This window comes from Dermochelys coriacea, chromosome 6, assembly GCF_009764565.3.
Source record: "Dermochelys coriacea isolate rDerCor1 chromosome 6, rDerCor1.pri.v4, whole genome shotgun sequence".
NCBI classification, from domain to species: domain Eukaryota; kingdom Metazoa; phylum Chordata; order Testudines; family Dermochelyidae; genus Dermochelys; species Dermochelys coriacea.
Window position 1 is genome coordinate 3,144,138 of NC_050073.1, and position 72,089 is coordinate 3,216,226.

Here is a 72,089-nt window from a genome sequence, read left to right on the forward strand (position 1 = left end):
GTCTGGATTTTAGGGTTCTGAGCAGGTACTGCTTCAGTCCTTCTCAACTCATTGTAAGTGAAGGGAGGAAAAACAAAGCGGTACCACCAAGTCATGGGCAAACAAGTCAATTTCAGAGCTTTTCAGCCTCAATTGAAATGACATTCATGGGAGGGGAAGGAAGAAATTATGCTGAGAGTAAAAATTTCTAAACATATTTACCCATCAAAAGAAGGAAAGAGCTTTACAAGGGAGGGAGAAGAATGATGGAAAAGGAGAGAAAAATCGCTTTAATGGAAAGGAGGAAAACTCCTCCATTGAGTCAGGGAATGTCTGTACTAAAACCATTACATTGACTCAGCTATGGTGTGCAGGAGCACCACAGTGTAGATGCTTTCCACATTGATGGAAGGGTTTTTCCTTCGATGTAGTTAATCCACGTCCCCGAGAGACAATAGCTAGGTCAATGGAAGAATTATGCTGAGGGCCATACAAGCTAACTGCCACTCACAAGGTGTGAAAAGTTTCCCTACCCTGTGTGTTGGAGCTCTGTTGATCTATTTTTTAAGCATAAACCAGGCCTCAGAAAAGCTGTCAATGGAAAAGACCAACTGGGAAATCTAGTCCTATCTCCTTGCCAGGGCAGCAGAATACCCTTCGATTCTTTTTGTTCAGGTGAGTTGGAAATATTGCAGCTGTCCCAGCTTCCCAGTAGAGATTATTCTGCATTCTGATTGAGCTCAGTGTCAGGCTCTGTGTTTGTGTTTGGTGTGCAGTTGGTACTGTGTGTGTTGTATGCAGTGGGCACTATGTGTGTGTGTAGTGTGCCTTCTGTGTCGGTGTGCATTTGGTGTGCATTGGGCACTCTGTCTGCGCATTTGGTGGGGGATACAATAGAGCTGAATATCAAGTGTAGGCAGGTGTGTGCCCCTTTCCCTGCCCAGTGCTCAGGCTAGCGTCCCCACTCCCCTCCCCTCCCAGTGCATGGCTCCTTGTGAGATCATAGAATCAGAGGACTTGAAGGGACCTTGAGACATCATCTAGTGCACTCCTGTGCACTCACAGCACAAGTGAGTATTATCTAGACCATCCCTGACAGGTGTTTGTGTAACCTGCTCTTGAAAATCTCCAGTGGTGGAGATTTCACAAACTTCCTAGGCAAGTTATTCCAGTGCATAGCCACCCTTGCTGTTGGGATGTTTTTCCTAATGTCTAACCTAAACCACCCTTGCTGCAATTGAAGTCCATTGGTACTTGTGTTATCACTGAATATCAGGGTTGGAAGGGACCTCAGGAGGTCATCTAGTACAAACCCAAGCTTAAAGCAGGACCAATCCCCAATTTTTGCCCCAGATCCCTAAATAGCCCCCTCAAGCATTGAACTCACAACACGGGGTTTAGAAGGACAATGCTCAAACCCCTGAGCTATCCTCTCGCCCCCACACACACAGTCTCACACACATTTGCAATTTTATTCCTAAAGTCTGCATGATGGGTTGGGTCACAGAACCCCCTTTGGAACTGCCACCCAATGTCCTGAGACATGAAGTTGACCATTTCACCCTCTAGGTGGGTACTCCTAGCCATCAGCTTATTAAATCGTTCTCTCTCTCTGGCCCTGTTATGTTTCCCATCTTACATCCACTGATCTCAGTTGGGGCCTGCAGACCTTGTTGGAATACAAACAAATTAATAATAATAACAATAATGAACAATACTCCCACGGGCTCTGTGAAATTACTTTGTAATAGGCTGGGAATTGAATTAATCTGTTTCTACTCCCTATCACTAAACCAATACAGAGTTAAACAGATTCAAGAATTAGTTAGGAGTTTATTCCTTGCATTCCTCAGGGCGTTCTTCACCTCCATGTTCCTCAGGCTATAGAAGAGGGGGTTCAACATGGGGATCACCAGAGTGTAAAACACTGAGGTCACTTTGTCTCTGTCTATGGAATAGCTGGAGGTCGGATGCAAATACATGAAGAGGAAGGTGCCAAAAAACAGGACCACACCAATCAAGTGGAAAGTGCAGGTGGAGAGGACTTTGCGCTGCCTTCAGCACAGTGCATCTGCAGGATGGTGGAGATGATATAGGAGTCACAAAGCTGCTCACTGTAATGAGGCTCATAAAAGCAAATATCACAATCTCATTGATGTGGTGTAAGAGAAGGAGAGTGCCAACAGTGGATGGATGTCACCGAAGAAATGATTGATGATGTTGGAGCTGCAGAATGACAGCTGAAATATGTGTTTCATTGAATCTACCACCCCAACAGCTATACCCCAGTCACCAGCTCTTCACAAAGCTGCCTGGACATGATGACCATACAGAGCAGTGGGTTACAGATGGCCACATAACAGTCATATGCCATCACACCCAGCAAGAGGCACTCAACATCTGAAAAAATGAAAGAGAGATACATTTGCGCAGCGCAGGGAGTGTAAGAAATGCTTTACCTCTCAGCAAAGAAATTCAGCAGCATCTTAGAGGAAATTATCAAGGATATACAGAGGTCACAGAAAGACAAATTACTGAGGAAAAAGTACATTGGGGTGTGCAGTCGGGGATCAATTTTGATTAACAACATCATCCCCCCATTCCCCAGCAGGGTGATACCATAAATCAATAGGAACACCTCAAACAGGGGAACCTGCAGCTCCGGACGATCTATCAGTCCTGAGAGAATGAACTCAGCCTCCTCTGAGTGATTTCCCTGTTCCATCTTCTCTAAATAGAGATCAGGCTGCTACAGAGATGTGGGCAGGTGAATGATGCAGAAAAGCTGTCCCTTCTCTGTAATGAAGTAAGTGAAGATAAATGGAGATCAGTTTCTAAATGGACTTCAGTACCTGCTCAGGGAAGGGCTTAGTCCACAGAGCCTCATGTTCACAGCTGGTCTGTCAAGGTTCCTTCCCCACTCTGAACTCTAGGGTACAGATGTGGGGACTTGCATGAAAACCTCCTAAGCTTACTTTTACCAGCTTAGGTTAAAACTTCCCCAAGGTACAAACTATTTTACCCTTTGCCCTTGGACTTCCATTGCCACCACCAAACGTTTGACTGGGTTTACTGGGAAAACGTTGTTTGGGAACGTCTTTCCCCCAAAAATCCTCACCATAACCTTGCACCCCCTGCCTGGGGAAAACTTGATAAAAATCCTCACCAATTTGCATAGTTGACCACAGACCCAAACGCTTGGATCTTAAGAACAATGAAAAAAGCATTCAATTTCTTACCAGAAGAATTTTAATATAAGAAAAGGTAAAAAGAATCACCTCTGTAAAATCAGGATGGTAAATACCTTACAGGGTAATTAGATTCAAAACATAGAGAATCCCTCTAGGCAAAACCTTAAGTTACAAGAAAGACACAAAGACAAGAATATTCATTCTATTCAGCACAGTCTAATTTCTCAGCCATTTAAAGAAATCATAATCTAAAGCATATCTAGCTAGATACTTACTAAATTCTAAGACTCCATTCCTGTTCTGTCCCCGACAAAAGCATCACACAGACAGACAGACCCTTTGTTTCTCCCTCCCTCCAGCTTTGAAAGTATCTTGTCTCGTCATTGGTCATTGTGGTCAGGTGCCAGCAAGGTTATCCTAGCTCCTTAACCCTTTACAGGTGAAAGGATTTTTCCTCTGGCCAGGAAGGATTTTAAATCCTTCCCTTTATATTTTTGAAATGCCCCCCAAATCACAGCTAGGGTGAAACACTGGCTGGGATTTCTTCCTGGAGCTCTAGGAAAAAACAGAGTTAATAAGACACATACACCTCTAAATATACTACCAAGTATATAAAAACTAACAATATTTTCCACATCTCAAGGACGATTTTAACCAGTTGATTCTGGGAAACTTTCACGGGAAAGTGCATCAGCCACTTTGTTAGAAGCTCCTGAGATGTGTTGGATGTCGAAATCAAAATCTTGGAGAGCTAACTCCACCAAATAAGTTTTTTGTTATTTCCCGTGGCGGTATGAAGCCCCCATAGCGCAGCATGGTCGGTTTCCAGGTGGAAACGCCATCCCCAAACATATGCGCGTAGCTTTTCCAGAGCATAGACAATGGCGTAACATTCTTTTTCACTGACTGACCAGTTGCTTTCCTTCTCAGACAGTTTTTTGCTGAGAAACACGACAGGATGGAATTCTTGATCCGGTCCTTCCTGCATTAAAACTGCTCCCACACGATGCTCAGACGCATCTGTCGTTACTAGGAACAGTTTGTCAAAGTCTGGGGCCCTTAGTACAGGGTCAGACATGAATGTCGCTTTAAACTGGTTAAAGGCCTTCTGACACTCTTCAGTCCACTGAACGGCATTTGGCTATTTCTTTTTGGTTAAGTCTGTCAGTGGGGCGGCGATTTGGCTGTATTGCGGTACAAATCGTCTGTAATAACCAGCCAAGCCTAAGAAGGATTGAACCTGTGTCTTTGACTTTGGGACAGGCCACTTTTAGATAGCATCCACTTTGGCCTGTAGGGGGTTGATAGTTCCTTGACCCACCTGGTGTCTAAGGTAAGTCTCTCTGTTTAGGCCTATTTGACACTTCTTAGCCTTAACAGTTAGTCCTGCCTCCCTTATGTGCTCGAAGACTTTTTGTAGATGTTCCAGGTGTTCTGCCCAGGAATCCAAAAATATGGCCACATTGTCAAGGTCGGCGACTGCATATTCTCTCAATCCTGCTCGGAGACCATCTACAAGTCTTTGGAAGGTGGCGGGTGCATTTCGCAGCCCAAAAGGGAGTACATTAAATTCATACAGGGTGGTGAAGGCTGACTTTTCCTTGGCGGATTCACCTAGCGGTACCTGCCAGTACTTCTTGGTTAAGTCCAAGGTAGAGATGAACTGGGCCCATCCCAGTTTCTCCAATAGTTTATCTGTGTGCGGCATTGGATCGTTGTCTGGGTGAGTTACAGCATTTAGCTTATGGTAGTCCATGCAAAAACGTATCTCCCCATCTGGCTTGGGAACTAGAACCACTGGAGATACCCATGCACTGCGAGGGGGTGGATTACCGCCATCTGTAGCATGTCCTGGATCTCCCGTTCTATAGCAGTTTTAGCTTGAGGAGACACCCGGTAAGGTTGGACTTTAATTGGGTGAGCATTACCTGTGTCAATGGAGTGGTATGCCCGTTCTGTCAGTCCTGGGGTGGCTGAGAACATTGGTACGTAGCTAGTGCACAGTTTACACCTGAAACCTACAGGTTTAAATTCAGGAGTCTTAAGCAGGAATCTGGATTGAGTAATGTGGTTTATGTAAATGAAATGAGAGACTTGTTAGATAAGTGGGTGAGCGGAAAAGGCATTACAAGCTTGGAAGAAATGTGTGATTGGGTTACTCAGGAACAATTCTTGAATATGTGCAGTGATGATGTAAAACAGTATCTGTGGGGCAAAAAGGTGGATGCAGTGGGTGGATTGACTGAGTCTGCAGACTCTTTTGAGCCGTCCCAAGCAGCAATTAAACAGAAACCAGTGGCAGAGGGGTACAGGGTTAGGGGAAAACAGAATCACCATTTTACCCCAGGGGAAAAGGAGGCTGGGCGTCCACCTCCCCATTCCCCTGTGACTCGTCCCAAATCTCTTGTACACGCAGAGGAGCCCAAGAGGTGCTCGGATTGTGAGTCCACTGAGCAACTGAGGAATAAATGTCCTTTGCTGAGTGGGAACAGGCAGCAGGTAACACATGAAGCTGCTGCTTCTCAGAGCCAGGCTGCTGCCTCTTTCCACACAGGATTTGTAAAGGAGGCTTCTATACAACCAAGCAGTGAGCACATGCATGCTGTTAAACTGAATGGGAAAGTTCTCCCGGGATTGAGGGACACGGGTGCAGAGTTCTCTATGGTCAGGAGGGACCTGATCCAGGAGAAGGATTTGTTGCCAGGGGAAATGGCAGAATTAGAACTGGTGGGAGGTTACAAAGTCCTTGCATCTTTAGGTAAGGTACGCATGGAAACTGGTGATTTGCAGGCTGAGCTGACTGTGGCCACAGTGGCACACAATTTTGCACCGTTTCGACTGGGGAATGATTTCTTTGATGTGGCAGAATCTGCCCCAAGCTTGGTTAACAGTGAGAAGGAATCTTGTGCTCAAAGCCCCCGGGGATGGGGATGTGAAGTCACATGCGCTAGTGGAGGAATAGGGGAGAGTCTCTTAAATTCCTCTGTAGCAGTGAAGCATGCAGCTTTGGGGGCGCGAATGACTGTAACCAGTTCCTATAGTCCCAGGGCTCAAGGCAAGTCGCTGCGGGAGGTGCTGGACAAAGCCAACTCCTGTCCTGTGATCATCTGCCTGGGGCAGGGGAATGTTCCACCTTGTAACAGGGAGGCCGTCCCAGCTGCTGACTGCCAGGAGAGGCCCTGCCCTAGGGTGCACAGAAACATGTACCCCAAAGGTGGAAGTTGGGGTCCTGATAACCACTCTGGTGGGAACAGACCCCAGGGACTCTGTAGCTGGAGCAAGCCCAACCTGAGGGAAAGAGGGGGATTGTGCTGGCCAGGGAAGGGTCTGTCATAGCTGGTAGCTGTGAGCCCAGAGCTGGACCAGGGTCACCTTCCCTTTTGGGGGACACAGGAGTGTCTGACCCAGAGGGGAGCCCTGAGAGGAAAGTCCAGAAGGAAGGTGAGGGAAGACTGGAGAGGCTGCCCACATTTTGTAGGGAGGCTTTTTCCCAGGAGAAGGATGAAAAATCTGCATTTAAAATGCCAGACCCCTCTCCTGTGAATCAGATTTTAAGGGAAGACTGAGGGTCAGATCTCCTAGAGGGGAACGCCCACTCAGCTGGCCCGTTGGGAGCAGAAAGTGGGGTAACCGACAGTATCTTACTGATCCAAAGCACTCCATTAAAGAATGTTATTCCTGTTACCCTTATAAAAACTAACACTTTTTCTTCAAGGCTGGTGGGAGAAAACCTCTGCACTTGGTAAGCTTCACAAGAGGGAGCTGCCAAGGGCAGGCATGGTTGCAGTGCCCCCTTTCCTTGCCAAAGCATCAAACACAGGCATGAATTAAAAGCCTTCTCCAAAGAGGCAGAAGAATCTGCATCAGAGTCCCTACCGGGGTACACAAAGGAATTGGGAAATGCAATAGACACTAAACAAGCTAAATTGTGTGAACAAAGCCTGTCCACAGAAGATTTGCTGTTAATCTTGTGTCTTTTTCTACTTCATCTCTGCGTCAAGACAAAGGAGATAATACTCGTGGTAAACACTTTAAAGATGTGGGACACACCTGCTTTGTGGAAAAAAACTTTTGTTCATGCTAGGGATGGTGGCAAGACAATCCCACAATCATGTTGCTTTTCAGCTTATACCTGTAAAGAGGCTGGAAGCTTGTCACCGCAGCAAAAGCATAACAGGCCTACGCTGCTGTGTGGAAGGGGAAACTGAGGCACCCCGCCTCAAAGCATTGGTGGCTAAATGGCAAGAGAACTACACTTTAACAGATATTGCTGTCTACATTCTGTTAGCAATACTACACCCCAACCTGTTTTCAGGGATCCGGGGACCAGGAACCCTAAACCTTGCTAGAACACCTATGAATGACATCATACGGTTTAAAGGTACTGAAAGGGGTTGTGACCAGAACCCAACAGGGATTTTACATGTACTGCCTCTGCCATGGACAGTGTCCAAGTCTCTGGCAGTATGTTCAGGAGGAGGGTGTGACGTTACACCCTATAATGCTTTCTAGAAATATCCTTATAAGTGTAAATAAGACATAATAGGAACATGTTTTATGCTAGATAGGCCATGTAACATATCTCTGCAAAGGCTATGATCTACTAGATATATTCCTCCTATTTGTATGCATGTATCATTTTTGTAGTTGGAGTTATGAATATTGGCTCTGTACTTGCTTGATTTTAAGTAGTCTAGTAGAGCATTTGGTCAGCTTGTAGAGAAAGGAATGTGCAAGTTAAGTGCCCGATCAAGAAGCACTTAACAGACAATAGAACTTGTGGACGCCAATCCACATCTGAGCTTCCCCAGGAATGTGGCTTGTCTGGTAAGGAACTCAATCATGCAGGAAAATGTGACTTGCCCATATGACTCCAAAACTCCATTTTGTAACTGGATTCTCCACAGGAAGTAGAGTAGCAGCCGTGTTAGTCTGTATTCGCAAAAAGAAAAGGAGTACTTGTGGCACCTTAGAGACTAACAAATTTATTAGAGCATAAGCTTTCGTGAGCTACAGCTCACTTCATCGGATGCATTTGGTGGAATGCATCCGATGAAGTGAGCTGTAGCTCATGAAACCTTATACTCTAATAAATTTGTTAGTCTCTAAGGTGCCACAAGTACTCCTTTTCTTTCCACAGGAAGTGGGAGGGGTGTCCACCCAGAGGACAAAGTCTATAAAAATCACTGGGAGACCTCTCCATTTTGTCTTCAGGTAGCTCAAGAGATAGCCTCTCCAATCCCAAGCATACCTGAAAAAAACTGGAACAGAGAACAGTAACTACAGGGGGTGTGAATGATTGCTGGACCCAGACTAGAGGGAGACTAGTCTGTAAAAGGAAGCTTAATGGTACACCAATGAGGGTGAGGTTTTTAACTGTATTCAGTTTTATTACTGTATCAGAGATAGATCTGCATGTTTTATTTTATTTTACTTGATAATTCACTTTGTTCTGTCTGTTACTACTTGAAACCACTTAAATCCTACTTTCTGTACTTAATAAAATCACTTTTTACTTATTAATTAACCCAAAGTACGTATTAGTACCTGGGGGGGGAGCAAACAGCTGTGCATATCTATCAGTGTTATAACAATCTATGAGTTTACCTGTGTTAGCTTTATTCAAGGTAAAACAGATTTATTCAGGGTTTGGACCCCATTGGGAATTGAGCATCTGAGTGTTAAAGACAGGAACATTTCGTAAGCTGCTTCCAGGAAAACCTACAGCTGTTAGGGGACGTGCTTCAGACCTGGGTCTGGGTTTGCAGCAGGCTAGCGGGTCTGGCTCAAACCAGGCAGGGCACTGAAGTCCGAAGCTGCCCGGGCAGGAAAGCAGGGAATTAGTCTCGGCAGAAATAGTCTCGGCACATCAGTTGGAATCTCCTAAGGGGGTTTCTTTGATCCAACCCATCACAGGTGGGTGTTCAGCGTTCTCTGAAAGTCCAGTCCTTTTGAGGTGCTTCAAGCTAAGTACCCAAAATCACTATTCGCTTTTGAAAAGCTTGACTCCAGTGAGCAGCTTCACTCTTCTAGCCTTCATTCCACACCTCAGACCCAAACCCATAAAGGGAGTGAGTGCTAATGAGAATCAAACTCCTATTAGCATTCTTTAAACATCACTGTTTTTCCCCACTCAGCCATGTGAAAGCTAGATCCTGGCTGGTCTGTGTCAGCATAACTCTATTGATGCCAATGGACCAGGTGTAAATAAGAAATGCTCTATTCAAGTTAATTGCCCAGATCTCCTGATAATGTACATTGGCCATAAACACTATGTAATTCAAAAGGGCCAGATCCCCAGCAGGCATAAATCAGCTTAGATCCACTGAAGTCAGTGGGCCAGATCCTTAGGTGGTGTGAAGCATAGAAGCCCCATCGAAGTCTCTACACCAGATTCTTTCCTGGTGTAACTGACATCGGTCATTGGGAGCTTCTGGGTGGTGTAAGTTGGACTGGTCCCATTGAAGTCAACAGGCCAGAGCCACTGCAGGTGTGATTTCTGTGCCGATTTGCACCTGGAGAGGATCTGACCTAAGGATCACCAATGCACAGCCTCTTTTGGGTAACTTCTATTCTATGTCCATACAAATAAGAGCCGGCCGACAATGACACTTTTATTTATTAAAACTCTCACAAATTATGTTTTGGTATTTGAGCAGCTTGAGGCTAGGTGTACGCAAGAAACTTTTTGCCAGTATAGAGATGTGGGTTAAGTGTGTGATTTTTTTTTTAAACCACATTTCTGTACCAGCAAAATCCATTGGTCCTGTCTACACTTGGACTGTTACAGTGGCACCTCTGTAGCGCCTCAGTGTAGAGGCTATCAGTGCTGACGGTAGGTGTTCTCTTGTCGGCAGAGGTAATCCACCTCCTTGAGAGGTGCTAGCTAGTGCTGCCTAGATTGGGACTTAGGTTGGGTTAACTACATTCCTTGGGGTGTGATGTTTTCACACCCCTGACTCACAAAGCCGGGTCGATCTAAGTTTCTAATGTAAACCAACCCCTAGTGGAGATGCAGGCATAATGACAAAAATAAAAAAAAATTAAAAAGTGTTTTTGCTGATATCGTTATTTCTTTTGGGGAATGGATATAAGTTATACAGGCAAAACTGCTCTTTTGCTTGCATGAACTGAGGATAAGCTAGGCGGGTTTGCCAGTGTAGCTCTACCAGTATCGCTAAACAGGCAAACCTTTTATAGGGTAGACTGGGCCTAAACAAATAGCTTTTTCCATTATTGGTCATTTATGCCTCATCACGCTAGCCTTTGAAACTCTCTCTGTGAAGAGGTTCTGAAAGAGAAATATTCCATTAAACCTGGAAACACCAAGATTCCAGCAAATAAAAAGTTCTATGGGAGCATTTTGCACACGGAAAACTTTGAGTGACTGTAACATACTAGCTAAATGCAACATGCCCCAATCTAGTGGCTGGTCTGTAGAGAAGATAAAAATCTATAACAGAGACCAGCAAATGGAGGTACTATGCGCTTAAGGGCCTATGCTTTGGTGCTGAAAGTCTTGGGTCCTATAAGCAATTATGACACATAGTTTTGGTGCAGGACATGTTTTCTAGGCCAGGGGATTTGTGCACAGCTACGTTTCTAGGGGAGCAGTTGCGGTCACATTGTCCTTGCTTGAATGTGCATGGTTAAGGAGACAGTGAATGGAAATTTACCACCGTAGCGCCCCTGCACAGAGAGCAGGCATGACTGCATTCTTTGCTTTCCTGAGTCTAAGCATCACTCCCTGTTAATCCCCTTTTGCTGCGAGCTATCCCCCAAAAGTGGGGGAGAAGCGGGGGGGAGATAGGGTCATGTTCCCCCTCCCTCTTAGAAGGCAGCAGAGATGACTGGACCTGGACAGAAGGAGGTGTTGTTCCCTATGGGCCTCCTGTAAGTCCCACTGAAGTTACTAGGTCTTTTGATTTCAGGTCTGGGCCCCATTGATTTCAATGTGAATTAGGCACCTAAATACCTGTAAGGATCTAGGCTGGCTGTGCCTAACAGGCACAATCGGGGCCCGCACGATGCAAGGAACAGTCCAGCTCTTCCTTTGCTGCTATCGACTCTACTGTCACCACTGAAGGGTGTTGCTGCGAGTTTACCAGTCCCTTCTAGTGAGCTCCGTGTACCATGAGCACAGAGGTCAGCTCCCAGCACTAGGCTCTTGGTGGGTTCTCCGTCCCTTGGTGGGTCCCCATTAAACACTTCGCCTTCTGAGAGCCTCAGGTGCTCTAATGCTCTGCTTACAACTTCCCGTCCCCAGCCTCTGGTCCTGCTCTCAGGCTGCCTGCTACTTGTCCTTCCACGGGCGCCTCCCAGGCTGCTGCCTCTGGCCGGCCCCTGCCCATTCTCAGCAGCTCCCTGGCTGACCCTCATCCTCTCCTGCCCTCTGGGTGTCACCGCCCTGCCTGTTCACATGGACCCCTCCACTGTCATGATGTGGAACATGGGTAGAGACGGCAACTTCTGGTGGACATACATGAACCAGATCCCCTCCCAGAATGAGCTGTGGCCCCATCCTTTCCCTCCAGCTATTTCTGGAGTGGGTTGGGAGGTGGGGCTTGACCATGAGCCAGCAGATTCATTACACTATCTCTATAGGGCCCAACACCATAACGCACACTCCCAGTCCTTTCCCCGGACATGCTCTGCTATACGTTCCCTCGTTTGTGTGATGCCTCTCAGATGCAAAAGGGTAGTGTGGGAACAGAGAAATTCAGTACACTCAAAAACAACGAGGAGTCCTGTAGCACCTTAGAGACTAACACATTTATTTGGGCATAAGCTTTCGTGGGCTATAACCCACTTCATCAGATGCATGGAGTGGCAGTACACTCAGTCCGCGCGGTGCTTCCTTGCTCAGCATTGGTCCACAGTGAGCTTGGAACCACTGCACAGACTAAGGCACTTCCAGGAAGGAAATGGCCTGGGGACTTTAGACTTTCTTTAGGATGGAGATTGCAGGAAAAACCAGCCCCCCTTCAGTACACAAAGCTCGCAGTGTATAAACAATTCTGCCCATGAGTTCCATTACATTGCACCTAAGGCTTTATCAGCTGAAACAAATTCAGTGCACTTATGCATGGAATATTTTAAGGAAAAGACTTTAGCAGAGCTGTATGAGGTGTGGTGGGGTGCAAAGACTGAAACATCGGGGCGGGCTCTAGCACAACAGGGTTGAGGGGCATCAGCAGAGCTGTATGGACAGGCTATGACTGCAATTCCTGGGGCTCCAGGAAAAGAATTAGAAGGGTTATTACAGGTCAGGTCTAGCTACCTAAGTTCCTTATGTGGCTCCTATTCTCACAGTGTTGGAGCACCTTGCAATCTGTAGTTGGTGCTGCAGGCGGAGGTAGCTCACTGGCGCCCTTTGCTGCTCCTTGCGCATATCAGTCAACAACTTCTTAAGGCTGTCACACCCTTTGTAGGTTATGTTGCTCCAATATCATTTTCAAAAAGGTTTTGGAGCACTTAGAAATGTAAATACTATTGACTGTCAAAATCTCATTTACGGGGGGCAGGGACATGAACCCACCTCATCTAACAGGCTAGCACCGTAAATGTTCTCTAGCCAGTCCCCAGTCTCCAATTGTGTCTTTGCCCCCACTACGGCTATCCTCCCTGACCTGCCACAGGCCCCCTAAATGCTAGGCTATCTATCCTCTCAACTAAAGAGTGTTGGTAGAGATTGTGTGTGAGTGCGCTCGCATATCCTACATATTTAATGTAATGGAAACCAAGGGGATGCAAATTAGGATTTGCTGCGGAGCTGGAGGCATGTGTGGGAATCCTGTAAAATAGAGATGAGATGGACAGGACTGGAATGCCAGCAGATCCAGGAGTAGAAATAGAAATGCCAGGAGAGTTGCTACAGATCAGAAATGAAGTGCACTATATATCTGGGGAGTGGGTGGATTTTCAAAATATTCTTTTCTGTCTTTAGCAACCAGTTTTAATTTTTTTTATTCCGCTCTGAATTCATCCAAACAGTTCTGAACACAGAAGCTTCTCTTTGCATTATTTTTAAACAGGAAATTAAGTCTGTACACAGGTCCAAAGATTTTAAGGCCAGAAGAGGTCATGATTATCAGATTTGTCTCAGGTCCTGCATGCCACAGGTCAGAATATTCCAATCATTCCTGCAGCGAAGGGACTTATTTTATTCTATACGAGAGCCTGTTTCGTAACCTGTGGCTGTGATAGCACTTTCAGTTTAAAACATGTTTATTCTGTCCATATTCTTTCGCTGTTTCCCCATGGTATTAAGGTGCATCCAATCAAGATGTGTCTGTCCTGGTCTACAAGGTCTGGGCAGGGGGTATGTGGGCTGTAGAGAAAGAGGTGGATATGTAGGTCTGACATTAGTAGAATTAATAGTAATATTTGACTGATACTAATATAGTAACTGGAACAACAGTTTTGAATTTCAAATGTATCTTCTGTGCAGTTTTGCAGTTACAAATCAAATAATTAGTGTCTGTCTCTGTATATTCCCTCATAGGGAATTCTCTGCTGGTAATGTCTTTAATTCCCCTGTGAGGAACAAGCTAATGCACTTTGGAGATTATGCGTGCTGGTTCAAAATAATCACCTGGTTCTGGCAACAAAACAAAAATGCAAATTCCATGGAGGTTACACTTCCAGGACTTGAGGCGATCAATTTAGTGTAATTGACCCATCTCTCCAGAAGTGGTATTAGCTTCTGACCATTTTAATAAGCTCTCGGTGGGCATGGTGGGAAAGTTTGTGCCTGCCAAACTGAGATTGCGTAACTTGGCAAGCAAGTTTGGAAGTGTGGTTAAAGTGGGTCCACTGTGCATCATTAAAATCTGAAAAAAGAAAAGGAGTACTTGTGGCACCTTAGAGACTAACAAATTTATTAGAGCATAAGCTTTCGTAAGCTACAGCTCTCACGAAAGCTTATGATCTAATAAATTTGTTAGTCTCTAAGGTGCCACAAGTACTCCTTTTCTTTTTGCGAATAGAGACTAACACGGCTGCTACTCTGAAACCTGTCATTAAAATCTGAATGTGTTTCAAAGACATTGCAAACATTCATTGAAATTAGCAGCTCCAGAGATAAATGACCAAGCTTGATGATTGCTGTCCTAACTTAGGGGGTTCTGAGAGGCTTCTTAAACCAAAAGAGTCCTGTCAAAAGGAAGCAGGATTTATACAAAGACAACGAGGAGTACTTGTGGCACCTTAGAGACTAATATATTTATCTGGGCATAAGCTTTCATGGGCTAAAACCCACTTCATTAGATGCATGGAGTGGAAAAAAACAGTAAGCTGGTCCATAGACACAGTACATGAAAAGATGGGAGTTGCCTTACCAAGTGGAGGGTCAGTGCTAACAAGAAAATTCAGTTAAAGTGGAAGTGGGCTAATCTCAACAGTAGAATACCAAGGGAGGAAAAATCACTTTTGAAGTGGTAATGGGGCCAATGTAGACAGAGTGGCCCATTTCAATTTATTGACAAGAAGGTGTGAGTAACAGTAGGGGGGAATTAGTTTTCATAGTGACCCATCCACTCCCGGTCTTTATTCAGGCCTAATTTGATGGTGTGCAGTTTGCAAATTAATTCCAGTTCTGCAGTTTCTCACTGGAGTCTGTTTTTGAAGCCGGGACAGGGAGTGGGGGGTAATAGGAGCCTATATAAGAAAAAGGCCCCCAAATCTACACTGTCCCTATAAAATCGGGACATCAGGTTACCCTACTGGTCCACCAAGGGCATCCATTCTAGGCCCCCAGCTCCTCAGCCAACACCTCTCTTGGACAGAGATCTGTATCTCTCCCCCGCCTACCTGGGGATTTTCCAGTTCACTGCCTACACTGTGATATCCCCTGCAAATCACACTGCCTAAACTGGCCAGCTTCTGTGCTTTGCTTTCTCATCAAAGATTATGAACAGTGTAATTTCCACAAGTTATAAATTACTACACAGACCTTGATAAGCTGGCACATGTATTCTTAAAGTGAAATTATTACAGAGAAAACATATTAAAAACAGGTTTCAGAGTAGCAGCCGTGTTAGTCTGTATTCGCAAAAAGAAAAGGAGTACTTGTGGCACCTTAGAGACTAACAAATTTATTTGAGCATAAGCTTTTGTGAGCTACAGCTCACTTCATCGGATGCATTCAGTGGAAAATACAGTGGGGAGATTTATATACACACACAGAGAACATAAAACAATGGATTTTATCATACACACAGAGCCAGAAGAGTACCCAGAAGTCACCTACTACAGGACAGGCCCAACAAAGAAAATAACAGAACGCCACTAGCCATCACCTTCAGCCCCCAACTAAAACCTCTCCAATGCATCATCATGGATCTACAACCTATCCTGAAGGACGACCCATCACTCTCACAGATCTTGGGAGACAGGCCAGTCCTTGCTTACAGATAGCCCCCCAACCTGAAGCAAATACTCACCAGCAACCACACACCACACAACAGAACCACTAACCCAGGAACCTATATCAGGGTGTATGATAAAACCCATTGTTTCATGTTCTCTGTGTGTGTATATAAATCTCCCCACTGTATTTTCCACTGAATGCATCCGATGAAGTGAGCTGTAGCTCACGAAAGCTTATGCTCAAATAAATTTGTTAGTCTCTAAGGTGCCACAAGTACTCCTTTTCTTTTTAATTAAAAACAAAAGAGAACCTACACACCTGCTAATAAGATTACCCAAAATCACATCCCAAATTCAGCAGGGGCTCTGGTAGGAGTCAGTCTTTCAAACCACACTTAGGGGTTTTCCCTGTGACTACTAGTTCATGAAAGCCTCAGCTCAGAACTCCCGCCCCTGTGAATAGGTCAGTCTATCCTTTGTACAGCTTGGGTCACTGATCTTGTGACTCTGGGAACAGGTAGTCAGCAGACAAAGGCTCACTCTTCAGGCCATAGCTTCAATAAGATGGGTTTTTGCATAACTGGAGATGGGAAATTTGCATTCACCTCTCCTTAGATATTTGCCATGAAATCCACTTCACATGTATTCTCCTAAAAGACCATTCTTGTCTGCCACCTTATTCAATATGGCACTTTGATCATCCAGGCCCACATTAACGCATGAGCTTTGTAGTTAATACAATGGACTCTAAAGATATTTAACCTTAATTCAATATCCTTGGAAAACATCTGTCACAACCACACAAGGACTACTTGAAGCCTAATCATCTTTAGATGCATAATGCCATGCAGGCATATGGCCTAATAATACTTGGGTGAGCAATACCACACAGGTATGGCTTTTCAGGCTGGTGACTGCATACACTTTAGGAGAGCAATATGTCACAGGCCCCGCCTGGCAGTTATGAGGGGCCTAATCATTTTTAAATGAGGAATGCTATACAAGTATTGACATACAGGTTTGTGGCCTAGTAATCTTTAGGTCAGTTAGACCTCACAGGTGCTTCCATCTAGGCTCAAGGCCTCATAATATTTAGGAGAGCAATACACACAGACACTCCCATCTAGGCTCAAGGCCTAATAATATTTAGGAGAGCCATACCACATAGGTAATACATAGGCTAATGTCCTAAGGGGAAAAAAATTAAACAAAAAATCATGTTGGAAGAGAAAATCAAAATGTTCCCAGTCCAATGCCACCAAAACACTTCATTTCAATTGTTTTTTTCTTAATGAGTCTCTTTCCCCCTCTCCCCCACCCCAAAATAAACATGTTCCAATGGAAATGACAGTGTTGACTAAATGAATTTTTTGGGGGGTAAAAAAAATTCCATTGCAAAATTTCTGATCCGCTCTACTAACAATCCATAGGTAAGCCATACCTCATAGACACTGCCCTACAGGCTTGTAGTCTAATAACGTGTAGGTAAGCAAATATATGTAAATCTGCTGTGCAGGTGTAATGAGCCATGAGGGCATGTTGATTATCCACAAAGACTCACTATGAGGTCTTCGGCACAGAAAAAACAGGTCAACATAAGAATGGCCAGACTGGGTCAGACCAAAGGTCCATCTAGCCCAGTCTCCTGTCTTCCAACAGTGGCCAATGGCATTGTCCCAGAGGGAATGAACAGAACAGGCAATCTCAAGTGATCCATCCCCTGCACTCATTCCCAGCTTCTGGCAAACAAAGGGTTAGGGACATCATCCCGGCCCATCCTGGCATCATTCCTGCCCATCCTCAGGTCCATACTATCTAAGTTGAATGAGATTCCCTTTAACTTTAATACATGGCTTGACTGCTACTGCTCCCCAGGCCTGCTACTGGAAGGTCATACATTCATGCATGTGTGTGCATGCACACACACACAAAGCCAGTGTAATAGATAGGCATAAGGCCTAGTAATTGTTCAGTTACTAACACCACATAATTACTGTGTCTCTTATTCACTGATAACATGTTGAGAGTCGGCACCACTCTGAGGTAAGTGCACCTAAGGTTTGTAAAGCTTCAAGCCTGTAGGGCAGTACCTGTGTGGTATCACTCACCTAAAAATTATTAGGCCTCAGGATACACAAAAGAAATGGCACTAGTGAAGGAACCAGCCGAGGCTATCCGGCTTTAGAGCTGATGGTCTCCAGGCTAGCAACAGTGTGGATTCTCCTATACGTTTAAGACCTAGTTTTTTGACGAGTACATGTCGCAGGCACAAATAACCCTGAAAGCATAATGATCTTTGGCCCAGAAGCACCACACAGGTACAGCCATGTAGGCCTCATTCCTAATATTTCTGGGGCTAGCAACCCCACACAGAACCTGCTGGCCAGACAGACAACCTAACAATTACTGGGCTAGAGACACCTCACAAACCCTGTCCTGCAGTCATTAGCCTTCATCACCTTGGAGCTATTAACATCACAAAGACACCGATGGGCAGGTGTAATGAGGCTTTCCTGTGAAAGAAGGACTCACACATTCAACAAAGATCAAACCGAAGACATCCAAAGATGTTTTTAGCTAAATGAAAGTAATATGCTTTTATAGTGGTTGGGAACTGTTACTATCTGATGCACTAATTCAATGTATTTCACAAGCATCTGTTTAATCTTCAAGCTACCAACATCACACAAAGACACTGCCCAGGAAGAAAAAGGTTTAATAATCTTTGAAATAGTGGCACAACAGAGGAAACATCAGGCTTTATAACCTTAAAGTTAGCAACACTCCACAAGATGGCCCTGTATACCAAATTCTTATGTCTTTAGCCTAGAAACACCACAAAAGTTTAGTTTCAGAGTAGCAGCCGTGTTAGCCTATATCCGCAAAAAGAACAGGAGGACTTGTGGCACCCTAGAGACTAACAAATTTATTTGAGCATAAGCTTTCTTGAACTACAGATCACTTCATCGGATGCAAAGGCCTAATAACTGTTTGGTTAGTCTCATGACCCAACACATCTTTTCTTGCATAAATTCCTGTAGAGGCTTGAGGCTACCTATGTTGCACAGGCATAAAGTCAAATAATCTTTAGGATTAAATAATAAGGATCATCACATGTGATCATCTTCCATAAATATAATAGAGGCAAGATGGGTGAGATAATATCTTTTCTTGGTCCAATTTCTGTTGGTGAAAGAGACAAAGCTCCCAGAGAGCATTGCTTCAGGTCTGGGAAAGGTACTCAGAGTGTCACAGCTAAATGCAAGGTGGAACAGATTGTTAAACATAAAGAATGAACACTTGTTGCAAGAAACCATTCAGAATGAAGTGGGCATATCCTGGGACCAACATGGGCACAACAACACTGCAGATAATAATAATAGTTATTAATAATTAAAAGGCCTGATACTCTTTGGGTCAGCAATGCCACATTGGTAGTGTCCTGCAGGCATCTGGGCCTAATAATTTTGGGAAAGCAACAGAACAGACTTCATCCTTCAGATATGAATCCAACACCACATCATCACTGTATTATACACATATAAAAATGACACTACTTAAGCTTGCATCACCCCACACAGAAATGGCATTGGAGGCCTTATACCTGATAGTCTTTGAGTTAACAACTTCACTGATTTTTCTGCAGGTCTTTCTAAGGGCTGGTAATCCATGGGTTGGCGATGCAACTGCTCTGTGGATATAAATCTCAATATTCTTTGGACAATCAACACCTCACAGAACCTGCTGTGCAGATGTAAGGCCTAATATAATTTTGGGGCTAACCACCTCAAACAGGGAATACTCTACAGGCATAAATCCTATGTCTTCAGACTAGCAACAGCACATTAACCTTGTATTAGTGGCAGGGGACCTGATATATCATGTTCACTGCAGCTCTACCCCTTCCATTTCACCGCAGTTACAGATGTTTTGATGCCCTCTCTGAGTTTAGGGCCTTGGTACAATTGTTCTCCCTCCCCTGCCCACCCATATCAGCCTTGATCATATGTCATGTATTTTCCTGCATTACACAGGTGTAAGCCTGTGCCTGACAGTCTTGGTCTAGCCACGGCACAGAGGAACTTTATTGCTGGCACAAAGATTCTTAAATTTGGGGAGAGTCGTGACATTCAAACAGTGACAACAGGCTTAAGGCATAGTACAATCTGTGCTGGCAACCAGAGATGGATTAAGGTCTCCCAGGGCCCTAGGCCAGAGCAAGTGGGGGAGCCCCCAGCACCGGAAACAATGGCTCTGCCCCACCCCTTCCTCCTAAATGATCCCACCCCATTCTACTCCTTCTGCCTGAGGCCCCTCCCATGTCCCCATCCTATTCTGCCCCTTTCTCCATAGCCCTGCCCCCTGCTGGCTCCTTTCTGCCCCACCCCGCTTCAGCTCCAAGACCTGAGAAGCTCTGTGCCCCAACCACAGCCTCGGGGCCACCACAGGTAGTGAAAGCTCCTCCAGCCCTGGGGTGGTGGGGGCAGATTTTCCAGGGGCCCTAAACTGGCTGGGGCCCCTAGGCATGAGCCATGTGATAATCCGTCACTGCTGGCAACAACAAAGTCATTGCATTGCAGTGTTATGTCTTAGTAGTATTGGACTTGCAACACTGAAGACATTCCATGCTGTGTAGTTCAAAGATGTAATCCTTGGGCTCACAAGACCATATAGCCTGGATCGAAGAATTCATGTTGATAGGCAGTGAAAACCTAAATATACCATCATCATTATTCATAGTTACTAGAGAAATGACTCATGGATTAATTCAGCCCTTGGACTCAATTCTTCTGTCCTTTTTATCTTGTTATCGAGTGAACACTTATATTAGCATTTCTGATGGTGCCTAATAATATTTTTCTGTTTCAAATAAATCTACAAATAATTATATGTTTAACATATTGGTTTAATTTGTCAAATAAATATACAAAATTTGAGGTCATATCCAATTTTTATGCATGTGGAGAATGAAAAAACTGATACCAACAAAATGTCTAAATAAATTCTTACAATTTTTGTAGCAACACATTAATGTATTAATATTGGTATTTGCTATTATCTTGGAGTTCTGTGATGTAAGATGGTTCTTCTTGGAAAGGTTTCTGCTTTTATTGTACATCAAAATATTTCTGTTAGTGGGTCTGATCTTAATCCCATTTAAATCAGTAGCAAAGCTCCTACAGAATTTAAGTAGGGGAGGATTGGATGCCTATCTTGGATGGTGCCAAACTTTTTGTAATGTCCTATTATCTGGTTTTTGTATGATTCTTAAATAATGAAATATAATATGGTATTTGAACAATCTTGTCCTAATAATTACAATTTGTGATATTAAAATGGTAAAAAAAAGAAAATTCCCCTCTCTGGTTTCTCTATATGATCACAATAATGAATGGCTATTCAATGAATAATTAATCAGTTCACTCTTTGGACCCAAATTTGCTCTCTGCTCTTAACTCCTTTTTATTTAAGTGTGGTCATTTCCAGAATAAGATACAGTGGTTGACTTATAATGTTCCTTTTGGCTGTACCAATATTATCAGTTTAAGCAGTAATATTCTAATTAAATTATAAGGACGATCTCCCAAACCATTACTCTCTCTGTAAATGGAAGGAACTTTTCCAGTGTTCCTACTGGGCTAGTTCATGTGAGGCTCAGGTCTGATATAATTCCCTATGGAATTTACTATTATAAGATATCATTGAGGCAGGATTAAAAAAGGAAGGGACATTTTATGGGTAAAACAATATCCAGATTTATAATAAAGGTTAAAAAAAATACGAGGAGTATTTGTGGCAACTTTGAGACTAACAAATTTATTTGGGCATAAGCTTTCAGGGACAGATATAAACCATATTCATTAGAGCAGAAACCAAGCTCTAAGCAGTGGGTATTAGGAAGAAACTTTCTACAAACAATTGTGAGAGGGATGGGCAATGATAAGAAGGTTATCCTGACCCGATAAATATTTTGTGGACATTCTAGTCAGAATATAGGTAATGGCCCCTGCTATGAGTCATCAAAGTATGCAAAGGCATGTGATCAGCTCATATGACACTGTTCTCCATCTTGTGCCTGTACTTTTCCACTAACTGTGCTGGGGGCTTTGTTTGGGACAATGAAGTTCCTCCACACCTTAGAAGCTATAAAAGGGGGAAGTGACATCATCACTTGGCTTCACTCCCCCCACAACTGGACACCTGGAAAGATGGCTAGAGGACAAAGACTTTGACTGGGGAAGTGGCCCCAGGCAGGAAACGAGGAATTCCAGCCTGTGTGGAAGATTGGGGAGCTGTTTGTACCATCACGGTAAGACACTGCTTGATTCAAATCATGTTGAGGTTATAGAACTTAGATAGTGATTTTGTTTTATTTCTTAGGTAATCTACTTTGATCTGTACACTTATTACTTATAATCACTTAAAATCTGTCTTTCAGTAGTTAATAAACCTGTTTTATGTTTTTTTACCTAAAACAGTGTGTTGTTTGAAGTGTAAAGGGAAATCTGCTAAGGAACAGGAGGGGCTGGTGCATTGTCTTCTCCACATTGAGGGAGGGTGGATGGGGTAATAACTTACACTGGTCAGGCTTCTGACCAGGGCAGGACAATACAGGTCTGGGATCCTAGGTTGGGGAGCAAGAGGGAACTGACTGAAGCCTTTTGTTGTTTCATAGCAGCTGGCAAAAGCATTCATGTAACTCAACTGGGTGTGTCCCTGCCTGTGAATGTTTGTGTCAGTGCAAGATCTGTTGCATCATTACAATATGAAAGGGAGCTCGGGTTGGTAAGAGAGAGAGCTTAGTGGTGCCCCAGTTCCAGGTTGCACCCCAAGAACGCCTGTCACAGTCATGCCTCAGGGATTAGGGACCCCAGTGCACATGAAGAAGCAGGATAAACTCTGATGCTGATAGCAACTGGATGCTGATGGAAATGCTTTGGAGGCAGAATGCAAATGTGTCCCTGTTTGATATAGGTCTGAAACATTGGAGTTCTGTCTCTCTGCCAATCATCTTTTGTTTTCTTTTAACATCTTCTACCCTTTCTAATATGGGGTTGATTTTTCCTGGTTTGAGTAAAACAATTAATTTTTTTTTTGGTATTTTATTCAGTTGAAAAGTCAGGAATTATATGCTGATGCAGACCAACTAGGGATTTAATTTTCACACAGCTGAGTGGGGAAAAACAGTAATGTTTAAAGAATGCTAATAGGTTTTTCCTCAAAACTTCTCTTTTTGAAAATGAGTGAATGATGTTTTGTTTTAAACTTGTACAGAATGTTTTGAGCGAACATTCTGACGTTTTCTGGGCAAAAAAGGATCACCTCTGAAGCTTCTTCCTGCAAAATCCCATAAGAACAGAAGAAACATAAGAATGACCATATTGGGCAAGACTAGTGGTCCAATTAGCCCAGTATCCTGTCTTCTGACAGTGGCCAATGCCAGGTGCTTCAGTGGGAATGAACAGAACAGGTAATCATTATGTGATCCATCCCGTCACCCATCCCTCTTTCAATGTGACTGATTTTCCATTGCCTTGCAGCTTGTATAGTCTTGTACACCTTCGCATCTTAAGGCTCTGATCCAAAGCCCAGTGAAGTCGATGGAAAGATTCCTATTTACTTCAGCAGAGTTTGAATCAGCACCTCATATGGCACAGTTGTTAGTGACAGCACAAGATGGTCAGCAGTGCAGAATCAGGCACCTTGGAACTAGAACTGGTAAAAACAGAAATGTAAAACAATTTGATTCAACATTTCAAAGTTTGGGGTTTTAGGTTTCAATACACACTCGTTTTAAATGTTTGGCAAGGTATTTTTCTTTTAGCTCTTTCCGTTTTCCTGCTTTCCTCTTTTCTTCAGCCCTCTTCTGAAATTAAAAAGGAAAGACAAAGGGGGTGGAGGGAAGGGGGAAAAAAGAAGAAAACAGGAAACACTTAAATAAAAAATACTGGCAAGCAATACTGAAAAAACATACCAATGAACAATTTGAAAGTGGACACATTTTTAGTGAAAATTATTAGTTTAGGAATATAAAATGACTATTTTTGACTAAAAATGGTTTTCATCTCTAAAAATGTCTGCCACCTCTAATGGCAAACTTTTCTCCACCAAGAATGAGTCAAAGAGAGAGAAAAGTTTCCTACCAAATTCTGCTCACATCAAAACATTCTTCCTGCAAACACTAGAGTGATGAGCCAAACTTTGCCAAGCCACATAGTAGGTCTTTGCCCCCCCCCCCGCACTTTGTGGTTAGTCCACATAATAAATTAATAAATCTACAGTAGAGGCCAACAAAGAGGGGCTTAATATTTTAATTCAAAGCGTAGATGCTCCTACTTTTAGGACCTACTCCGACACAGCCAAAGAAAATGTCAGCTTTACCATTGACTTCAATGGGTGCTGGATCTGGTCCCTAATGCAGTAGATCCTGAGTCAATCTCTGTGTATGTCCCATGTCACACGTCTGCAGTATTGCCAACCACAAACATTCAAAAAGCATGACACAGGTCCTCCAAACTCATAAGATTAAGGAAGACATACAAATAGTTGGGTTCTTTTTGTTAGCCTTCTGGTTTTTGAAACTTTGGGGGGCACGTAAGTCATGTTTACAAGTTTTTCTTTGTAATCACGAGTGCCAGACAATTAATTGTCTTGAAATGAAAGCTGAGATTCACCTGACTCCAGGCACTGGAGCTTTAAGGAAAGCACCAAATGTCATGAGGTAGCCAATAAATTCATGGCAGTTGGCAAAACTGCGAGTTGTCGCACATCCGTGGTTACCGAGATGTTAGTAACTTCTTGTATTTGCTCTTTATTCTTTTTAAAAATGTACCCTGGGAATGAAAATAGAGATTTACATGTTTAGAAGGTGTCAATCTATTCTTTCTTGAGATACTGGAACACAGAAAAAGGTTGGAAAAACAGATCTGGTTTTTATTTTGAATATTTTAATTTTTAAAGCCTAAGTAGCAAAAGGGTATGCCAAGAGAATGCCCCGCCTCCTCCTTGTCAGCTCCGCCCCCTCCCATAAAACCTCCTCAGCTGTGCCATTCTTACCCTGTCTATCCATGTAAAGGCCAGGAACAGTATGGCTATAAAACTCTCTGGTGTGTATCTTTTCCCCACTCATGCCAAGCACAGGCAATCTCTGAAAACTGACCGTGTAAAAATGTCACCTGCCTACACCACAGACCTGCTCCCTGTCTGCATTACAGTCACATCTTCTATCTTCAGTGACAGAAATCAGTTTTTACTGATGATTATTTCTGTTAGCTCTGGAGAACTGATGTAGCTGAGAGAGAAGGAGCTGGACACTTTCCAATCTTATACATCATCAGTAAAATTGTTTCTTTAGGTCCAATCGATTACAACTGGGCAAACCTACTGAAGGTGCTGTGACTGGAGAGGTGTCACTGAGGGCCCAGTTTGGTTAGTGATAATCATGCATGAGGTGGACAATACCCCATTTAACTCTCAGAGAGCAGGCCAAGTTGTCAAAAAACTCCCAGGTTAGCAATGAGATATGATCTGAGCATACTTGGTGTAGATATTAGTGAGAGACAATAAACACTGAGAGCCATGATGCCATTTTTACTAAGTGACTTTTCAAAGAGCTCACTACATCTTAAAGTGAACATGATGCGAGTGACAGGTGTCTGACGGACAGCTCTGGAGACTGAATACTGCTCTCAGTCACCCACATCAGCCACATTGTGGGCAGCTACAATAAAGAGTTACATGCAAGCCAGTTCCAACTAATGTGCCTCAATGCTGACCTAGAAGCAACATCTCCAGGGGATGATAGGAGCATTCAGTCTCTGTGGCCGATTCACTCTTTGCTTTCTCTGCTGAAATTGCCAACAAGGTACCAATAAGCACTAATTGCAATGGTGGAATTTGTGATGTGGGCAGAGCTGGTCAAACATTTTCCATCAAAATTCTTTTTCATGAAATATTAGGCTTTCAGCTAAATGGATTTTTTTTTTTTTGTCATCTGAAACCTGAATTCCTGAGAGCCCAAATATTTTGTGGATTTAATTTGAAAACTAAAGTACTTCAATTCTGAAATGCTGCCAGGGTACCTCATGGGAGCTGTAGCTCCAGTAACTCATGCTTCAGTTCGCCACTGCATCTCCCATGATGCACTGGGACCATGTATCTGTAATGATACACCTCCTCCCCTCACCAAGAAGGGAGACCATAGTGCATCATGGAACATTAGCCCAACCAGGGAGTGTGGCCTGTAGAGAAAAGTGGGAGCAAGAGGCTCTTGAACTACAACTCCCATGAGGCACTGCAACAGCATTTCAAGTCAAAATATTTCAGTGTACAGCCAGAATATGACACATTATGATTTTTCAATGAAAATTTGAATTTTTCAGTGGGAAAACAAATTCCCAACCAGCTCTAGATGTGGCCACCTATCATGCTAGAAGATGCAGTGAGGGACCCAACTCATTGCACAAAGGCCATCAATCAAACTTAAAATAAATCACAATTTGTGATGACTATCAGCCGAGCTTTCACCCTGATGTCTTGAGTGGAAAAGGAGTATAACTCATTCCCAAGAGTTATTCTGTCCTCCCCTCTTCAGCCTCTTGGATGGTTTATTTTCCTAGAATAGTCACTCAAAAACTATAGCTGGGTTTAATTTTAGTGTTTTCCATTTAGTGTCCTGCCCTGCAGGATGCGCAGCTCTGAGCATCTGCGTTTCCTTTTGAAATTTGAATATGTATTTAAACCAGTCTGTTCCTGGGCTGCACTGTTTAATTGCTTAGTACATCCCATAATGGAGATTAGGAGGTTTGGGGTTTGAGGAGGTCCCCTTTGAGGTTCCAGAGTTCCCAGTGCAATATAAATGTTACTGCATGATCAGCACATGAATTGTTGCCCAGCTCATAGAATCATAGAACTGGAAGGGACCTCGAGAGGCCATCAAGTCCAGTCACCATGTTTTACGGGACTCTGATCTTTACATACTTATGCCTCAACACCAGCTACTCAGTGGACCAAGACCAGGTGGCCTCTGTGTTCTACACAGTGGTGATCCCCATGCTGAACCCCTGATCTACAGCCTGAGGAACAAGGAGGTGAAGGACGCTCTGGGGAGATCACTGGGGAGGGGAAGTGGTTTCAAGATGAATGCATTTTCTTGTCATTTTAATAACCAATAACAAACCTATTCATCTCCTCTCTTTATTGTTTTGGGGAATGTGGTTGAGATGGCTGCTCTCTCTGGCACTTGCTCTTTCCAAAGGCGATGTAAATAATAACCACATCTCATAGAAGTACATGTCACAGAACGATCATTTTGTAAGCCTGAGAGAAGATACATTTGTACTTTACATTCCAGTATCAGCCAAGCCATACAGCAGGATGGCATAGAGCAAATGAACTTAATGTGCTTTAAAAAAAGGAAAACAATGTAAAGCTGCATATACCATTAGTGTAATAACCACACAACAAACATTGAGATCAGCAGTCCCTGACTTCTTTTTCCCCAAACATATATTGCTATTATAGTGTTGCATTGTTATTGCTACATTAAACCCAGGCTATAACTACTATGAGTGTCTCCTTTGAACAGCAGGAGAGACCCACTTGTTGATGGAAAGATCATGGATGAAAGTTCAAAGCAGAGAATTTTGCCTTTATTCAGAGGCCCATCATGAATATGTGACCCAAATAAAAAAAGGCTAGTTCTAGTGAGACCATGAAAATTAATTATATCTGCCACTTACGCCCTCATCCATTACAGGCGCCTGTATTATTTTAGACTGTGCTAGAATGGAATCATCTTAGGCCAGGTCTACACTACCACTTTTGTTGGTATAACTTATGTCACTTGGGGTGTGAGAGAAATACCTCCCTGAGCAACATAAGTTACACCATCAGAAGTGCCGGTGTGGACAGCATTAGTAGGAGCATTGCCAACAGATCGAGAGACGTGATTATTCCCCTCTATTAGGCACTGGTGAGGCCACATCGGGAGTATTGCACCCAGTTTGGGACCCCCCACTACAGAAGGGATGTGGACAAATTGGAGCGAGTCCAGCGGAGGACAACAAAAATGATCAGGGGGCTGGGGCACATGACTTATGAGGTGAGGCTAAGGGAAGTGGGGTTATTTAATCTGCAGGAGAGAAAAGTGAGGTGGGATTTGATAGCAACCTTCAACTACCTGAAGGGGGGGTTCCAAAGAGGATGGAGTTCGGCTGTTCTCAGTGGTGGCAGATGACAGAACAAGGAGCAATGGTCTCAAGTTGCAGTGGGGGAGGTCTAGGTTGGATATTAGGAAACGCTATTTCACTAAGAGGGTGGTGAAGCACAGGAATGGGTTACCTAGGGAGGTGGTGGAATCTCCATCCTTAGAGGTTTTGAAGGCCCAGCTTGACAAAGCCCTGGCTGGGATGATTTAGTTGGAGTTGGTCCTGCTTTGAGCAGGGGGTTGGACTAGATGACCTCCTGAGGTCTCTTCCAACCCTAATCTTCTACGATTCTATGTTGGTAGCAGAAGCTCTCCCACCGACATAACTACTGTCACTTATGGAGGTGGTTTTATTAGGCCAACTGGAGAACTTTCTCACATCAGCACAGAGCGGCTACATGAACGATCATATAGTGGCGCAGCTGCATGAGTACATCTGTGCTGCTGTAAGCTCTCTAGTGTAGACATGACCGTAGCCATTGAGAGCAAAGGGATGCTGGTACAATAACTGTACAGAACTGTACAGAGACAAGGTGGAGGAGATAATAGCTTTTCTTGGACCAACTTTTGTTGGTGACAGAGACAAGTTTTTGAGCTGACACAGAGCTCTTCTTCAGATCTGGAAAACTAACTCAGAATATCACAGGTAAACACAAGGTGGAACAGATTGTTTAGTGTAAGTAGTTCACACGTATTTCAAGGGACAATTCAAGGTGCAAATGGTCTGTTAACACCCCACAATCACAGGGAGGAAAGGGAGTGGGAAGACCCACCTTCGCTCCTGTCATATATATAAATGAAGGGTAACCACCTTTCTGTATACAGTACTATAAAATCCCTCCTGGCCAGAGGCACAAAATCCTCTTACCGGTAAAGGGTTAAGAAGCTGAAGTAACGTGGCTGGCACCTGACCAAAATGACCAATAAGGGGACAAGATACTTTCAAATCTTGGGGCGGGGGGGGGGGAGGATTTGTTCTGTCTATTCCATGTGGCTCTTCCAGAGTCAGATCAAGAAAGCAAGCAATTCAACTCCTATAGAACTAGTAAGCACTAGCAAGGGGATGTGTTAGATTATCTTTTGTTTTGGCTTGTGATTTTCTCTGTGTTGAGAGGAAGATGTATTCCTGGTTATGTTTTTTTTTCTTTTTGTAACTTTAACATTTTGCCTAGAGGAAAATCCTCTGTGTTTTGAATCTGATTGCCCTGTGAGATTATCTTCCATTCTAATTTTCTGGAGGTGCTTCTTTTACCTTTTTTCTTTCCAATAAAGATCTGTTTTTTTTAAGAATCTGACTGGATTTTTTTAGTGTGGTGGTCTGCTATGCAGAATTGAAGCAGTGAGATAATTGCTGAGGAATGCAGTTGGGGATAAAGAGTAAGGATTTTAAGAAAGACAGTTTTGGGGAAAGGGAATGGCTGAAGGTTTTGAGGCTGAGACAAGGTGCCTTTCCCCTTTGCATCACCAGTTCCAATACAAGGAGGAGGTCAAGATCTGTGAGCCCAGAAAGATGATGAGTCTTGAAATGGGATACGATTGTTTTCCGCTTTAGGTCACAGATCTTTTTTTCCCACACCCTGTTCAGTGAATGGAACCAACATTCCATGTATGGAAACAGCACCATAGGGAAAGCCAATGACATTATCTCAGCAGCAGAGCAGATGCTGAGATCCATTTTAACTGGCTGCACTTCTTTCCACAGCTTTTTCGTTCTTCTAGAAAGTGGGACAAAACATGAGAAAGGCGAGTGTTTATTTACCTGTAACTTTATTATAAAATATTATGGTTGCTCCCGGAAGGACTGAAAGAAGGAAATGAAACGAGTTATGGCAATAAATAAATGTGTGGTGATATATACCGTTTGTGGTGGATTTGAATAAATTAATAAAGAAGGATGACAGGGAGCAAATGGTGTTCATCTGGTTTAGTCAAACCTTTCACTGCATGCAGGCAACAGTCCTCAATTCTCAGAAAAACTGGAATATTTGTAATTGATATCTGAGTGTATTAAGCTTAGCCTTGAGTGTTTTGTTTTATTTTGCTTTGTTCTGTCTGTTATTACTTAAAAACACTTAAATCCTAATTAATAATTAATAAAATCACCTTTATTTATTTATAAAACTTAGTGTAAGTAATTGTTACCTGGGGGGGGCAAACAGCTGTGCATATCGCTCTTGCAATGATATAGAGGACAAGCATTTATCATTTTATCCTATATAAGCTTTAAACAGAGTAAAACGGATTTATTTGGGGTTTAGATCCCATTAGGAGCTGGGTATCTGTGTACTGGAGACAGGTGTCCTGCTGAGCTGGTTTCAGTCTAGATCTGCAGCTTTGGGGGCGTCACCCAGAGCCTAGGTCTGTGTTGCAGCTGGCTAGTGGGTCTGGCTCAACAAGACAGGGTTCTGGAGGCCCAGGCTGGAAGGGAAAATGGGCTCAGAGGTAATTTCAGCACATGAGGTGACAGTTCCAATGAGGGTCTCTGTGACCGAACCCGGCACACTATGGACTTGGGTTTCCTGCATTTTCTGTGATGCTTCCCCTGTTTTGTCCACTGATCTCAGTTGGGGCCTGCAGACCTTTTTGGAATACAAGCAAATTAATAATAATTACAATATAATAATGAACAAAACTACCACAGGCTCTCCAAAATTATTTTGTAATGGGCTGGGAATTGAATTCACCTCTTTCCACTCCACACCACTAAACCAATCCTGAATTAAACAGATTCAAAAATTGGTTAGCAGTTTATTCATTGCTTTCCTCAGGGCATCCTTCACCTCCATGTTCCTCAGGCTGTAGATGAGGGGGTTCAACATGGGGATCACGAGCATGTAAAACACAGAGGCCACTTTGTCTGTATCCATGGAATAGCTGGAAGCAGGACGTAAATACATGAAGAGGAGGGTGCCATAAAACAGGACCACAGCAGTCAAGTGGAAAGTGCAGGTGGAGAAGGCTTTGTGTCGGCCCTCGGCAGAGCGGATCTGCAGGATGGTGGAGGTGATATAGACATAGGAGAGGAGGACAGTCACAAAGCTGATCACTGTAATGCTGCACATTAAAACAAACATCACAATCTCATTGATACGGGTGTCAGAACAGGAGAGCGCCAGCAGCGGGGGGACGTCACAGAAGAAATGATTGATGATGTTGGAGCTGCAGAATGACAGCCAAAACGTAAAACAAGTGTTTAACATTGAATCCAACAAACCCACAGCGTACACCCCAACCACCAGCTGTTTACAAAGCTGCCTGGACATGGTGACCGTATAGAGCAGCGGGTTACAGATGGCCACATAACGGTCATACGCCATCACAGCCAGCAAGAGGCACTCAGCATCTCCAAAAACAATAGAGAGACACATTTGCACAGCGCAGGCAGTGTAAGAAATGCTTTTCCTCTCGGCTAAGAAATTCAGCAGCATCTGAGGGGAAATTATCGAGGAAATGCACAGGTCACAGAAAGACAAATTCCTGAGGAAAAAGTACATGGGGGTGTGGAGTCGGGGATCAATCGTAATTAACAAGATCATCCCCCCATTCCCCAAAAGGGTGATACCATAAATCAGTAGGAACACCCCAAAAAGGGGGACCTGCAGCTCCGGACAATCTGTCAGTCCCAAGAGAAAGAACTTAGTCACTTCTGAATGATTTCCCTCTTCCATCTCCTCTCAACAGAGATCAGGCTGCTATAGAGATGTGAGCAGGTGGATGGTGAGGAAAACCTGTCCCTTCTCAGTAATGAAGTAAGTGATGATAAATGGAGATCAGTTTCTTAATGGACATCAGTACCCCGCTCAGGGCAGGGCTTAGTCCACAGAGCCAGATGTTCACAGCTGGTCATTCCAGGTGTTCAATAAAATGCAGGCACTGTGCAAATACAATGACATGCAGATTAATCATGCCCCTCCTGTTCACTAATCCAAACAGAAAACAGTGATTTGTGACTCTGCTGTGAGAGAATCAGTCTGAAGAGATTATTCCTTATCAAAAGAAGGGGTGAGAGTAAAGGAGTATCAATCTTTCTACCCTCTTTGGGCAAGAGGAGCTCTGTGGCTTGGCATGTCCATTTGGGGTAAAGTTTTTTACTCTGCTAATTAAGCTTTTTGGTATTTACTCGAGACTGTATGAAAACCCAGAGACATAATGGAAAGCCCTGGCTTCAGTGACTATGTAATTGTCTATTTTTTCCAACCAAGGAGGTCGCTCCTTCAGCCAAAGGCGTAGAAGTTGGGACTGAGGCTTGAAGTGCTGGAGGTCTTGAATTTAATACCTGCTGATCCCCATGGTGTCTGAGTGTGTATGTGTGACTGTAATTCAGGACGATAGCACGTACCTGCTGAGAAGAGAGAGAGATGTGGCAGCATTTTCCCAATGACAGAAACTGCAAGTTGGGAGCATTCGGGAAATTTTATACTGAGATGTGTGATCTATGGGACACGATTCCTGAAGCAACTGGGAATACCTGAGCTCAGAGAAACACAACACCTAATCAATACGTTCAGTCAAACAAAGCTATCCTCAGTTAATTGGTGCCCTGGTGATTAATTTGACCTACTCTTTCTACTGTGTTATTCAATGATGTAATTTCTACCAGAGTTACGAGTTTGAGGTTAGGGGTATATTTTATAATGCTGTTTTCAGTGCAAGCCAGGTACTGTGTAGAGCTGATCCACAAAGGGTTTTTTGTTGTTGTCTTTGTTTTTTGTGGAGACCGAAATCTTTTTGCTAAAAACTTAGTATTTTGACTCTGAAATACCTAGGGGGTGCCTCAGATACCGCACACCACCAATCTCTTCAATGGGCCAGGCTCCTAAGATGGACTATATCCCCCAGCATGCATGATGGTCTCTCCTCTTGCTGAACTGCCCTGGAACATCACCTGAGTCCCACAGCCATGGTTTAGGGAGGAGGGGAGTTTGGTATGTTGATGGAAATCTTATAATTTCCAAGGAAAAGATTATTTCATGGAAAAAAGAGTTGAATGGAAAATCCAATTTCCCATACAAAAAACTTCTCAAGAAAATTTTTCAAACAGCCTTAGCAACAAATTTGGAATCAAACTAACAGAAAGTCAGATACAGGTGAAACATACCAATTGTTTCCAGCTGTAGCTAATATCTTCTCAGTCATTCCTGATTTCAGAATCAACTCATTGTCCTGGCCCCAATAGGTGGAATGTAAAACCTGCAAGACATGTAAGAGTACTCCAGATTATCTAGCTATTTATAGAGTGAGAATCACCCAAGGTATCCTATGTCCTTCCCTTGCTAGGTTACTCCACAAAGTAGGAAAGACAGGTTCACTCCTTTTTCTTGATGGAGACCACATGATGGCCAGAGGAATTCAGGAGGAGACCACAGCATGATACGGACTTCTGCAGTTCATAAAACTATCCCTCTTGCATGCATATTATCTGCACACAGAGCTCAGCTGTAAGATGCTAAGTAAATCTCTGAGTCAACCAGAAATAGTCATTCTCTCATCTTAATATTAATACAATTTTTGATAATGTATGTAAAGTTATAAGATGACACTGTATCTTATTATTAATACATGTTCCAAACTGAGGCTGGCAAACTGGTCTGTCTCAAACAAAGAAATGTGTGCTCTGCTTAATTTTGTATCTAAACAGTAACCAGAGTCATCAAGCAGGAAGGGAAACAAAGGAAGACCAAAAAGGTGAGGAAAAAGCAGCAGGGAACATCCTTCTACACAGAGTTTTTGTCTTCCGGTAACGAGGTGGAAATGTTTCTCAAAGGGGGGATAGGACTATAAAAAGAAGGGGCAGAAATCCCAAGGAACCACTTGCTCTCTCTCTCTCTCTGTCTCGGCCCATTGATTCACTGCATCTGAACGGATAAAGGAAGCAGCCATTGGACAGGGGGTATGTCCTGACCTAAGAAATTAGGACAGTAAGAGTTCTGAGAGTAAGTGGTGAGGAAACTTTTGCTTTGAATTTCACATCATTTGTTAATTTAGGCACAAGTTGCATTCTAGCTTTATTTTTCTTGTAACCATGTCTGACTTCTATGCCTTCTTATTTGCACTCACTTAAAATTCATAGATTCATAGATACTAAGGTCAGAAGGGACCATTCTGATCATCTAGTCCGACCTTCTGCATAGCGCAGGCCACAGAATCTCACCCACCCACTCCTACGAAAAACCTCACCTATGTCTGAGCTATTGAAGTCCTCAAATCATGGTTTAAAGACTTCAAGGAGCAGAGAAGCCTCCCTCAAGTCACCCATGTCCCATGCTACAGAGGAAGGCAAAAAAACCTCCAGGGCCTCTCCAATCTGCCCTGGAGGAAAATTCCTTCCCGACCCCAAATATGGCAATCAGCTAAACCCTGAGCACATGGGCAAGATTCACCAGCCAGATACCCAGGAAAGAATTTTCTATAGTAAATCAGATCCCATCCATCTAATATCCCATCTCAGGGGATTTGGCCTATTTACCCTAAATATTTAAAGATCAATTACTTACCAAAATCCCATTATCCCATCATACCATCTCCTCCATAAACTTATCGAGTAGAATCTTAAAACCAGATAGATCTTTTGCCCCCACTGCTTCCCTTGGAAGGCTATTCCAAAACTTCACTCCTCTGATGGTTAGAAACCTTCGTCTAATTTCAAGTCTAAACTTCCTGGTGGCCAGTTTATACCCATTTGTTCTTGTGTCCACATTGGTGCTGAGCTGAAATAATTCCTCTCCCTCTCCTGTATTTATCCCTCTGATATATTTATAGAGAGCAATCATATCTCCCCTCAACCTTCTTTTAGTTAGGCTAAACAAGCCAAGCTCCTTAAGTCTCCTTTCATAAGACAAGTTTTCCATTCCTCGGATCATCCTAGTAGCCCTTCTCTGTACCTGCTCCACAAAAATCTATCTTTGTGTTCAATATACTTTGTTTTATTGTTTTATCTAATCCAGTGTGTTTAAATACAAATGTCTGAGAGTTGTATACATATTCGTGCTGATAAAGAAATAATGGACAATGTAACCTGTATTGTCCAGAAGAGGACTGGGGAGCACAGGATGTACATTTTGGGAGGGAAATCGAAGACTGGGGAGTGTGTTGGGGTCACCCTGCAGAATAACCAATGGTGGTGAGAGCCTGAGTGTAATCCAACTATTCCTGGCAAGGCTGCAGTTACACACACATGCTCAGAGTTTGATTTGCATGCTAGACGGTGGTTTGTGAGTGGCCCAAGTGGAAGCCAATTCAGCAAGTCATTGCAAGGTTGCAGGCAGGTGTGACACAGCTGCTGATTAGTCTGGGTTGGACCCTGGTATATCAAAGCCACCACCTAGAAAATATCCCAATAACACCAAAGGTGTGGTACTGACTGACAGTCGTGTTTGATTAACAGAAAAGGGTGAGGTCACCTTACGGATGGGCCCATGCACTGATCTATGGCTACAGATGGACAAGGAGATTGTGATCATCACCTTCCCCCCAAGGAGATCCATGGCAGGCCCAGTGATGACTCTTCCCTTCTTTACTATGGTAGGAGAAATTATCCCCCACAGGTGTGCAGGCTTGGCTGGTATTATCAGTGCTCTGGGGCATGTCACTGCCCCCTTTTCCTAAGTGGTGCCAACCTGTGAGGCATTGCAGCGTTGATTCTATTAGGAAGAAAAATTGATGATCCAAGTTACCTATATTCTTTGCTATAATTCATGGGGGAGGGGTTACAAAGAATGTACACAAAGTCCTGCTTCCCAGAACACCAGTAGAAACAACCAACAGCCAAAAATCTCTGTATTCAGAAACTCTCAACTCTTTCACTCCAGGTCTGTGCCCAGGAAATACTATGCCCCAATTCCTCTAGGAGTCATGCTTATAAATCCTCCACCTGCCTTCTCTGCCTCCTGTGACCCAGAGGTGCCTGGGGAAGTCGTCACTGAAAATGCCAAGGTCAGGGCAGGCTGCAAAAAAGGAGGATATTCCCCAAACGGGTGGTTAACACTCAAGATCTCTGCAGGTTTCAGAGTAGCAGTCGTGTTAGTCTGTATGTGCAAAAAGAAAAGTAGTACTTGTGGCACCTTAGAGACTAACAAATTTATTTGACCATAAGCTTTCGTGAGCTACAGCATCCGATGAAGTGAGCTGTAGATCACAAAAGCTTATCCTCAAATAAATTTGTTAGTCTCCAAGGTGCCACAAATACTCCTTTTGTTTTTGAAGATCTCTGCAGCATCTCTGCAGATGCTGCAACAAAGTATCTCCGAGTAGGCCAGCTCCCTCCCAATTCTTTTGTTAATTTATTTAATTCCTATAACTTATAGTACGTGAAAGAGAGTGTGATGTTGCACCCCAGAATTCTTTATAGAAATATGCTTATGGCTGTAAATATGACAAAACTAGAATATGTTTTATGCTAGATATGCTACGTAATATATCTCTGCAAAGCTTATGATCTACAGGATATATTCATCCCATTTGCATGCATGTATCATTTTTGTACTCAAAATTATGAATATTGGCTATATCCCCAAGGAGATGCCTGAAAGAAACTAGACCAAAGGACAGTAACTACTGGGTGTGAGTGATTGCTGGACACAGACTAGGATGAAGTCTAGTCTGTAAAAGAAGCTTATTGGAACATATCTGAGGTGAGCTTTACCTGCATTTGTTTTGTTCCTGTATTAGGCTTAAACTTGCGCGTTTTATTTTATTTTGTTTGGTAATTTACTTTGTTCTGTCTGTTATTACTTGGAACCACTTAAATCCTACTTTTTGTATTTAATAAAAAACACTTTTTACTTATTAATTACCCCAGAGTATGTATTAATACCTGATCGGGGGCATACAGCTGTGCATATCTCTGTATCAGTTTTATAGAGGGTGAACAATTTATGAGTTTACCCTGTATAAACTGGAACTACAGAGGGGTGTGGCCCAGCACAAGAAAGCAGGGAAATGACTACCAGTGAGGCAGCTGCTAATCCAGAGCTGGCCAGAGTGGAAGCAGAAGAGAAGGAAAAGGACCGGGAGTTTCAATTGAAGCTCAAAGAAGCAGAGGCAACTGTGCACAGAAGGGCTATGGAAGCAGAGGCAGCCAGGGACAAATGAGCCCTGGAGTTAAGAGACAGAGAAATACAGGCCCAGAGGCATGAACTGGCTGTTATGCAGTGAAAGAGACAAATCCCTCCAGCTGCTGGCCCCACTTGCCCAGAAATACACAAATGGGAATGACTATGTCCGTGGTATGATGAGTCCAGTGACACAGCCTCATATTTCATCACCTTTGAGAGACTGTGCACCTTCCATACAATTCCTGACGATCAAAAAATGACCACATTGATAGCAAAATTGACTGGCAGAGCTCTGGGCATATTCAGTAAGATGCCTCTTGATGATGCTTCAAACTATGGTAAATTTAAGGAACTGGTTTTGAAACACTTTCAGATTACACCTGAAACCTACAGGGTTAAATTCAGGAGTCTTAAGTGGGCATCTGGATTGAGTAATGTGGCTTGTGTAAATGGAATGAGAGATTTGTTAAATATGAGCGTGAGGGGAAAAGGCATTACAAGCTTGGAAGAAATGTGTGATTTGGTTACTCAGGAACAATTCCTGAATCCGTGCAGTGATGATGTAGAACAGTATTTGTGCGACAAAAAACATGGATGCAGTGGGTGGATTGGCTGAGTTTTCAGACTCTTTTGAGCCATCGCAAGCGGCAATTAAACAGAAACCAGTGGCAGAGGGGTACAGGGTTGGGGAAAAGCAGAATCACCGTTTTACCCTAGGGGAAAAGGAGGCTGGGCGTCCACCTCCCATTCCCCTGTTACTCATCCCCAAATCTCCTGTACATGCAGAGGAGCCCAAGAGGTGCTGAGATTATGAGTCCACTGAGCACCTGAGGAATAAATGTCCTTTGCTGAGTGGGCACAGACAGCAGGTAACACATGAAGCTGCTGCTTCTCAGAGCCAGGCTGCTGCCTCTTTCCACACAGGATTTGTAAAGGAGGCTTCTATACAACCAAGCAGTGAGCACATGCATGCTGTTAAACTGAATGGGAAAGTTCTCCCGGGATTGAGGGACACGGGTGCAGAGTTCTCTATGGTCAGGAGGGACCTGATCCAGGAGAAGGATTTGTTGCCATGGAAAATGGCAGAATTAGAACTGGTGGGAGGTTACAAAGTCCTTGCATCTTTAGGTAAGGTACTCATGGAAACTGGTGATTTGCAGGCTGAGCTGACTGTGGCCACAGTGGCACACAATTTTGCACCGTTTCGACTGGGGAATGATTTCTTTGATGTGGCAGAATCTGCCCCAGGCTTGGTTAACAGTGAGAAGGAATCTTGTGCTCCAAGCCCCCAGGGATGGGGATGTGAAGTCACATGGGCTAGTGGGAGAACAGGGGAGAGTCTCTTAAATTCCTCTGTAACAGTGAAGCATGCAGCTTCGGGGGCAGGAATGGCTGGAACCAGTTCCTGTAGCTCCGGGGCTCAAGGTAAGTCCCTGCAGGAGGGGCTGGATAAAGCCAGCTCCTGTCCTGTGATCATCTGCCTGGGGCAGGGGAATGTTCCACCTTGTAACAGGGAGGCCATTCCAGCTGCTGACTGCCAAGAAGTTGCAGGTAAGCAGGGGAGAGACCCTGCCCTGGGGTTCAAAGAAACATGTATCCCAAAGGTGGAAGTTGGGGTCGTGGTAACAGCTGTGGTGGGAACAGACCCCAGGGACTCTGTAGCTGGAAGCAAGCCAAACCTGAGGGAAAGAGGGGGATTGTACTGGCCAGTGAAGGGTCTTCTGGTAGATGTGAGCCCATAGCTGGACCAGGGTCACCTTCCCTTTGGGGGGACACAGCAGTGTCTGGCCCAGTGGTGAGCCCAGAGAGGAAGGTGAGGAGAGACCAGAGGGTCTGCCCACATTTCATAGGCGGCTTTTTCCAAGGAGGAGGGTGAAAAATCTGCATTTAAAATGCCAGATCACTCTCTTGTGAATCAGGTTTTAAGGCAAGAATGGGGCTCAGATCTCCTGGAGGGGAGAGTCCACCCAGCTGACCTTTTGGTAACTGAGGGGATCTTACCGATCCAAAGCACTCCATTAAAGAATGTTATTCCTGATACCCTTATAAAAAATAACACAGTCTCTTCAAGGCTGGTGGGAGAAAATCTCTGCACTTGGAAGCTTCACAAGAGGGAGCAGCCAAGGGCAGGCATGGTTGCAGTGCCCCCTTTCCTTGCCAAAGCCTCAACCACAGGCCTTAAAATTAAATTAAAAGCCTTTTCCAAAGAGGCAGACGAATCTGCATCAGAGCCCCTACCAGGGTACACAAAGGAATTGGGAAATGCAATAGACACTAAACAAGCTAAATTGTGTGAATAAAGCCTGTCCGCCGAAGATTTCCTGTTAATCTTGTGTCTTTTGCTACTTCATCTCTGGGTCAAGACAAAGGAGCTAATACTCGTTGTAAATCCTTGAAAGATGTGGGACACACCTGCTTTGTGGGGAAAAAAAACAACAACTTTGTTCATGCTAGGGATGGTGGCAAGACAGTCCCACAAGCATGTTGCTTTTCAGCTTATACCTGTAAAGAGGCTGGAAGCTTGGCACCGCAGCAAAAGCATAACAGGCCTACGCTGCTGTGTGGAAGGGGAAACTGAGGCACACCGCCTCAAGGCATTTGTAGCTAAATGGCAAGAGAAATACACTTTAACAGATATTGCTGTCTGCATTCTGTTAGCAATACTACACCCCAACCTGTTTTCAGGCATCTGGGGACCAGGAACCCCAAACCTTGCTAGAACACCTATGAATGACGTCCTACGGTTTAAAGGTACTAAAAGGGGTTATGACCAGAACCCAACAGGGATTTTACACGTACTGCCTCTGCCATGGACGTGTCCAAATCTCTGGCAGTATGTTCAGGAGGAGGGTGTGACATGACACCCCATAATGCTTTCTAGAAATATGCTTATGAGTGAAAATATGACATAACCGGACTATGTTTTATGCTACATAGGCCATGTAACATATCGCTGCAAAGGTTATGATCTACTGGATATATTCCTTCTATTTGTATGCATGTACCATTTTTGTAGTTGGAGTTATGAATATTGGCTCTGTACTTGCTTGATTTTAAGTAGCCTAGTAGAGCATTTGGTTAGCTTGTGGAGTAAGGAATGATCAAGTTAAGTGCCCAATCAAGAAGCACTTAACAGACAATAGAACTTGGGGATGCCAATCCACATCTCAGCTTCCCCAGAAATGTGGTTTGGCTGGTAAGGAACTCAATTGTGCAGAGACATCCAACTTGCCCATGAGACTCCAAAACTCCATTTTGTAACTGGATTCTACACAGGGAGTGGGAGGGGAGTCCACCCAGACGAGAAAGTCTATAAAAATCTCTGGGAGACCCCTCCATTTTGTCTTCAGCTGGCTCAAGAGATAGCCTCTCTACTCCCAAGCATACCTGAAAGAAACTGGAACAGAGGACAGTAACTACAGGGGGTGTGAGTGATTGCTGGGCCCAGACTAGAGGGAGACTAGTCTGTAAAAGGAAGCTTAATGGAACACCAATGAGGGTGAGATTTTTTATCTGTATTTAGTTTTATTACTGTAATAGAGATAGACTGTTACAGTGGCACCTCTGTAGCGCCTCAGTGCTGACGGGAGGTGTTCTCTTGTCAGCAGTGGTAATCCACCTCCTTGAGAGGTAGTAGCTAGTGCTGCCTACTTGGGGACTTAGGTTGGCTTAATTACATTGCTTGGGGTATGATGTTTTCACATCCTTGAGTCACAAAGCTGGTTCAATCTAAGTTTCTAATGTAAACCAGCCCCTAATGGAGATGAAGGCATAATGGCAAAAAAAGGGCTTTTGCTGATTTAGTTATTTCTTGTGGGGGAATGGATATACGTTATACAGGCAAAAATGCACTTTTGCTGGCATAAACTGAGGCTACACTAGGTGGGTTTGCCAGTGTAGCTGTACCAGTATAGCTAAACAGGCAAACCTTTTATAGGGTAGACTGGGCCTAAACAAATACGTTTTTCCATTATTGGTCATTTATGCCTCATCACTCCAGCCTTTGAAACTCTCTCTGTGAAGAGGTTCGGAAAGAGAAATATTCCATTAAACCTGGAAACACCAAGATTCCAGCAAATAAAAAGTTCTATGGGAGCATTTTGCATAGGAAAAACTTTGAGGGAATGTAACATACTAGCTAAATGCAACATGCCCTCCCATCTAGTGGCTGGTCTGTAGAGAAGATAAAAATCTATTACGGAGCCCAGTAAACAGAGTAAATATGCGCTCAAGGGCCTGTGCTTTGGTGCTGAAGGTCTTGGGTCCTATAAGCAATTATGACACATAGTTTTGGTGCAGGACATGTTTTCTAGGCCAGGGGATTTGTGCACAGCTACGTTTCTAGGGGAGCAGTTGCGGTCACATTGTCCTTGCTTGAATGTGCATGGTTAAGGAGACAGTGAATGGAAATTTACCACCGTAGCATCCCTGCAGAGAGCAGGCATGACTGCATTCTCTTTGCTTTCCTGAGTCCAAGCATCACTCCCTGCTAATCCCCTTTTGGCCGCGAGCTATCCCCCAAAAGTGGGGGAGAAGCGGGGGGGGAGATAGGGTCATGTTCCCCCTCCCTCTTAGAAGGCAGTAGAGATGACTGGACCTGGACAGGAGGAGGTGCTGTTTCCTATGGGCCTCCTGTAAGTCCCACTGAAGTTAATAAGTCTATTGATTTCAGGTCTGGGCCCCATTGATTTCAATGTGAATTAGGCACCTAAGTACCTGTAAGGATCTAGGCTGGCTGTGCCTAACAGACACAATCGGAGCCCGCACGATGCAAGGAACAGTCCAGCTCTTCCTTTGCTGCTATCGACTCTACTGTCCCCACTGGAGGGTGTTGCTGTGAGTTTACCAGTCCCTTCTAGTGAGCTCCGTGTATCATGACCGCAGAGGTCAGCCCGGTGGGCCCTCCCAGCACTAGGCTCTTGGTGGGTTCTCCATCCCTTGGTGGGTCCCCATTAAACACTTCGCCTTCTGAGAGCCTCAGGTGCTCTAATGCTCTGCTTACAACTTCCCATCCCCAGCCTCTGGCCCTGCTCTCAGGCTGCCTGCTACTTGTCCTCCCACAGGCGCCTCCCAGGCTGCTGCCTCTGGCCGGCCCCTGCCCATTCTCAGCAGCTCCCTGGCTGACCCTCATCCTCTCCTGCCCTCTGGGTGTCACCGCCCTGCCTGTTCACACGGACCCCTCCACTGTCACGATGCGGAACATGGGTAGAGACGGCGACCTCTGGTGGACATACGTGAACCAGATCCCCTCCCAGAATGAGCAGTGGCCCCATCCTTTCCCTCCAGCTAATTCTGGAGTGCGTTGGGAGGTGGGGCCTGACCATGAGCCAGCAGGTTCATTACACTATCTCTATAGGGCCCAACACCATAACACACACTCCCACTCCTGTCCCCGGACAAGCTCTGCTCCACATTCCCTCATAGCTAGTCCAATCTTAGTTTGATGTCTTTCAGATGTACAAGGATGGTGTGGGAGCAGAGAAATTCAGTACACCCAGACCACACAGTGCTTCCTCACTCAGTATTGGTCCACAGGGAGCTTGGAACCACTCCGCAGAGTAAGGTGCCTCCAGGAAGGAAATGACCTTGGGACCTTGGATTTTCTTTAGGATGGAGATTGCAGGAAAAACCAGCCCCCCTTCAGTACACAAAGCTCACAATGTATAAACAATTCTGCCCATGTTGTTCCATTACATTACACCTAAGGCTTTATCAGCGGAAAGTAATTCAGTGCACTTACGCATGGAATATTTTCTGGAAAAGACTTTAGCAGAGCTGTGGGAGGTGTGTGTGCGGGGGGGGGGGGTGTAGCGAAGTCAAGACTCACTGCCGTGGCACCTCCTGTTGGTCATCTTCGGAATTAGCTCTTGTCCAGCCCAGAGCACCCTCTGCAGGTCGGTGTCTTGTCTGCAACTGGCCCCGTGTCCCTCCCAGGCCCCGGTGCCCATTACCCTGGGGTTCTGCCCTCTGCATTACCCCCAATCTGGGTCTTCCCTCCCAGGGGAACCCCCAAACCTCTAAACCCAGCTTGCCTCAGTGGCTACTGCCAATCATCATCAAGCCCCCCTCACTCGGGCAGACTGCAGTCTGTAATGGCCACTCATCATTGGCAAGGGGGTAGGACCTGCTGCTTCCGCCTGATCCCAGGCTCCACCTCTGCAACCCCTGTACTAGCTTTGGCTTTTAGCAAAGCCTGCAGCCTGGGGATTTACAAGGCTGGAGCTCCCCAGCTCTCTTTGCCCTTCCCCAGCACTGGTCTACTTCAGGTACCTTGCTCCCAGGCAGCTAGCCCTTCCCACTCCAAGGCTAGAGTGAGACCCCTCCAGCTCCTGGCCCCCAGCCCTCTTATCAGGGCCATCTGGACCCTGATTGAGCTGGCCACAGCTGTGGCTGCTTCCCTAATCAGCCTAGCTTTCCTGCTTTTACCTTTGATCTACAGGAGTAGGACAGCCACCCCACTACAGGGGGCAAAGACTGAAACATCAGGGCCAGGGCGGGGGGGGCTGTAGCACAACAGGATTGAGGGGCATCAGCAAAGCTGTGTGGACAGGCTATGACTGCAATTCCAGGGGATCCAGGCAAAGAATTAGCGGAGACATTACAGGTCAGGTCTAGCTATCTAAGTTCCTTATGTGGCTCCTATTATCAGTGTTGGAGCACCCTGCAATCTGTAGTTGGTGCTGCAGGCGGAAATAGCTCACTGGCGTCCTCTGCAGCTGCCTGCAAATATCAGTCAACAACTTCTTAGAGTGTCAAACCGTTTGTAGCTTATGTTGCTCCAATATCATTTTCAAAAAGGTTTTGGGGCACTTAGAAATGTAAATACTATTGACTGTCAAAATCTCATTGACAGGGGGGCAGGAACATGAACCCATCTCATCTAACAGGCTAGCACCCTAAATGTTCCTTTAGCCAGTCGCCAGCCTCCAATTGTGTCTTTGCCCCACTACATCTAGCGTCTCTGCCCTGCCTCAGGCACCTTAAATGCTAGGCTATCTATCCTCTCCACTAAAGTGTGTTGGTAGAGATTGTGTGTGCGTGTGCACATATCCTACATATTTAATGTAATGGAAACCAAGGTGATGCAAATTAGGATTTCATGCAGAGTTGGGGGCATGTGTGGGAGTTGTGCAGATTAGAGATGAGATGGACAGGACTGGAATGCCAGGGGATCCAGAACTAGAAATAGAAATGCCAGGAGGGTTGCTACAGATCAGAAATGAAGTGCACTGTCTATTTGGGGAGTGGGTGGATTTTCAAAATGTTCTTTTCTGTCTTTAGCAACTGGTTTTATTATTTTTTTATTCCGCTCTGAATTCACCCAAACAGTTCTGAACAAAGAGGCTTCTCTTTGCATTATTTTTAAACAGGAAATTAAGTCTGTACACGGGTCCATAGATTTTAAGGCCAGAAGAGATCATGATTATCAGATAGTCCCATGTCCTGTTTCAGAATAGCAGCCGTGTTAGTCTGTATTCGCAAAAAGAAAAGGAGTACTTGTGGCACCTTACAGACTCACAAATTTATTTGAGCATAAGCTTTTGTGAGCTACAGCTCACTTCATCGGATGCATTTGGTGGAAAATGCATTTTCCACCAAATGCATCCGATGAAGTGGGCTGTAGCTCACAAAAGCTTATGCTCAAATAAATTTGTGAGTCTCTAAGGTGCCACAAGTACTCCTTTTCTCATGTCCTGCATGCCACAGGTCAGAAAGAGTCCTGTCAAAAGTCCTGTTGAAAGAGAAGCAGGATTTATACAGGTTTCAGAATGGTTGCCGTGTTAGTCTGTATCAGCAAAAATAATGAGGAGTCCTTGTGGCACCTTAGAGACTAACACATTTATTTGGGCATAAGCTTTCGTGGGCTAAAACCCTCTTCATCAGATGCATGGATTGAAAAATACAGTAAGAAGAATACTTATTATAGCACATGAAAAGATGGGAGTTGCCTTACCAAGTGGGGGTCAGTGCTAAGAAGCCAATTCAATTAAGGTGGAAGTGGCCTATTCTCAACAGTTGACAAGAAGCGGTGAATACCAAGGGAGGGAAAAATACTTTTGTAGTGCTAATGAGGCCAATGCAATCAAGGTGGCCCCTTTCCAGCAGTTACAAGAAGGTGTATCAGCAGAGGGAAAATTACTTTTTGTAGTGATCCATCCACTCCCAGTCTTTATTCAGGCCGAATTTGATGGTGTCCAGTTTGCAAGTTAATTTATACAGTGATTTTTTCATATAAAGACAAACTAGAAGTTCCTGGCCTGTGCTAGCCACAGTGCTAAGCACTCTGTGGTCCCCACTGTACTAACCCCTATGGGAAGCAGTTTAAGGCAGGGTTGGCCTTACCATGAGGCAAACTGAGGCAGGTGCCTCTGGTGCCAGACTGTGGGGGGTGCCACTAGGAGCCAGAGTGTAGAAAATTGTGTCTGCTACTGGTGCATATGGATTCTCTCTGCTCGAGATGCGCAGAGATGGGGGAGTGCGGTGCTGAAGGAAGGAGGGCACAAGAGACAGAACAGGCAGGCAGGAGAAAAGGAGAGAGGGAATAACAGAAAGCAGCAGGAGCTGCAGGGAGAGAGAGGAGGAGGAGCCTCTTATGTACCCCTCTTGCACCCCCAGGAGCCTGGACTCATTAACACCAACTTCTCAGGGAGCTTCCTGTTTCCTGCTGCTTCCCTGAACCCAATTGAGGAGAACAGGCAGTCAACTGAAGTAGTAGGAGCCAGTTAGGCCCTTAAGACGCTGATATCTTCCCTCACTCAGGCCCTGCTACCAGCCTGCTTATTTGACCCTTCAATTGAGTATTGAGAGCCACTATAGCTGGCACATAACAGCAGTCATGAGTGAAAGAAGAAAACGCCCCTGTGCAGCCAGCATTCAGAAAAAGAAAGAAAGCAAAGGAAGCTTTTCTATCTAAGCAGGAAGGAGCTCTCCTGAGATACATAGACAGAAATGTTCACGGTGAGCCTTCCAGCCCCAGTGAGGATGTGAGTGGTGAGGAGATGCCTGATCTTCCAGTTTGTCAGAGTGCAGGTGACTTGGCAGCTATTACAGCATCCATATCTCCATCTCAGATGGATGTAACCATGCGCATTCCTGAAGAAAAGTGTAGATCAGAGAAGAGTGTGTTGGAGGTGCAAGAAACAGCTGCTGCTCAGTTTTGGTCCTTAAGTCTAGATGACCCAGGACCATGGACCCACTTGAGTAGTAGCCTGAGGGACTTCCTTGTACTGCATGGGCCACAGTAAGTGACAAACTTCACATTCCCCAAAGACAATGAAAATAGAAGTTTCCATCCAACACATTACTGGTGTGAAATCCCCAGTGGTGACAAAGTGGAGAGGTCATGGCTTATGTACTCAAAACCCCAGAATGCTGCACACTGTTTTTGTTGCAAACTCTTCCGGTCTAATGTTCCAGCCACATTGGGTTCTACAGGAACAAAGGACTGGAAACATCTGGCTAGAAATCTGGCATGCCATGAGAAGGCAGCAAATCACCAGAGAGCATTCCATAGGTGAAAAGAGCTTGAGATGAGACTAAGGTTAAAGGCCACCATAGATGATCAGCCTGAAGAGAAGATTGCATCAGAGTCTTTTTACTGGCAAAATGTTTGGAAAAGGCTTATTGCCATTGTGAGAATGCTTCCTACCCTAAACCTAGCACTGCATGGCACTTCAGATCAGCTGTATGTGCCAAACAATGGAAACTTCCTTAAAATTGTAGAGCTGATGGCTGAGTTTGATGCTGTGCTCCAGGAGCTTCGAAGAAGAGTCACCACCCAAGAAATGTACACACACTACTACCTTGGAAAAACAATTCAAAATGAGATCATACAGTTACTGGCAACAAAAGTCAAATGGAAGATTGTGGCAGATCTGAAATCAACAAGATATTACTCTGTTATTCTGGACTGCACGCCTGACATCAGCCATAAGGAACAAATGCCTTTAAGGGTGCATTTTGTAACAACAACAGAACCTAGTGAAAATGTCCCTGCAATGGTGACTGTCAGAGAGCATTTTCTAGAATTTATTGACATTGATGATGCTACAGGAGCTGGTATGACAAATGTGCTTCTTAAAAAGCTGGAGATATGGGAATTGCGATAGCTTACATAAGAGATCCGGGCTACAATAATGGTGCCAACATGAGAGGAAAGAACAGAGGAGTGCAGACACGGATCCGAGAGTTAAACCGTCAAACTTTTTTTGTCCCATGCAGTTCTCATTCATTGAACTTCATGGTCAGTGATGCAGCATCAGCTTCTAGTGAGGCTACTGCATTTTTTAATGTAATTCAAAGCATCTATGTATTTTTCTCTGCATCAACTCATCGATGGCAAATATTGAAGCAACATCTGGGAACATCCTCTCTGACACTGAAAGCTACATGATGGGAAAGTCGAGTGGAGGCGATAAAACCTATCAAACACCAAACTGGGAAGATAGATGATGCCATAGTTGCCATTATGGAGGATAATGCTATGACAGGAACTGTTCATGGGAGAACAGTGGCAGAGGGAAATGGAATCACCAGAAACATACATAACTTCAAATTTCTGTGTGGCTTAGTCTTGTGGCATGACATACTGTTTGAAATAAACGTTGTAAGCAAGATGCTCCAAAGTGTTGACCTTGATATATCTGGAGCAATGGAACAACTGGACAAAGCAAAGTCATACCTACAGTCTTACCAGTCAGATGAGAGATTTCAAAACCTTCTGAAGAGTGAACAGAAGTTGGCAGAGGAACTTCACACTCAATCTATTTTCCCACCCATTTAAGAATACAAGAGTCACCGAAGAAGAAGACAGTTTGATTATGAGGCATGGGATAATCCCATAAGAGACTCCAAACAACAATTCAAAGTTGAATTCTTTAACCAGGTGCTAGATTGTGCAATACAGTCAATTGAAGAACATTTCATGCAGCTCAAGGAACAGAGCAGTATATTTGGGATGTTGTATGATATTCCAAAACTCCTCACTATAGCTATAGAAGATCTACATCAGCAATGCAGTGCACTAGACACAGTGTTGACACATGATGACAGGCACGATATTGATGCGAGTGATTTAGGTGATGAACTGAAAGCCCTTTCAAGATACATTTCAACAAGATCAACTCCAAAGGCTGTTCTGGAATATTTGTGCAAAAATAAGATGACCACCCTCTTTCCAAATGCTTTTGTTGCTCTGTAGATACTTCTAACGCTTCCTGTAACAGTTGCCAGTGGAGAACACAGATTCTCCAAGCTGAAGTTAATAAAAACACATCTACGCTCCACAATGACACAGGAGAGGCTGGTCAGCCTTGCAACTATCTCAATAGAGCATGAGCTGGCCCAAACTGTGGACCTTCAGGAAGCAGTTCAAATCTTTGCAAATCTTTGGGTTTAGATGGTATCTCACTCTTGAGGCTAAAAAAGGCATACAGAGCTCAGCTGCTGCCGGCATCCTGAAGCTGCCCAGGCCCATATGCCACTAGCCTGTTTACTGCAATGGTACCTGATGAACTGATCACAGAGTGACATGGGAAAGTGTCCTAAGCAGCCATCACTAGAGAACTTCAGAAGAGGATTGCAGAGTATCTCCATGAAAGTTTCTTTGAGATCTCTCAGGAGGATTCAAGGGACATCCCTGTGTATATAAACAAACTTCTCTGCATGCCCCCCCTTTACCTAACCCAGGGGTGGCCAAAGTGAGCCTGAAAAGGAGCCAGAATTTACCAATGTACGTTGCCAAAGAGCCACAGTAATACGTCAGCAGCCCCCGCATCAGCTCCCCCAACCCCGCTCCCAGTGCCTCCCACCCAGTGGCAGCCCCACCAATCAGCATCTCCCCCTCCCTCCCCGCACCTCCCAATCAGCTGTTTCATTGGATGCAGAAGACTCGAGGGGGGGGAGAAGCGAGGGCAGTGCAGGCTCAGGGGAGGGGGCAGGAAGAGGTGGAGTGGGGAAGGGCCTGTGGCAGAGCCAGGGGTTGAGCAGTGAGCACCCCCTGGCACATTGAAAAGTTGGTGCCTGTAGCTCCAGCCCCAGAGTTGGTGCCTATACAAGGAGCCACATATTAATTTCAGAAGAGCCGCATGTGGCTCCAGAGCCACAGTTTGGCCACCCCTGACCTAACCCAACAGGGGAATGAAAATGATACTAACCTCTACCTCTGTTTGTTGTATCACTACCACTTCTCATACAAGTAAAACAATCAAAAGTCAATACTGTGTCTTGTTATCTGGGGATGGGTGTTTGCTAACTTTAAATGTAAACATTGCAAAGGAAAATGCAGGCACACATTTATCGGTGGTTCCTTCCCCTTCATTGGGATTGTCCACGCTTGGCTGGCAAGACTGACTAGACTGTGGTGGTGTCTCCAACAGGTCCTGGCTCGTGTTATGGCTGAAGCCCCTACCACATCTCCTCACTCCTCTTCCTCCTCCTCACTGTTCATGGCAGGGTCTCTGTTTCAGGCTCCACCTAGATGTCCGTGATGGTCTGAGGGGTGCTGGTGGGGTCTCCACCTATTATGGTATGCAGCTTGGAGTAAAAGCAGCAGGCCTACGGATCAGCACCAGACTGATTTCTGGCCTCCCTGACCTTGTGGTGCACCTTCACTTTCATGCAGCTCTGCTGCTCATCCTTGTCATACCCTTCACCAGCTTTGCCCCATGCAATCTTTTCATAGATGTCCACAATTCTATGACTTGTCTGTAGCTGTGTTTGCAATCAAAGGGTCAAATAAATTTTGTCTACTCCAGGCAGGAGCACATCTACAGTGTGTAGTCAGTGTGGTTGGTCAGGCAGTTACACCTAACAAAGGTGAACTGCTAGGTGTGCACCCAAGCTGGTTGCAGCGGGTGAGAGAGCTCCTTCCCCTTCCCCCTTCTTTCTACTCCCTTTCCCCCTGCTCTTCTACACAAATCAGATTGGCTAGGGAGAAGCACCAGCCAAACACACAGATTTAACAATGGGGCAAACAGAATGATGCGGATGAGAAACAACCTCAGAAAATTGAAAAAGGAAACAAAGATGAAACAAGAACCCTGAGCTGGGGCAGAGAGGAAGCTGTTGGAAGGAGAGTCGGCTGCTTGCAAACAGGGACTTGGGTAAATGCTCAGCCTGAAGCTGATTTCCTGTAGCCGACCCACCATTCTGAACTTATAACACCCACCAGCACCAGACCACAGTACACAGACCGACTTGGACTGACTCAATATGGGGTAGAGAACCTGTGTATGTCCAGGTAGGCACAGAGGCAGGAGAGAAGGTGTTCTGCTGTGTCCTGCACCAGGATGAGAAAGTCCATGTAACCCCTGCCTGAGATCCTGACCTGGGTCTGCTGCTGGCTTTTCCTGGGCTAGGTAAAAGTGTTGTCCTACTGATAAGTGTGCTACTTGTTCCAGGGTTAACTTTGACCCTCCAAGCAGGGAAGGTTGGTGTTTGCACAGAGGTGTCTGGGGCTTGGGACACTATTCCCAACCTGGGACACCCACCTGACACTGGGCAATTAGGAAAAGACATTTCAGAAATGGGGGAGAAGGGTGACTTCTAGTCTCCTGGTCTCTGGGCAGTGGAGTTCACAGTTGTGCCCAGAGTGGTCACTTCGAGCATTGTGGGACAACTGCAGGAGGAATGTTAGGGACAACATGGATCACACAGTGTCTACACTCACCCAGCATCAACTTCAGTAGGTCAGTCATGGTTCAGTGCAATTTGGGGAGATGGTTTTACTGCATCACTTAACGGGACAGTTACGTCAGCTGGAGACAAATTTAAATGTTGACACATGCACAAATAAGTTGGCACAAACTTTGTAGTGTAGACCAGGCCTTAGTAAGATAAAACACACACATGCACATGCATACACCCCCCACCCCCCATGGAACGTTGGAGAATTCAGGCATCTCTCAATTCTATACAAAAGTACTTTCATGACTTCTTCTTCTCAGGCCTGGTCTACGCTACAAAGTTAGTGTAGTCGATACAGTGCAGTACAGCAAAGTCCAGAGCTAGACATTGTACATATCAGTTTGATTAAAAAGAAACCCTGTTTGGTCTCAGACAAAATGTGGACTGTGATTGCTTGAACAACGGCTCAGGATCAGAACTTGCAGAAAGTAATTAAAACTACTAGCACATGGTGGCACATAGCATATTCCCCGCCTTTAACACTCACATGGGATTTTGTTTGAAGACACTAGGATGCTAATCCCTAAAATGTTAAAGGAAAATACTGTTGAAAATTGGGCAAAATTTAGTAGAAGCTGGTGGGGTTACCACTGCCCTTCATTGAAGACAGCTGTAAGAAACACTGAAGCTCACTTATGAAATAATAGTAGCCTCCACCTCAAACACAGGCACATGTCACCACTGAAAACAGAGGCACAAGTGAGGGCAATTCAGAAAGCCAGACACAGCCTGAACAAACATGAGAGTGCTGCCCTGAGACAAGCCTAGAGAGAGAAAATTTGGGCAGAGTGCTACCCTAGAAAAAAATGTAGAGGCTACCCTTCTAGGACTATTGAACTATTATGGAAAGTTCATCTCACAGTTAGCCACACTGCTAAAACCACTTCACGAACTCCTTGGGCAGAACAAGGCCTGGAAGTGGACTGAAGCCTGTAATGTTGCATTTACAAAGCTAAAGATGCATTGCTAAATTCTGAAGTTCTAACGCACTTTGATCCATCCTTACCCCTACAATTGGCCTGCGATGCCTCCCCTTATGGAGTGGGTGCAGTTGTGTCATACACTATGACTTCGGGAGAAGAGAGACCTATGGCTTTTGCTTCATGCACGCTAAGCAAAGCAGAAACTAACTATGCCCAAATCGAACTTGAGGCATTGGGAATCATTTTTGGAATTTGGAAGTTTCATCAGTACCTGTTTGGGCAGAAGTTTACTCTTCTTACAGACCATCGACCTCTGACGTCAATTTTTGGACCCTACACAGGCATTCCCCCATTAGCTGCTAGTTGTATGCAACATTGGGCATTGTTACTTTCTGCACACACATATGAAATCAAATATCGGAAATCCACTGTGCATAGCAATGCAGATGGTCTCTCAAGGTTGCTTTGCCAGGCAAACATCAAGATACTGCCCAAAAGGAAATCTTTTACTTTGAACACATAGAGAATACACCCATCACTGCTGCTCAGATAAAGAAGGCAACTTGCATTGACCCAGTATTGTCCCAAGTTATGGACTTGGTGATGCATGGAAAATCTCAACTAACCTCTCCAGTCTCACCCAAACTTGTTACCTACATGTCCAGGAGGACAGAGTTATTGATCCAATGTGTTTTTTGTTGTGGGGGAGACGTGTCATTATCCCACCACCACTGAGATCACAGATGTTAGAACAGCTACATTCTGGTCACTGTGGAATAGTGTGCATGAAGGAAATTGCATGAAGCTATTTTTGGTGGCCTGGATTGGACAGTGCTATTGAAGAGAAAGCAAGAGCTTGTATGTCATGTCAGGGTGTCAGGAATGCACCCCAGTGGGCGCCCCTACACCCATGGGATTGGCCTGAAAACACGTGGCAATATATTCATGTTGACTTTGCTGGCCCCCTTGAAGGAGGCATGTTCTTGGTGGTGGTAGATGCCCATTCTAAATGTCCAGAGGTCTCTATAATGCAGTCCACTACTGCAAAGAGTACACATTAGTGTACTACTACTGCAAAGAGTACATTAGTCATTTTGGTCTGCCAGAACAACTTGTGAGCGACAACGGACTGCAGTTCGTCTTTCAGGTGTTTCAAAATTTTATGAAGGCAAATGGGATACACCACATCACTTCAGCACCATATCATCCATCCACCAATGGATTAGCTGAAAGATTTGTGCAGACAATGAAACAAGCTTTGAAATCAGCAAGGGGATAACACTCCATTCAAAAGCATCTGGACACTTTCTTACTTTCCTACAGAAACACAACTCATGCTATGACCAAAGCATTCCCGGCCTTTCTAATGATAGGACGACAGCTGCACACTTGCTTTGATCTGCTGAAACCTTTTGAACCCAGACAAATTGTGCGATGTCAGCAGCAATATCAAGTCATCAGATGTGCACCCAGAGCAAAAGACCAAACCTTTAGCTCAGGCCAGCCAGTTTTGGCTTGGAATTATACTTCTGGAGCTAAATGGGTCCCTGCCATGATCATCACTCAAACAGATTCTGTTTCCTATACAGTCCGGACTGCAGAGAATCTCACCTGTCGGCAACATATAGATCAGCTGTTGCCAGGTCATGCCAGTCCTCAGGACACATCTTCAGTTGAGTTGTCTGACTCTTTTGGTGAGACACCGAATCAAGAGTCACCAGTTCCTGACTGTTCTCCTCCATTACTGCTGGTGGCTGAGATACCCCCTTGCCCAGAACAAGCTGATATCACCTCCTCACCCGTTTGCGCTACGAACCCTAAGCCCATTGTCAGGCCTGTGCCCAAGGTACTTTCCGGTGCAACAACACCAGAAGTTTGCCGTAATCCACCTAGAGACAGAAGACCTCCTCAATGGCTGGATCTTTAGCTAGGGCGAACCCATGGTTATGGGGCAAAATAATCCCTGAAGTTTAGCCAGGAATAGAGGCAGTCTTGCTTATGATTTCATCCTGGTGATAGACACAGAAGATGTCAAATATAAAGGGAAGGGTAAACACCTTTAAATTCCTCCTGGCCAGAGGAAAAACCCTTTGACCTGTAAAGGGTTAAGAAGCTAGGATAACCTCGCTGGTACCTGACCAAAATGACCAATGATGAGACAAGATACTTTCAAAAGCTGGGGGGAGGGAGAAACAAAGCCTCTCTCTCTTGTCTGTGTGATGCTTTTGCCGGGGACAGAATAGGAATGGAGTCTTAGAACTTAGTAAGTAATCTAGCTAGATATGCGTTAGATTCTGATTCCTTTAAATGGATGAGAAAATAAGCTGTGCTGAATGGAATGGATATTCCTGTTTTTGTGTCTTTTTGTAACTTAAGGTTTTGCCTACAGGGATTCTCTATGTTTTGAATCTGATTACCCTGTAAGGTATTTACCATCCTGATTTTACAGAGGTGATTCTTTTACTTTTTCTTCAATTAAAATTCTTCTTTTAAGAACCTGATTGCTTTTTCATGGTTCTTAAAATCCAAGGGTTTGGGGCTGTGTTCACTGATGCAAATTGGTGCGGATTTTTATCAGGCCTTCTCCCGAAAAGAGGGTGTAGGGTTTGGGGAGGATTTTTGGGGGAAAGATGTTTCCAAGCAGGCTCTTTCCAGGTTATATATCTGTTAGACGCTTGGTGGTGGCAGCAATAAAGTCCAAGGGCAAAAGGTAAAATAGTTTGTACCTTGGGAAAGTTTTAACCTAAGCGAGTAAAAATAAGCTTGGCAGTTTTTCATGCAGGTCCCCACATCTGTACCCTAGAGTTCAGAGTGGGGAAGGAACCTTGACAACATATATTTGCACAACATAAATCAAGCCAATGGGATTACTTCAGTGCAAATGGAGCATAGTTTTGACCAATTTTGAACTCCACCAAGGCTAGGTTGGGTTGAATTCTTTGGGCCCAATCTGAGGGTTTCCCTTAGGGGAATCTTCCAGAATAACCAGCTCTATGACATCCCAGCTCACAGCTGCTGGGGGTGGGGGCATAGACTCAGGACCCTGTCTGTGTGGTGATCCCGGTGGCTGGAATGAGCCCTTGGCTGCTCAGAATCAGACTGGTGCCTGGCAGTCTGGGGATCAGGTAGTTGCGATGGTGGCCTGCACCCCTCACCGTGAGCTGTGCTGGTTGTCAATGGCTCATCTTGAGGATTTGGCCCTTTATTTCCCTTTCAGCAGTCAGTGCAGTTCACTCTGTGCAGGAAGACTGATTTTTGATTCTTCGTAGCTTCCTCCATCCCTTTGCTGTGGAGTGTCTTTTACAGGTGTAGCTGACATAGGGTGACCAGATGTTCCATTTTTAAAGGGATAGTCCCATTTTGGGGGACTTTTTCTCATATAGGTGCCTATTACCCCCCACCCCCATCCCATTTTTTCACAGTCGCTATCTGGTCACCCTAAGTTGACAGCACTGTGGCTTTGCTCATTTCCCAGAGACCAAGTCAGTCCTTTCACTGATGCTGCTTTCTCTGTCCCTTTGGGGAGCTGTGAGTACTGTCATTACTCACAGAGCAGATTCACCCTTGCTGCAGCATGGGGAGCTAATGCTAAGATGCCCAGGCAAGTTCTGCTCTAGTAACATTTCCAGTGCAGTGTTAGGGTATTTGGACCTGATACATAATGAACCCATTTAGTGAATGAGGATTTATTGATGCTTCAGTTATTATAATGGAGAACCAGCTCTGCCACAGTTTAGGTTGAGATGCCCTTTCTTCTTAAATGCTGATTCTTTTAAGTCCTCTAAGACTTGAAGGGTCTTGAAATTTGTTGTGTCTCATGGTGGCACAGGGTAGGGTTAGTGACCCGAATTTTGTCTAGGTCATTTTTAGTTTCAGCCCTTTTGGGGTAATAAAAAGTCAGGAATCCCATGGCCCCAGTTGGGGGTACACAGTTCTAGGTCCCATGTGGCTAGAGCCTTTAGCTCCAAAGTCTTCACTGGGCCTTCTGCTGCAGGTGGTAGGGGAATCCAGGCCCGCCTACTCCTCTGGGTTCCAGCTCAGGCCCTTGTTTGAAGCAGCAAGAACCAGTTTCTTCCAATCCCTTGCTGCTCCTTGATCTATTTCCTACATTTTCTCCTCTGTAGGCTTTCCCCAGCCTCTCACCCAGGTCCTTCCTCCCTGGAAAGTTGACTTCCCTCGTAGCTCTTTGCCCAGACTGCTGAAGGGACCTTCTCTCTAGTCCTGCCATCTCTCTGGCAGCCAATTTGCCTCCTGCCTTACAGCCCTTTTACCCTTACAGCTCCTGCGAGGCTCCCAATGAGCTCCAGTTGAGCTGACAGTCAGTTTTTCCATTAATGAGATTGAGCTAAATGAGCCATCCAGCCCCCTGACAACCTTTGCGGCAGAGCCGCCCTGTGAAAGCAAATCACCCACCAACAATGACAACACAAATAAGAAATGGGAGATGGGTTTGCAGACCAGAACTTTTAACAAGAGCGGGGCAAAATATTTTCAGCTAATAGAAAATTCTTTGAAATCTGCCTTTTTGGGGTTACTGAAACTTTTCACAAATTTGGGTCAAATTCAGTGGATAGTTGCAAGAAAAGAAAAGAAAAGAAAAGAAAAGAAAAGAAAAGAAAAGAAAAGAAAAGAAAAGAAAAGAGGCCTCATTAGCCACAATGCGAGGGTGGTTAGGGCCATGTTTCTATGCGGACTACGTACCAGTGACCTCTGGCCCTACATCGTAATGAAACTCTGCTGGAAAAGACAGAACAATAACAAAATAGTTGTTAAAAGGAAAGATGTAACAACTTGCTTGGAGAGAGGGCAACAGGTTGCAGGAGGGGAGAGGTTGGAGTCATTCTATGTGCATGTGGCTAGATTGCTAAACTTCAGCAGGACCAGCTTTGTAAATAGCTGCTTTTATAAAGTAACAGTAGCGTTTATTCAGGCCACGTCAACACTACCATGGCTACAGACACTTCTACATTGATGGAAGGGTTTTTTTCTGTTGATGTAGGTAACCCCCTTCCTGAACAGCAGGAGTTAGGCTGACAGAAGAATTCTTCTGTTAACCTTGCCACATCTGCACTGCGGGTTAGGTTGGTTTAATTACAGCACACGGGGGTGTGAATTTTTCACACACCCTGAATGACATAGCTAGTTTGATCTAAATTTTAAACATTAAGGGCAGAGTCCCCTTTCGCTGTTATACAGCATGCAGCATATTGAACAGAAAGAAATGTTTATGTCGTAATGAAATGTTTGTGCGTGATCTCCATTAGTGTTCATGATTATTTGTGTTTACTCAAATTAATTTGCGACCAATTAACTCCCATTACAACAAAACCAAAACATCTGCACAGGGCCTGAGGGGTGACCCCAGTCAGTTAGTACATTTTAAAAGGTGTAGAACTGCATCTACATGAGGTGGCAAGTGACGTTTCTAATGCGGTTTGCTAACTGTAGGGAGCTGCCTTGGTTTGAAGAGATACTCTTTTCCAAGGCTCTGTCTACAGTGGCGCTTTACTGCGCTGAGACTTTCTCACTCGGGGCTGTGAAAAAACACCTCCCTGAGCATAGCACGTTTCAGCACTGGAAAGCGACCGTGTCGATAATGCGCCAGCACTGGGAGCCCTGCTCCCAGCACCGGCAGCTCCTCCCCTCCAGGGGTTGGTTTTTTTATAGCACTGGGAGAACTCTTTCCCAGAGCTGGTGCTGAGACTACACAGCCACTTGAAAGTGCTTCCACGCTTGGCGCTTGGTAGTGAAGACATCCCCTAAGTCTAGACAAGGGTTAGAGCACAGTGCCTCTCTTGCTTTGCCTTCATTCCAGTGGTAGGCAGTAATTTATGGCTGGCGTCTAACAGCAGAAAATTACCAGAAGCCCACGGTAGCTCAGCTGTGCTGGCTGATCTGTTCAGTGTGAGAGAGCACAGATCCATGTCTCCATCCATTCCCCTCCCACCTTCACCCATGGACACATGGTCCTTTCCTCCCCAGATTGTGTGGGTAGGCCAGGTCACAATCCAGGCCTTTATTTCCTCCTCTCAGTTTCTGTTTTTGTACCAGTCAATGTGAATCATCAGCTGCCAGATTTTGCTGCCTTGTCCATGTTGAGTAGTTCTTGTCTGCTCACAGTTTCCTTGAAATTGAGGAGAAAGGTACTACCCCCAGTGAGAAAAGGCATCAGAATCTGCTCCTAATTCTTCTGATCATCCTACGTCACATCTTCTATCACCCACTTCCTTCATCCCACCCATGTGAAGTGTCCGATCTCTGGGTAGCCAGGACCAGTGCTCCTCTACTTCCTTCTCAGAGACTGGCTTCTAAGAGACTAGCTCTACCTACCCTGGACATTTTGGGTAGCAGGAGTCTGAACATTGCCCATGAGACAGGTTCCACAACAGTTCAGTATCAGACCCTGCTACCTCAGAGCCTTGTAACAGAGACATGTTAATAAAGTTAACCTGGATTGTCACTGAGTATAAATGAGATGAGATTTTAGCCAGTTACCAGCAGGTGTGAAGGGAAGGGTTATAGGAGGAAATACCTGTGACAGAATCTCTCTTCTGAGCCTCTAGAACTTGCTCAGTATCAGGTTCCTGCTCCTGAATTAATGAATTTAGAAAGAAAACCAAAAAAGAAAATACATTATTGTTACTCAGTCAAATGTTCTCTTCAGACACTTTCCCAGCAGTCACATTCTGATTTGTCTTTGTCCCCTCATGGAATGAGGAAGGATTAAGGAGCAGGGGGAGATGATGTCTCCAGCTGTTGACATAGCTCTAGGGATTTCTACCTCTTATTCTTGCCCCCTTGTTACATTGGGAGAGAGGAAACTTGCGGTTTCCAGAGCTGAAGTGCCAGTTCTGCTGCTCAGAGAGCTTCTCTGCAGTTTGCTGGCAGGGACGTCCTACTCTGAGGAGCCAGTAGTGATGGGACACCTCTCCAGCTGCAAAGGGAAGTTATTGGGGGGCAAGAAGAGGCCCTTCAGTCCTATGCTATGGAAGGACTAGGGGGAGCAGGAATATTTGGGAGGACCATGGGAGAGAAGAAACGGTGAGGGCAGCTATAATCTCTGTAAATGCCCTCACCATTCATGTCATGCATCTTGGTCAGGAGTTCTCTCCCTGATGAGAACTCCATGATACAAGAGATCCTTCATTCAATCACTGGGGATCCCCATCACTGATGATCTTTGTGAAAGGTAAGAGAGGCTATGCTGTTATTGACATGAAGTGGGACCATATAGATCATTGTTGCAACCAAGGTCCTGTAGTGCCGCCAAATCTTATGTAAAGGGGGTCATATAAGGTGTCTAAGACCAGGTTATGGTTTGCTGATTATGATTATGATTATGCTGTCTGTATGCATGTATCATTTTTGTTGTTGAAGTTATGAATATTGGCTCTATACTGTCTGTATCTCCAGATACATACTTGTGCTATGCTTCTGGGTGACACCCCAGACAAGTTGGTGTCAGCTCTGCCTAGCCTGCTTGATGGCCCATTAAGGACCATCAGCTATACAATTGACCATTGAGAAAAGGCAGACACACCTTGTGACTCAGCAAGGTATGCAGGGACTTGCCCATGTGACTCCAAACTCCATTTTGCTGTAACTTTCCACAGTAAGAACAAAAGTGGTCTTACACCTGGAAAAGACCATAAAAGTCTGATTCCTCATATCCATCTTGTCTTCAATGGCTCTGGAGGGACTTTGCTACATACAGAAGCTCTACACAAAGGACTCAATGACCCATCCCAGCTGTGGATGTACTCCAGAGCCTTAATTTGAACCTGCAGTTTATTCTATCACTGCCACAAGCCTGAACCAAGAACTTTGCCATTACTGTGTGTAATTGATTTCACATAACCAATTCTAGCTTTCATTTATATCTTTTTCCTTTTATGAATAAACCTTTAGTTTAGTGGGAGCTAAACCCACAGAATCCACCACCCAAGGCATGGACCAACATAGCAAGGCCTGAGCAGAAGGTGAGAAAAGCAGGCTGAGGAGAGCTCTGGGACTGACTGCAAATATGCAGGGGTTGGAGAATTCATTTATGTTGTAGATGACTGTCTAAAGGAATAAGGAAGCCAGCAGAAAGCCAGAAAAGCATTTGTAGTGTGGCTGTGGAGGAAGCCAAGAAAAAGCACTTTGTTAGGACACAGGCCTGGCTACAAGCAAGTTTGCATTTCTATTGTCTTCAGGGAAACAGAACTGTGTGCACCTTGTTCTTAAGTAAACAAGATTGCACCAAAAATATGGGACAGGTTGTCATAAATATAAAGGAAAGTGTAACCACTTTTCTGTATACAGTGCTATAAAATCCCTCCTGGCCAGAGGCAAAATCCTTTCACCTGTAAAGGGTTAAGAAGCTAAGGTAACCCTGCTGGCAGCTGACCCAAAATGACCAATGAGGGGACAAGATACTTTCAAATCTGGAGCGAGGAGAAAAGGCTTTTGTCTGTCTGTGTGATACCTTTGCTGGGAACAGATCAAGGATGCAAGCCCTTCAACTCCTGTAAAGTTCATAAGTAATCTAGCTAGAAAATGTGTTTGGTTTTTCTTTGTTTTGGCTTTTAAATTCGCTGTGCTGGAGGGAATGTGTATTCCTGGTTTTGTGTCTTTTTGAGACTGAAGGTTTTGCCTAGAGGGATTCTCTATGTTTTGAATCTGATTATCCTGTAAAGTATTTACCATCCTGATTTTACAGAAGTGATTCTTTTACCTTTTCTTGAAATAAAATTCTTCTTTTAAGAACCTGATTGATTTTTCATTGTTCTTAAGATCAAAGGGTTGGGTTCTGTGTTCACCTGTACCAATTGGTGAGGATATTATTATCAAGCCTTCCCCAGGAAAGGGGGTATAGGGACTGGGGGAATATTGGGGGGAATAGGACTCCAAGTGGTCCTTTCCCTGTTCTTTATTTAAAACACCTGGTGGTGGCAGCGTTTTACGTAATCCAAGGGCAAAGAATTTGTGCCTTGGGTGAAAAACCTAAGCTGGTAGAAATAAGCTTAGGGGGTCTTTCATGTGGGTCCCCACATCTGTACCCTAGAGTTCAGAGTGGGGAGGGAACCTTGACACACAGGTATAATCAATTTTTCCTCCTAATGAAAACAACCTGGAGAGGCCCCGAATATCGATAACCACCTGTGCTGAGAGGCAAAAGTATAAAGAAATACAGTACACACAAAAAATGCCTTTAGCTTGAACTGCAGCACAAAACCTTAACTCTGAATTCCTACTTCCCCCACACAAAAAGAATAGATCACGTATCTTCACATTTCTAGAAAGCTTATGTTAATGTTGCTGATGTCACAATTAAAGTTTGTGTTACAGTTGTAGGTAGTGGGCAGTAGCTTGTGGAGTCGCAAGGTCCATCAATAAGAGTGGGTAACACAATCTGTGGGTTTTAAGCTTCCGAGTCGAAGACCAGCCATGCTCTCTGGTATATTTGGGCAGATCCTTTGAAGCCTGCTTGTGACCCTCCACAGGGCCACAGACCGCCCAGTTGAGAACCACTGTGGTAGAATAGATCCCTGTCAGCCAAAAGATCTGAGGCTTTGCCTTCACTGCAGAGTTAACTCTAGTTTTCTACACTCAATTACTGCTCTTGAGTCAGCGTCTCTCAAATGAGAAGAGCCACACTGTGAATAAGCAAAGGTGCTGCTGTGTCCACACTGGCACTGCACTCACTCATGTAGGGCACTAAGACTTTTAGGAGCTTATCCCATGGCTCTTTACACAGCAGTGAGCTGAGCCACTCTATGGATTCTTTCCCAGTGGAAGGTGGGAGAACTTGTCTGTCTTTTCTTGGTACACAGGGGGAAGAGTGGGAAGGCACTGGAGAATTAGAAGCACTCAAGTGCAGCTAGTTTGCATCCATACTACAGAAAGATCATGTTAGCTGGTGAGTTGTGCTTACTTAGGCTTTAGCCTATGCCCCGAGGGGCCAGCTCACTTGAGTTATAAGCACCACATCTTAAGGGTTTTTCTGTGTGGACAGGAGTCGAGTTAGGGCAATGCCTAAGGTGTAGCTCGAGTTAACTCGGCATCTCCTTTTGAATCTGAGCAATATTATCTGCAGAATACAATGAAAATACTTCACTCTCACAAGCCCCATTCACACCTGGCAGTGCCAATCTCTTCTAACCATGTTCACTGCCACTACAGAACAAAGGGCGATAAGAGGAAATTTTCTTGGGGAAGGTCTGTCTCCTCCAGCTCTCTGGTTTCTTGAAAGTCTAATTCCAACTCTGGATTTATGCCATCTTCTTCCCCAGCTTTGGGGCTTGCAGAGTCTGTGATTCCTGATTAATACTTCCATCAAGATAAACAGAAGAGAAGTAAGTTATTTAATGACTAATTCTCTTCAAACACATCCTGTTTTGTATGTGTTTGTTTTATTCAATACACTGCACCTGCCACCAGGGCTGGCCCACAACATTTTGGCACCTCAGGCGGTACGGTGACCAGATGTCCCAACTTTATAGGACCAGTCCCTACTTTTGGGTCTTTTTCTTATATGGGCTCCTATTACCCCCCACCTCCGTCCCGATTTTTCACATTTGCTGTCTGGTCACTCTATCAGGCGTGGAGCTCAAATGACGCCCCCATGCCCCCTTGCTTGGGCCAAAACTTTGAAAGGGCTCAATTCTGACTTCTTTCTGTTCTACTCCGCCCATGGTACTGCTCTGCTACCTACCCCAATAAAGGAGAACCTACAACTTAAAATGCCTTGCTCAAAAGTAGTAAGTACACTTTACTATGCAGACAAGAAAAGTTACATTTGCTGTTCAGGCATTTGAAAGTTCATCCAATGAAGTGAGCTGTAGCTCACGAAAGCTTATGCTCAAATAAATTTGTTAGTCTTTAGGTGCCACAAGTACTCTCTTTCTACTGGCATTTTGATGTTGAATAATCAAAGTGGTGCTTACCATGCCTTCTTGGTTGCAAAGATTTGAACTGCTTCTGCTTCCTGAAGGTCCACAGTCTGGGCCAGCTCATACTCTATTGAGATGGTTGCAAGGCCGACTAGCCTCTCCTGGGTCATTGTGGAGCGTAGATGTGTTTTTACTAATTTCAGCTTGGAGAAGCTGTGTTCTCCACTGGCAACTGTTACAGGAAGCGTTAGAAGTATCTACAGAGCAACAAAAGCATTTGGAAAGAGGGTGGTCATCTTATTTGTGCACATATATTCCAGAACAGCCTTTGGAGTTGATCCTGTTGAAATGTATCTTGAAAGGACTTTCAGTTCATCACCTAAATCACTCACATCAATATCGCGCATGTCATCAGGTGTCAACACTGTCTCTAGTGCCCTGCATTGCTGGTTTAGGTCTTCTTCAGGTATAGTGAGGAGTTTGGGAATATCCTACAACATCCCAATTATACTGCTGTGATCCTTGAGCTGCATGAAACTTTCTCCAACTGACTGTATTGCACAGTCTAGCACCTGGTAAATAATTCAACTTTGAATTCTGTTTGGGGTCTCTTATGAGATTCTCCCGTGCCTCAGAAACAAATGTCGTCTTCTTCGGTGACTCTTGTATTCTTGAATGGGTGGGGAAATTAGCTTCAGTGTGAAGTTCCTCTACCCCATTTCTGCGCACTCTTCAGAACATTTTGAAATCCCTCATCTGACCGGAAAGACTGTAAGTAGCTGCAGTGGCACAGGAGCCAGCCAACAGAGCTGTAGACAGGGGAGTTTGAGGGGGAGTTCTGCTAGAGGAGAAGGACTTAGGGTGAGAAGGCAATGACAGACACAGAGGCAGCAGTGGTGGTGACCCAAGCGGTGGAGCCACACAATGAAAAACTCATGTTTCTTCCACAGTATAGATAGAGACCTCTTTAATGTTTTTAATGAAGTAATACTAATGAGAACTGCAGTGATCATGGGAGACTTTAACTTCCCAGATATAGATGGAGGGCGAGTGCTAGTAATAATAATAGGGCTCAGATTCTCCTAAATGCGATAGCTGATGAATTCCTTCACAAGTAGTTGCTGAATCAACAGAGGGGGATGCCATTTTAGATTTGGTTTTGGTAAGCAGTGAGGACCTCCTAGAAGAAATGGTTGGAGGTTACACCCTGGTTTCGAGTGATCATGAGCTAATTCAGTTCAAACTGATGGAAGGATAAACAAAATAGATCTGTGTCTAGCGTTTTTATTTCAAAAGGGCTAACTTTAAAAAAATTAAGGACATTAGTTAAGGAAGTGGATTGGAGTGAAGAATTTATGGATCTAAAGGCAGAAGAGGCCTGGGATTACTGCAAGTCAAAGTTGCAGAAGCTGTCAGAAGCCTGCATCCCAGTAGGGCAAAAGATCTATCTGGGGGCAAAAGATCTATCTGGCTTTAAGATTAAACTTGATAAGTTTATGAAGGAGATGGTATGATGGGATAATGTGATTTTGGTAATTAGTTGATCTTTAAAAATTCATGGTAAATAGGCCTAATCCCCTGAGATGGGATATTAGATGCGTGGGATCTGAGTTACCCAGGAAAGAATTTTCTGTAGTATCTGGCTGGTGAATCTTGCCCATATGCTCAGGGTTTAGCTGATCGTCATATTTGGGGTCGGGAAGGAATTTTTCTCCAGGGCAGATTAGAAGAGGCCCTGGAGGTTTTTCGCCTTCCTCTGTAGCATGGGGCACGGGTCACTTGAGGGACGATTCTCTGCTCCTTGAAGTCGTTAAACCACGATTTGAGGACTTCAATAGCTCAGACATAGGTGAGGTTTTTCGTAGGAGTGGGTGGGTGAGAATCTATGGCCTACATTATGCAGGAGGTCAGACTAGATGATCAGAATGGTCCCTTCTGACCTTAGTATTTATGAATCTATGAAAAGGGAAAAAAATTATAGGCAGGAGTTGTAGACCAGGCTGGATGAGCAAGCATCTCACAGAGGTGAGTAAGAAAAAGCAGAAAGCATACAGGGAGTGGAAGATGGGAGGGATCAGCAAGGTAAAATACCTTATTGAGGTTAGAACATGTAGGGCTAAGGTGAGAAAGGCTAAAAGTCAAGTAGAGTTGGACCTTGCAAAGGGAATTAAAACAAATAGTAAAAGGTTCTATAGCCATATAAATTAGAAGAAAACAAAGAAAGAAGAAGTGGGACCATTAAACACTGAGGATGAAGTGGAGGTTAAGGATAATCTAGGCATGGCACAATATCTAAACAAATACTTTACCTCAGTCTTTAATGAGGCTAATGAGGATCTTAGGGCTAATGGTAGCATGACAAATGGGAACGAGGCTATGGAGGTAGATATTACCATATCCGAGGTAGAAGCCAAACTCGAACAACTGAATGGGACTAAATCGGGGGCCCAGATAATCTTCATCCAAGAATATTAAAAGAACTGGCACATGAAATTGCAAGCCCATTAGCAAGAATTTTTAATGAATTTATAAATGCAGGGATTGTACCATATGACTGGAGAATTGCTAACATATGTCCATTTTTAAGAAAGGAAAAAAAGTGATCTGGGTAACTACAGGCCTGTTAGTTTGACATCTGTAGTATGGAAACAATTTTGAAGGCGAAAGTAGTTAAGGACATTGAGGTCAATGGTAAATGGGACAAAATACAACATGGCTTTATAAAAGGTAGATCGTGCCAAACCAACTTGATCTCCTTCTTTGAGACAGTACAGATTTTTAGCTTTTGTACACACTGAAACTGTGGGGCTTAAAGGCCAAAAATGTTTATTGGCTTTTTATTTTATTAAACATTGAGTGTTATTTTAGGAGCACTGACTATAAATTGCTAGTCATACCAGGGGAATTAATTTTTTTAATATTATGGTGATTGTTCATGTTATATGTGTTTTTTATGGACCTGCAGGATTTGGTATGTGGGAGCCCACACCCCTTTAAGCGGCCCATATGCTTGGAAGGAGCACTGCGAGTGCCTGCAACTTTACCCTGAACATTTTTAAGTATGTTTTTATGGCCACAAGTTAGATGGCACTTTGAAGCACTGGTAAGGGCAGTGGACCAAGCCTGATGCTTAAGGTTACTTTGAATGGCCGTTAGCTGGTTATTTAGGAAATTTTGAATTTTTGAACATGCCAGATTTTACTGCAATTTTTTGGCCTTAGTGATATTTAATACCATTTTTGTTAACAGCTTTTGGGTTATTAACCTAAGGGTGGAGATAACATGTAATTTACCCATTTTAGCTTGCACTTGGGTTAACTGTGCTTTAGGAATTAGACAAGTGGCCTTTTTTAGTTGCCCTGATTTTTTATTATGTTGTTGGCTTTTATAAATGTTTTCAATTGCTGCTGCACTATTGGCACCATTTGACAGATGTTTGACCAATTTTTTTTTTTCGAGGAGACACATGCGCTTTGCTCTGCTAACCGAGTGGCAGGTTTTTTGGAGCAATTTGGATAGATATAAGTGACCTGAAAGCTAAATAGGGGCAGAGTCAATTTTATAGTTTTTAATATAGCATGAATTACTATTACTTGGTATTTTAGCACATTTCTTTTAGTAAAGTACCATACCACATTTGTTGTTTATATAGTTTAAAATACTTTTAAGAAGCACTGACATGAATAGCATAGGAAGGGGTATATTGCAATATGGTACAGATTAGGTTGCTTATTACTGGGAGTATATTAGTACAGGTATATTTTTCGTGGCAGAACACCTTTTTTAAATATGAATTTGATTATTTACTAAATGGGTCACCAAAAACGATAAGGACCTTTTTTTTGGATATATTATAGACCCCTAAAATGGCTATTATATTAACCCCGCTATAAAACACACTAATTTTAATTTTAGATTTTTGAGGCTTATTTGTAGTGATATTGTATACTTTTATTTGTTTTATTTGACTAGTTTCTTTTTTATTTGTTTTTCAATATGGGATATTTGAACCTTAAAAATAATTAAACAATATTTAAATACATTATTAAAATATGAAGGCCTTGACCCTTGGGTTTTATTAGAATATATGGTGTTGTTTGTATTTGGATGGTGTTACGGGGATAGTAGTATCGTGGAGCAAATGGCAGGGGCAGTGGCAACAAGGCACCTTTGGTATTTGTTTTTTGAAAGCGAATCAGAAAGGACAACACAAGGTGAAGGTACTTATTTAAAAACACAGGGCGCAGCCTATGGAATAAACCCCCAATCCAATAATTCCATCTTTTTAAGCATGGATTTTACAAGTTTATTTTTGCCAGTATATAATGCTACGCCTTTTTTACCAGGGCCAGTTTTTAACGTTTTTTGTTGTTAGGACTCTTTGGACTTTGGCAGTTTTAGCAGAGTGAGCGGTTTTTGGTGGTGGTGGCAGTGGTGGTTTCTGGAGCAATTGTGGTTTAGTACTGTGGAAGAAAATTATTATCATTATTATTATTATTTTAGTTTGAATGCAGCAAGTCAGAAACAGTTTATACTTTAAAAAACTACTAAGGCAAAGGTATCTCTGTCCATTGTATTTCTTCCGTTGCAATTGTTTAAAAAATAAACAATATAAAGCAGCATTTATACCCTTTGATTGCATAACATGGTGTCTTTGTTTATACTCTTTTTGATATTTTATTTGTTTTTAACATTTTTTGCTAACAATTCCATTTTATTTTTATTTTAAGGCAAGGTTAAACAGCTTTGCTTGCAGTTTTTTATATGCTTTACCAAGTCTGCCTTTACAAATTTTGCGTTATTATGGTTCTGCGTTAGCCTGACTGTTGCTTTGTTTTTAACACAACTGAGAGACCTACATTTAATTTTTTAAAATTTTATTTTTACACTCCCCCCTTTGTGCATTTTTTTAGCACAACCAACATTTTTAAATTTTTATTTTTATTAGATTTTGTATTTTTAATTTTAGATTAAATGGTTAGCCTTATAAGCTGTGAATGGATATAACAACAAAACACATTGTTTGAACATGAAAGGTATTTTTGTTATTACATTTTTTACAACAACAATAACATATTTTTAAACTACACAAAAACAATATAAACATTACTGTTTTTATTGTAACAATATTCTGGGGATTGATTTATAGCACTAGTTGCATAACACATTACATTATGATTAGTATATAAAATAGACACTTTATAAACAGTGTGGAATGCATGTTTTTAATTTAATATATAATTTGAAGTACATAAATATATATGTACATAAATGAAGTACATAAAGATAATAAATTTGTTAGTCTCTAAGGTGTCACAAGTACTCCTTTTCTTTTTGCGAATACAGACTAACACGGCTGCTACTCTGAAACCTGTCATAAAGATAATATAATTTGAAGTACATACATTTGACCTTGTAATTTAGAGATTTTTTGAACCTTTGGTAGGAGTGAGTGTAGGTTTTGGAATTGGTTTGGTATTAAGGTAGTTTAATTAAAAGATATTTGAAACCTAAAGATATAATTGTAGGACTTTATTTGCAGGCCAATAAGTAATTGTTCGCAGCAGTGATGAGATTAAAATGTATATTTTACAAAGTGGTGACCTCTACGTTTACACAGCTGTTACTAACTTGGAAAATTAGGTGTTTTGTTAGGGTAGTTTTTTGTTTTATACCTTTTTAACAATCATTGTTATAAACAGTGACTATTTTTTTGGCTTTAGCTTTTCTATGAACTGAAGCTGTGGGGGCTTTAAAGGCCAAAGTGTTTATTAATTTTTTATTTTTATTTAAACATTAGGTGTTATTTTAGGAGCACTGACAACAAATCGGCTAGGCATACAAGGTGTTTTAATTTTTTACATATTATGGTGAATTATTTAATTTTACGTGCATTTGTTTTACAGACCCGTCAGGATTTGGTTGGTGGGAACCCACACCCCTTTAACCGGCCCATATGCTTGGAAGTAGCACTGCGAGTGCCTGCAACTTTACTCTGAAAATGTAAGTATGTTTTTACGGCCACAAGTTGGATGGCACTTTTTTGAAGCACTAGTAAAGGCAGTGGACCAAGCATGATGCTTAAGATTACTTTGAATGGCCATTAGCTGGTTATTTAAGAAATTTTGAACTTTTGAACATGCCAGATTTTACTGCAAATTGTTGTGCCAACCGAATAGCAGCCCCTTTGGAGCAGTTTGGATATATAAAATTGACCTGAAACTAGATAGGGCAAAACAAATTTTTCAATTTGTAATCTAACATTAATTACTGTATATTAGTATTTTCTTTTTTTGAATAAATACCATACCACATTTTTAAAAAATGTTTATGTACCTTTAAGAAGCATTGACATTAATAGCATAGGAAGGGGTATATTGCAATATGGTACAGATTAGGTTATTAATTACTGGGACTATTTTACTACAGGTAAATTTTTGGAGGCAGAACACACCTTTTTTTAAAAAATGAATTTAATTATTTACTATTTGGGTCACCAAAAACAATAAGGACCCCTTTTTTTATATATACTACAGACCCCAGGAATGGCCATTATATTAACCCCATTATAAAACCCACTAATTTTAATTTTAAATTTTTAGGCTTATTTGTAGTGTGTATATACTTTTTTTTTATTGACCAGTTTATTTTTTATTTAATTGTTTGCTTATATGGGATATTTTGAACCTTAAAAATAGTTTTTAAAAATAATATTGAAATAAATTACTGAAATGGGAAGGCCTTGGCCATTGGGTGTTGTTAGACTATATGGTATTGTCTGTACTTGAATGTGTTACAGGGGTGATAGTATAGTGGAGAAAATGCCGGGGGCAGTGGCAACAAGGTGTTTTTGGTATTTGTTATTTAACAGCCAATCAGAAAGTACAATACATGCTGAAGATACTTATTTAAAAACACAGGGCGCAGCCTGTGGAATAAACCCCCATATGTAATTAATACCACCTTTTTAAGCATGGGTTTTACAAGTTTTTTTCGGCCAGTGTATATTTTTTTGTTTTTTTTACCAGGGTTAGTTTTTAATGTTTTTTGTAGTTAGGAATTTTTGGACTTTGGCAGTTTTAGCAGAGCGACCTTTTTCTTGTTAAAAGAAAAGGAGTACTTGTGGCACCTTAGAGACTAACAAATTTATTAGAGCATAAGCTTTCGTGAGCTACAGCTCACTTGCATCCGATGAAGTGAGCTGTAGCTCACGAAAGCTTATGCTCTAATAAATTTGTTAGTCTCTAAGGTGCCACAAGTACTCCTTTTCTTTTTGCGAATACAGACTAACACGGCTGCTACTCTGAAACCTTTTTCTTGTTGTTGTTGTTTTGAAGCAGTTGTGGTTTAGTACCATGCAGGGGAGAGGTTACCAGCATGTTACCCTGAAGTGGTTTGTTTTTTTTAGCAAATGCTGGTTGTATGGTAATTTTATTAGTGGATGAGAGAGGTTACTAGCACTTCACCTTGTTCTTTTTTTTTTTTTTTGCTGACCAGAAGGAGGAAAAGAAATACCAGAAGGAGGGACAGGCTGATTAGTAGTTGAAGTGGAGTTATTTTGAGGCGGAGGGGCTTTTATGCAGGGAGAAGCATGGGTTCAGGCAGTGAGTTCTTGGCACTTTACAGCGGTGTTGGTAGTTAGCAGGACTTGGTAAGGCCTTTTAGCGTGGGGCCAGAGCAGTTTTTGTTGATGGACCTGTACGTAGACCCAGTTACCTGGTTTTTAACCAATGGCAGGTTTGTTGAGGTTTCTTGGAGCAGGACTTTTTTTACCTGTGAATACAGAGACCTAAAACATTTTATTAATGGCTGGTAGTGTTCTGCAGATTTTACGGCTGCTTGGACCCATTTTAAGCCCCCGCTTTTTTCTTGGGGCAGTTAGGTTTTAATAAAACCCCTTATGTATTTTTAGCTCATTTGACTAAAATGTTTATGGCCAAATTATTTTAATGAAATCGTTTTTTTGCCTGGATTTATTTGCAGACCTTTTTTTGGAAAAGGGCCCATTTTTTTTTAGAATGGCTGCAAAGAAACCAAGAATTTCTTTTTTTTTTCAGCATTTTATAAAATGTAACTGCTTAATTTTTTTTATTATAGAGTTAACTTTATTTTTTAAAATGACTTGCTTATTTTTTAAAATGACAATTAACTTAGATTTTACGATTTTAATTATTGTTTTAGCGATTTAAATTTTGATGCTTGTAATTTTCTAGGCTTTTCAACGTTTTCACTTGTTTTTTAATTTTGTATTTGTTGCTTGCTTGCTTGGCCCGATTTTGCTTTTTTTGCTGAACTGTTCCTTTTTATGGGCACAAGCCTTGTTTTACTACCACTTTAGCAAGGAGGGTGGGCTTTTTAAGTAGCCACCACCCCTTTGGGTTATTTTTTTTTAAACATTTTTATTTACAAAGGCTACCCGAGTGGTGGTGTGTAAGGCTGGCCACCTGGGCAGAACGCACGGCCAATTGGTGTTGTCACTGTTTCATTTTTTTACAGCAGACACACAGCCATTGCGGGATATGCTGAGCACACATGGTTAAATTGTGACATGTTCCTGAAGGCCTGGTACTTGCTCAGCCAGGGCTTTCAGGCAGGTGCGTTCCGCTTTTTTTGCCTGGAAGTTTTGTTTTAAGGCTTGCAGCTTGTTTTGGGCGGAGGTTTGAGTTGCTGCTTGGATAGTGCTTTATGCTTTTAGTTGCTTCATTTTTTTTAGCTGTTGGGTACACTTTTTATTTTTTTTTATTGCTTAGTTTTGCTACGACTGGGGTTAGACCCACCTGCACCCTTTGTTTGCAGCCCGGAGTGGAGAGAGGAATGCTCGATCTTTGTTGGGTTTTAGGCATACTACAACGAAGAGGGGGGCTTATTTAATTATGCAATTTTTAACCTATAAAATACCAACAGTGCCAAACAAAGCAAATGTGAAATAACAAGGGTAAAACAGATAGATGGTGTGCACTGTTCAGGGCTTTTTCCCTTTGGTAACAAAAATCTGTCACAGTTTAATAAAAAATTGCAATTTGCCTGTGCCTTACTTAATTAGGCTAAGACCACAGGATCGTAGGGGCGGAGATGAACAGAACTCACCATGTGACTAAATTTTAAAGCTTTATTAATAAAATAATAACACAGTGGTGAGTGCGGGAACTGCTTTTACGTCACTTAAAGGAAGAAAAAACCTTAATACTTAAACCCTGACCCACTTTTATACGTATACATGCACTGCCTGGGCTGGCCAGCCCTGGGGGTAGGAGAGAGAGAGAGAGAGATGTGGATGGTAGGTTGTTTTGTGTACAGATTGTTTAGAGGTACACTGCAAAAAATTTTAACTTGCTTTTGCTTTTGGGAGGGTTTTTGGGGGCATTCCTTTTAGAGACCTTTGCTTGGTATTTTAGTTTAGGCCGGCAGTTTGTGGCTTTTTTAGCATTTTCAAACCATACCGGCTTTAGGGTTGTAAAGGCAGACTGCTGGGTTTTACTGGGCTTCCAATCTTTGCAAAGGTAATTTTAGTTTTGCAACTTAGTTGCTTTTGTTTTATGTGTGTTTATATTCTTTTTACAGCCAGCTGGGGCTGAAAGCAGTTTTTGTGCCTCTGTTGTTTGATTTTGAATGCAGGGCAGCTTTTTTTTATTTTTAGGCCAGACTGACTTTTTAAATTAACCCTTCACCCTCACACACACTTTTTTTTTTTTTTTTTTGCTTTTAGCTTTAACTAATTGGGGATATGAAGGAGCCGAAGGGGTTAACAATGTAGTTTCGGTACGGAGGCATTTGGTTGCATTACATTTAGTTTTTAAATTTTGTAC

At 43.5% G+C, this 72,089-nt stretch overlaps 1 protein-coding gene and 1 pseudogene across 1 annotated transcript; both read right to left on the reverse strand.

Moving 5' to 3' along the window:
- Positions 1 to 1,793: 1,793 nt before the first annotated feature.
- On the reverse strand, positions 1,794 to 2,704 carry LOC119857255 (annotated as a pseudogene).
- A 27,558-nt stretch (positions 2,705 to 30,262) lies between these two features.
- On the reverse strand, positions 30,263 to 31,415 carry LOC119857352 (olfactory receptor 5W2-like). Its single transcript, XM_038406127.2, has one exon. It carries the CDS (start codon positions 31,413 to 31,415, stop codon positions 30,477 to 30,479), a length of 939 nt encoding a protein of 312 aa, XP_038262055.1. The 3' UTR covers positions 30,263 to 30,476.
- Positions 31,416 to 72,089: the final 40,674 nt, after the last annotated feature.

Coding starts and splice junctions, on each gene's coding strand:
- LOC119857352 (XM_038406127.2), bottom strand. CDS start 31,415: ATGGAAGAGGGAAATCATTCAGAAGTGACTAAGTTCTTTCTCTTGGGA.